This window comes from Stegodyphus dumicola, chromosome 2 (genome assembly GCF_044657685.1).
Source record: "Stegodyphus dumicola isolate Sdum_Otavi_A_Nest chromosome 2, ASM4465768v1".
Taxonomy (NCBI): domain Eukaryota; kingdom Metazoa; phylum Arthropoda; class Arachnida; order Araneae; family Eresidae; genus Stegodyphus; species Stegodyphus dumicola.
The window spans coordinates 74,006,848-74,078,936 of NC_140769.1; the positions used below are offsets into that span (position 1 = coordinate 74,006,848).

At 31.3% G+C, this 72,089-nt stretch overlaps 1 protein-coding gene across 1 annotated transcript; it reads right to left on the reverse strand.

Annotated features, from left to right (window-relative positions):
- Positions 1-16,617: 16,617 nt before the first annotated feature.
- On the reverse strand, positions 16,618-18,266 carry LOC118200136 (cyclin-dependent kinase 5 activator 1-like). The gene has a single exon (XM_035372065.2). The coding sequence runs from the start codon at positions 17,997-17,999 to the stop codon at positions 16,938-16,940; it is 1,062 nt and encodes a 353-aa protein (XP_035227956.1). The 5' UTR covers positions 18,000-18,266; the 3' UTR covers positions 16,618-16,937.
- Positions 18,267-72,089: the final 53,823 nt, after the last annotated feature.

Consider the following 72,089-nt stretch of genomic DNA (forward strand, 5'->3'; position numbering starts at 1 on the left):
TCGCAAATGTGAAAATTGGTACATGCATGAAAAATGCGAAATTTTAGAAAAATGCATAATTTATTAAATGTTCAAGTACACAAAGTATCTGCAGGAAATATCTGAAGCCTTTTAAAAACCTGAACACGTATTGGTACACGTATTGTACTTTGATAATTCCAAGTAAGGAAACATGTTCGAATCCCGAAGAAGGCATGGATGTAATTGCCTGTCCTTTCATAGGAGGCATGGATGTAATTGCCTGTCCTTTCATAGGAGGCAAAGGGGGCCAACCTATTAGGTGCCTCCATAATAAAGAGACCACCACATCTGGCCTTAGGAGTAGCCGATGCCGACATAGGCAAGTGCCCGCAATTGGACCAAAAAGTAAGATATTTTAAATACAAAGTTAGATAATGATCTGCTGATCCAGATAATTCAATTCTTACTTCAAGATCAAAACATTCGTTAAACATGCATAAATTAGCTATCATTATATCTTCGAACAATAGTTTATGAGATATCTATAAAGTAACTGAGATTGTGATTGTTGAAAACATCGAAAATTCACTACGGAGTGCTCTAGAATTCTGAAAAGGATAGGAGAAAAAAGAAAAGAAATGTATTTTCGAAAATAAATACTAGCTGTACAAACGATAATGTTCTGTATTTGCAATTTCTGTACATAAAAAGTTATTCGTACGGCTTCTTGTACGTTTTGTAGGAGATTTAGAGAAGAAAGAAGTATTGATCAAAAGAAAGGGGAAATTGGAAAGAACTATACTGATGCTTCATATTTGAGGCTTTATGAAAAAGAACATATTAAATATGAAAACAGTTTTATGACTGAATTTTGAATAGTTTCTTGAATTCTATTCTCTGCGAAGTAAATGTTAGTCACATAGTAGTTGTAGTCTTATTTGATACGAATGCCACAAATTTTATTTCAGGAAAACTTTCGAATTCTATAAATTACATTGAAGTATTAATAATAACAAATTTCGCTTTTCAAAATAGATGAAACGAAAATAGAGCGAAGTCTATTAGAATAATTTGTTAAGCACATATTAATAGAAAAAAGACTATCAAACTTTCTCTTTTTATTAAAAATGTAATTTTTGTCTCCTTTACAAGTAAAGTTTCTAAATTAATTTTCAATTCAGAAAATTTTAAATTATTTCAACCATTCAAGTATGTATGCTCTTTGTTGTAATTCTCAATTACAGGACAGTTGTTTGAACATCGAAACCAGGCTGAAGAAAATTATGATAAGTACTAATTCCCATGATAAAGTCTGAATGGTAATCAATAACAATTAAATGCTTTACTTGTCAAAAATATAATCTTAGCAATTCAAAAGTAAATCTGATTCCAAAGTAAGATACTTTAACCATACGCGTATGGATGCACGAATTATATAAATAACTAGAAAGAGTATTTCTTTGGCCATAAATCGGAAATTTCATTCTACCCATGTAATATGAAGTTATTCCAAATAACTATCGACTATAGCCCATTAAAATAGCTCTTGATGTTAAATACTCTGAAAGGAAAACTACGGTGCTGAGTATTTTAAATTTAAATCCGAGAGGATTAATGAAATCTCTTAATTACCTTCTTCTGTCAGAGCTCTCCATACATAACCTAAACATACACAGACATCTATAAGCAACTAGAGCTATTATTTGATGCAGAATTCCTCCTTCGCCTAATCCTCATGTTGCTTCCATCACCTCTGCATACAAATGAGACAAGAGATAGGAAACAAGGCTGTGTATTGATTACTAGAGACTAAAACTTCCCACTAAGAGGGATATTGTGTTTATACCTAGAACAGATGGCATTGAAGCTCATTTAGTAATTCAAAATCTGATATCAAAGTCAAATAGAGCCCTTTATTTGATTTCATATCGGATTATGGACATTTTAATATCTTGTTATTTAACAAATAACTATATATATTATTGAAGTGGCAACGCCATATTTGTATGATGTAACCGTTGCTCAGGAACGTAAGAAATTGTTTAAAATTAGAATTCTGAAGTTTTACCAGCTAGTAGTAGTCAGCTAGTATGAAAATTTTGCTACTAAAGAATTGTATTCAAATTATCTATCTCCGTAAACTAAAAATAAAATTTATGTTTTACTAAGAAGATTATCTGTTATTTTGTCAATTACTGCAAAATACATTACAACATATTTGAGCTATTGAAAAGGAGGTTTAGAAATTAGCATTATGTCTAATACTGATTTTTGAGAATGGCTAAGGCTCTCATTTATATTAAAAATTAGTTAATGCTTTACGAAGACGTATTTAAGTAGTCCTGATCAAACACACAGCTAATAATACTTTAAGGCCTTTTAAGAAATTATGTTTTCTAGTGTTATTTAGAGGAAATGGCTAGTTTGTTTGAAAATAATTGTGATTTTTTATCAATTTGTGGAAACGGAAGTATGGAGCTGAAGCTTTTAAAACGTGAGTTCGATAAAGCAAATTTTTCATTGAGCTATGAGATGAAAACATAGCAACTATTCTTACTATCTTAAAGTTGAAGTTATTGAAGTACTAATGCGAAATAACAAAATTACAGCATTTTCTCCATAGTATCAACTGTTATTATAAATTTGTAAAGAAATGTTTAAATTTTGCAATAATTAGTAAGCTACTTAAAATAGGTTAAATAGATTTAAGACGACAAACGTCAAACGTTTATAATCTTTTCCATAGCATACAAAATACGAATTACAGAGCTCAACTGGAAGTTTTGAAACTGATTCCCGTATTCAAAATCAGATGGAGGAAACTGCAGTTTTTTATTCAAATTTGAGTCCTTTAAGTATATTTTTCACAGTACTTTATAAATGATTAAAAAACATAAAATAGACTTTTTGTGATATCCTCATTAACACTGCTCATATTATAAGGTATTTCTCCCACTCCCCTAGCGTGCCTTCGTGGTGTAACGGTAGCACGCTGGGCCGGTATTCCAGAGGTCCGTGGTTCGATTCCCGGCGAAGGCGGTTGCATATTTTCATCTTTTCTGCTTCCAATTAACCTAATGACTCTACAAGTGGCGCCCGAACTAAAAGGGTTGTGGATGATGATTCTCCGCACCCAGGATTTGACGACTAGGTCCTCTAAATCCCTAATCGCCCTTTAAAAAGGGAAGTATATAAGGTATTTCTCCCATTTCCCTAGTGTGTCTTCGTGGTGTAACGGTAGCACGCTGGGCCGGTATTCCAGAGGTCCGTGGTTCGATTCCCGGCGAAGGCGGTTGCATATTTTTTATCTTTTCTGCTTCCAATTAACCTAATGACTCTACAATATCACGTTTTTCTATTTGTCTCATCTGAGGAGAAACGTTTTCCAACATAAATGCCTTATCAGAATTGAGGACGTCTAAAATCACTTGTCATGAAGTTTAGGTTACATGCAAGTATTCTAGCGTTAACAAATTGATTTTGAACAGCGTTACCAATACCAAAACAGCAACATATGGTCGGGAATAGGCAACTATATGTTGTGTTTCTTGAGACCATACGTGCTTTCCATTATTATGGCCTCCCACACGACTTTCAAGACATAGTCGTCACGTTTTAAGATGAATGTGAAATTCTGATATCTAACCACGGTGAATAATCTGCCAGGACATGCATTATAGATTATTCATCTGTTATCTCCTAGAAATGCCTCTCTTAACGAAATATTAAAACATGGCTAAATATTTCATCACCATATGCATTCTGTAATATTTCAAGTACTTCATTGGAGCTCTTCTCAAATGTAACATATTCTATCAGATCTCTATTACATAATCATAAAAAAGTCTCCCTCCTACGCCACTTCAAAATATATTAGTTATCCCCACTCAGATCAAATACCGAAGGCCTTTAATTTAAATTGAAAATTCAAAAGCGTCGACGTATAATCTTCCTAGTACAAGATTGCTAAGGCTAAAATCGGGAAAGATAAACAGGAAATTACAAATATTTTTACTCAGCCATTGTAAGTATAAGCTTTAAGTAACAAAAATTTTACATATATTTTTAAGCTTTCAGACTACTCTTTTATAAAGGCCTTGTTGTCTTGTTTGACTGAAATCTTTCTCATACTTTCTTTCACAATGAATCTGCATATTATGTAAAGTGATTGCATGCATGTAATGCCACTTATACAAGATCTAACTCATACAGAGAAAACTTGCGTGAATTTTAGTTAAAGCAGTATTTTTGACATATCAGTCAAAATCTAAAGGATTACTTTCGGTTTAAAATAATAGTAGTTTGTTCCAGAGAGAAAAGATAAGAATCCTGTAAAATATAAATACGTATAGCAAAGTAAATATAAGGTAAAGAAAATGAAAAATGAATTCAACTGCAGTTTATACAAATATCAAGTTTACATTTGAAATATCTTTAAATGTGTCATCTATGAAAAGATTTGTGTCATGTAATATTAGTTAATGCAATGTGGTACTTAAAAAATTCATGTGCTTTACGAAATTTAAAACTATTAAAATGAAGTATAGATTGAAAGTGGTTCTCATTATTGCTAAAAATAAAAGTGCAGTTTCTTTTTTGAAAATTGTACAACCATCTTTAATGAAAGAATGTAAATTGTGTGAACACTTTTAAATCTTGTCTTCCGGTTATCGCTGTGCTTCCCGATTTATGCGTTTCACTCCCACTAGAACGACGTCTGTGTTTAACAGAAGCAACCAATCGATATAATAGAGGTCAAATGCCACATTGATTATTTCTGAAGCAAGTTTAATGAAGGAAAATTTTTTTCCATTTGAGCTTCTACTACAGGAGAAGAAAATAAAAAAGGTGTTTAATGCCTTCTCTTCGAGTCTTCCCTTCTTTAAAAATCTGAAGTACTTCGCATTTTTATAAGGCTTGAAAATTTAAGCTATTTCTTTTGCATTGAAATGTAATTAATTTTTTATTTGCTTCAACATCATTTGCATAAATTTTGAATGCATCTGAACTCTAGTTGAATCATGGTTAATGCATAGTAAAATTAATTGTTTAAAAAAAAAGAAAACTGCGTCGCTTGCATGCTAATTATACCGTCACTCGCTGGACGATAAATGTGTATCCCACTTTTAACACAGTTGAGAATACCAAATATTTTTAGACTCGAAGCAGGTGCAGTTAATTTGAAAACAAATAAAAATAAATACTATTAATTGGCTGGGAAATATTTTTGCAATTCTCGGACAGTTCCATAAAAATGCACCAAATTCATATAAAATTAAATCCTTACTTATTCTAAAGTGAATTTTATGTTACAGGAACAAATCAAAAGATTTCAAAAGTTAAATTGTAAAGACCCAACCCTCACTTGGGCATGGGGTTCTCAAGCTTCTGATATGCAACAAATTAGTGACTTTTAACAGGTGTACCCTTAGGACTTGTAGGACTTTTAACATACTTAACCACGAGATTTGAGTAAATGTTTGACTAACTGATGAGTTCGATGAGTAGCGACACAAAATACTTTTAAAATTTTCATTTGAAACTTACTGAAATAAACGTACGAGGCACAGTAAAATACACTGTTTTGAGAAACCTTTTTTCCTTTCATTAGAGATGACTGATATACAAAATAAATGAATTCTATCTGTAGACTTTGCTCAAATGCCCGATTAAAAACTGTATGATTATCTTTGTAAGAACTTTAATTTATTATTTCATCTTTTTTAATAGTTTATAAATTTTCCTAATCAGTAGTTTTTATGCAGTCATAGTTTACTTAAAACATGTTCAAAATATATTTTAGAGCTTATGTCATTGTAAGAAAGTACGAGTTCACCTATTGCTTGAAAATATAAGTTATTGGTCTTATGAATTTTATCATATATATAATTAAAGACGTTTCGGGTTCTTTACATTGAGTTTTTGTAAACATACATCTGGAAAAACAGGAAGAACCTTCAAGAACGAACGTAATTTGAATTGCTAATTTCCTAGGGTAAATTTATGTTCGCTAGTTACCTACATAATATCAGTTATTAATGCTAATCATCATATTAATGCAATTCAGTAATAAATCTGTTTGTTTCCGCAATAAATTTGTCATTAAAAGGATTTTTTTCAGTTTGATCTGTATCATTAATAATAAAGTAACAGTCTTGCATCTCTAGTTGAAGGCTAAGTTAGGATTACTTGGAGCATTTGGCTATTAGATTTGCTCTTTAAACACTTAAGCTATCAAATAAATTGCAAAATGTTTACTGCAAGGTTTTTCTCTAAGACACAATGGGTATTATATACCCCGATAGTATTGAGAATATAATTAATACTATTATTAACTCTAAGTTAACTAACTGTACGCGGATTTCCAGCTTCAAATTATCTACAACATCCAAGATTCTGATACTTTATGTTATAATTATTACTTATCACGGTTCTATAAATACAACATACTATTGGAACATTTTAAAATCTTCACTTCAGTTATAAGAGCTAGTTATTGGATCATAACTTCCCTATTAGATCATTATGAGAGCAATGGTTACATATACAACACTCATTTAAAAAAATGAGAAATTAACAGTAAAAATTATTAATTTTATGAAAATGCACTGTTTTCGATAATTATCTTGATAAGACAGATTTTTTTATGTTAAAGACCAACAGAAGATTTAAAATATTCTACGTCAAACAGATAAAAAAACTGCTTTTGCGAAACTTTCTAGATTTATATTAGCAATCGTAAATTAACAAAACATCATTTTACATGGTGGAGTAATATTTTATGGAAGAAAATGTTTAATATTTCTGTTTAATCTATCACTTCATTGCAACAAGTGTTGAGGATCTACGTAATACCGTAAAAAAATTAAAAGAAAGAAATTTATTTGAGATGTAACTCAAACTTTTACCGCAAAATACTTAGTATTGTTGAACATCGAATTAAGTACACTAGTACTTCTGGAAAAATTATAATTTAATGTATTTCTTTCTGATGGATCTCGTATTCAATGCAGTTGAAAGTTTTAACTAAGAACAACATGTATTTTCAATAAAATAAGATTTTTGATGTTCAGTTGGAAATTCCATAAATGGAAATTTAAAGGAATTTAAGTCTAGTTTTACGTGCCATAGCTAGTTTTAAAAGTATCGAGCATTCATTATAGTATTTTGATTTTTACATTATTTTCTGGAGTCGTTGAGCAAAAAATATTCCATACTATATTTTTGGTAGGTTTGTTCCAGCGAATCTCACGGTAGTGCTTAATCACTATTAAAATATATACATTATGATAAAAGTTTTCTTTCTTCCCCTTTTTTAAACACGTATGCCATTATTTACCCACAACGGAAAGGGAAAATTAAAATAAAAAAAAAGACATAAAGACTAATTTTCAAAAAAAAAAAAAAAAAAAAAAAGAGAGAGAGAGAGAGAATTTGAACTGATAAAAAGGAAATCGAATGTTATAAATTAAAATAAAATCTTCACTTCAGTTATAAGAGCTAGTTATTGGATCATAACTTCCCTATTAGATCATTATGAGAGCAATGGTTACATATACAACACTCATTTAAAAAAATGAGAAATTAACAGTAAAAATTATTAATTTTATGAAAATGCACTGTTTTCGATAATTATCTTGATAAGACAGATTTTTTTATGTTAAAGACCAACAGAAGATTTAAAATATTCTACGTCAAACAGATAAAAAAACTGCTTTTGCGAAACTTTCTAGATTTATATTAGCAATCGTAAATTAACAAAACATCATTTTACATGGTGGAGTAATATTTTATGGAAGAAAATGTTTAATATTTCTGTTTAATCTATCACTTCATTGCAACAAGTGTTGAGGATCTACGTAATACCGTAAAAAAATTAAAAGAAAGAAATTTATTTGAGATGTAACTCAAACTTTTACCGCAAAATACTTAGTATTGTTGAACATCGAATTAAGTACACTAGTACTTCTGGAAAAATTATAATTTAATGTATTTCTTTCTGATGGATCTCGTATTCAATGCAGTTGAAAGTTTTAACTAAGAACAACATGTATTTTCAATAAAATAAGATTTTTGATGTTCAGTTGGAAATTCCATAAATGGAAATTTAAAGGAATTTAAGTCTAGTTTTACGTGCCATAGCTAGTTTTAAAAGTATCGAGCATTCATTATAGTATTTTGATTTTTACATTATTTTCTGGAGTCGTTGAGCAAAAAATATTCCATACTATATTTTTGGTAGGTTTGTTCCAGCGAATCTCACGGTAGTGCTTAATCACTATTAAAATATATACATTATGATAAAAGTTTTCTTTCTTCCCCTTTTTTAAACACGTATGCCATTATTTACCCACAACGGAAAGGGAAAATTAAAATAAAAAAAAAGACATAAAGACTAATTTTCAAAAAAAAAAAAAAAGAGAGAGAGAGAGAGAATTTGAACTGATAAAAAGGAAATCGAATGTTATAAATTAAAATAATGGATTATGTTCAAAAAAGATTGTTTATCTTGCTTACTTTTACTAAAATAAAAATGGTACTTATATTAAGAATTAAAAAGCTTATCAAGTGAATAGTTTTTAATTCCTAATAAAACTGAAAGCCATGTTATTCATTTTATCTTTTTATAAAGATATTCTTAGATATTTAAATTCTTAAAAAAATGGGAAAAATATCAAATTTCTATCACTCATGTGAAAAGTCTTGCAAATATATATATTCCAATTAAATTATTCTCAGTTCGTTCACTAAAACGCTAAAATTGATACAAAATCACATTCAAAAAGAGAGTTCAACACTAATAGCACCAAAAATACTGATACATACTTTGATGACTTTCTCTAAAAGTTTACAAACAAAGTTTACAAAAAAAACGAAGCATTTACTGTACATATTAAATAATTTGTACAACATTAAATACAGACCGTATGGTACAATTGTGCAAAACTCAATAAAATGAAATCATCATAGAATTATATATTAATAGCATTGATAAAAATTTCATTTTAAAGCTGAAACAAAACATGCAGTAAAACATATGTTTGGAATAAAGTAAAATATTAAAAAATATTAACGTCGGCAATTAAAATCGCTGAAATGCTAACATTTGTTGAAGTTCTGGAATTTTAACCGAGCGACTAATTTTAAACCACAGCCTGCGAATTAAAAAAATTAATTTATTTATAGTATGTACTGTCATTAAGGATTTAAGAATTTCATTAGTTTCAACAGTATTTAATAAATTAAATTAAATTTAGTTCACATAAATTTAAGTTATTTTTGTTATGAATATTATAAATTATAGTCAATGTTTACTTGCCATTAATTTATAACATCTTCAATTTCCAAACATTTCCAATTTTCTAAATTTACGAAGAATTAAGCATAAGATCTGCATTTTAATTTGATCTTCAAAGATTTATTAGTTTTAATGAAATTATATGATATATTATGATATACATTTTTAAGACAGTAAGAAAAACTGTATACAAAATAAGTAAGAAATTAAAGTAATCAGTATAGCAATTAAAAACATTTAATTAACAAATGAAAATGCTTCACAAAATCTCGTTTGTTTGTCAGTCTAGCTCTAAAACTAAAGCCATTTAATTGTGAAATATGCGGAAGAGAATTATAAAATAATTCATACAGTAAATTATGCATAATATAGTCGCACCTTTAAAATGCATAATTTATTCTAGTTAAGAGATTTCTATTTTTTTCTATCACCACCTTTTCTGATCCTTCTCCAAGCAACTTTCAAATTATTTAAAGATGCATAAACTGAGTACCAATTTTGTTTCCGGGAAACTGCAAAGTTCTTCATTAAAATCTCCGCACGAAAATTTCTTGGAACTATTTGTGAAAAGACTATAACGATGTTTTAATGTAAATTTATTTCATTAACGTAATCTAAATGTAAGAATAGTCAGTGCCACAGAAAATATAATCATAAACATTTAAAACATTTAATATAAATATGGAAATGCAAAGCATATCTTATTTTGCATGTTCCTAACTCTTGTGTACTGGAATGCTCTCAATTCTTGCAATATTTATGAGATTTGTAAATAGTGATGCTCTCTTCTCGCTTCGTTTTTAAAATATAAAAATAAAATAGGTTTAGAATTCTTCATGATAATCTCGTTTCAGATCCTGCAAATTTGGAAAAATTCCTAACGTTCGGCCTTGAATTGAACAGTCTTCCAGTTTACTTCTAAAATCTTATAAATATACGAAGCATACACAAGATTTTACCTTTGCTTAAATTATTTACACTCTTACTAAGTGCTAAATAACTCACTGCTAAAATAAGTATAATACTGCGAAGAATAATGCGGTAGAACTAGCTAAAAGGCGGTGGGCAATGTCCGTTGCGCATGATTAACTTCGCGGCAAGTTCACGCAGTACAATGTTCTTGCTACAGAATGTCTCACAGTACAATTTAGTATTCAGAAAGTACTTCATGCATAATTACACGTTACATGAAATCAATGTTACTAAAACTTACTTCGTAGCAAAGAAGTATAATAGGCAAATTTGTTGTAATTTGAATTAATGTTCCAAAACGTGCAATGAGCTACTCGCTTAAAATATATGCAGAGAGTCCAAGATAATTTTTAAAATATTACAGAAGATTTCCAACGATTTAACTCATATGTCATCTAAAATGCTACTAAACATAATTACTTAAAAAATTAATTTTCTGAAGATCGCAAAAATGCATTTATTAGTTTATGAAGATAAACAAAATTAAAACTCTGATTATTTAAAATAAACTTTACTTTAATTTTTAAATAGCTATGAAGCAAATTAAATAACTTATATCCTAAACTTAATCTACTCTCGACAAATATTTCACTGTCTTGGACTATTTTAATTCCTTACAACTCACTCATTGAAACCGAAATTCCAGGAAAAAGAGTCAAATATAACCAAAATTTATTCGTAATTTATAATAACAGTAAGGATAATAATATATGGAATACAAAGCTAGAAGCCCTTCCATACATTGTGGATTTCAGAGTTTTTCGTAATTTTTAGAATTACTAAAAATAACCAATAAGCAGGATGTTTTGTTTCGGTTCATTTGATTCTTGCAAAACTCACGAGGGTTATCTGCTTTCGGAACGGATGCCTTCTTGGAGGACTTTTTAAGGGAAACTGACCTGTATTTATGTTACATAAGTGAAAACCACAAAAGTTCCCAAGCAGCCAGCTCGCTCATTGGGATTTGAACACGAATCGAACTTCTAGCATTTAGCAGTCTTTCCGCTAAGTTGCTAGTGGGGCATTAAATCAGGAGAGAATTCTCACTGGTCTAACCAAATGTAGGGTAACTGAAAGTCACTCAGCAAATTTCCCTGATTGTTAGAATATTTAGGTAATTTCCCAGATCCTTAGATCAGGATCGATCTAAGTATAAATAACATCCGATAAATCTCTTATAGTTCAGATGCTAGTTACATTGAACGACCTAGGCAGAAATGGAAAGACGGAAAGACAGTATAACTAAAGTATTTACTCTTTGAAAAGTTCTGAATTAGGATTAAATTAAAAAACAACTGGTGTGAATCGAAAACTACTGAATTTTGTAGAGTAATGTTCCTATGCTAAACTCTTAATTTCTTAGACCGTCGCAAACTCTCATTAGATGGCGGTCTAAGAAGTTGTAAGATGCGGACCTGCAGTTTCGTATTACGTAGAAAAGAATTGCACAAGTTTCACTTTTAAAGCGAGCTAGCTATTTCATTTCCTTGCTCACATTTCCATAGGAGATTGGTATGTAGTTGCAAAATGGCATCTACATTAATCGTAGCGAATAAATTTATTGAATATTTAAATCCTCTTGCTGGAAAAACGCCCTTTACTATGCAACGATTACCAGTCAATATCCAATCGTTCAAAAACTCAGTTTCTTATTATGAGCACCTAGATATTAATATAATAATCTAACACAGCTCCTCACTCCTGGCTGTCAAAAACGGCTGTGAAACATAATACTAGCAAGAACAACATACCTTTCGGGAAGCTGCTAAAAGTTTTGAATACTGTCTAAAAGGCAAAATATTTTAACTTGAAAAATTCAGCTATTATAATACCCTAACAAACATTTCACTTTTACATTAATCTATCTAATATCCAGTATTTTTACGCTCAGAAAATTACCATTCGTTTCTCAACCAATAACTCATAGAAAAAATATCACTATTGACGCCATCACGCAGTGTTGCCAAAAATATACACAAATGGCTAATAAATTAAATAATTGTAATTTATATATGCTTTATTCTCCGATTTTTAAATTTGTTTCAAGAATTCCTTTATAATAAGAATAGTTTAGTACTTTGAAATCATTATCGAAGCTTGTAAAATGCATCTTAAAATTATTCTCGAAAATCTTCTGCAATAAATTTAAACCATGTTCTACAGAAAAATTTGAATAATTTTGTTATTTAACACATGTTATGTATTACTTAATTTAAATGCTACTTTTAATCTTACAGTAAGTTCGCGGTGTAAAAGTTAATTAAAAAGGTTTTCAAACTTAAATTTTGCAATAAACTGATATTTAATTTGATCTAAAATGTTTACTCAGGACTATTGATATTTATTATTATTCATTTAATATATACTTTTAAAATACTAGTTTGATACCATGAATAAAATATAAAAGTCGCGTATGATGGTTTAAACCTGTTTTTCTTACACAGTCTCAAAAATCAATTTGAATCTTCATATTATGTGATAAGAAACACATATTTAATTAAAAATTATCTTTCGATAACACAATTTTAACCTGCCTCCAATGAAAGCAATAACTAAGAAACTAGCTAATGGAAATTTATAATGTATATGCTGTTTAAAAATGAATGTAGATATCCAAAGGTTTTCGATATATGCTTACAGCAAATAAACGGTAATAAACGTGAGATTATCCTCAAGCTATCATAATAAGTAAAATAATTTAGATGATTTAGATATAATTTAAAAATAAAGAATAAAATATTTGAAGTACGGACATAAATTTCAAATTATGAACATAGAAAAATCAGACATAAATACAAATATTTAAATCAAGTGATTATATGAAAAACATAACATTTGGATTTTCTTTCCGTTAAATGTATTCACTCACGATTAAGTTTTGACAGCATTATTACAATGAAACATAAATAACAGGTGATTAGCCATAACTGTTTCTTAAAAATGTGTGAAGAGGCTACATGTTATCAAATTAAACACTTCAGTGGAAATACAAAGGTAATTTACTAAAAAGGTGCAATTTTAGTCAATAAAATACAATAGACTCCCGATTAACCGAGATAATACTGGGAACGGCGTCCACGGTTAACTTGAAATCACAGTTCATCCTACAGTTACAAAATGCATAAAAGCAATTCTTAAATACTATAATATCATATGCAGGCAATGTTGTTATTTCAATCCATTTTCTTCTTCTCTCTGCATTTCCATTAGGAATTTTGCTTTATTTTAACGGTTTATGATAGTTCCTTTTTTCATCGTTCCACACTTAACAAAATTAAGCTTTTTCTAGACAAAGCTCGGATAATTCGCAATCCGATTAATTCACCCACGGTTAATCGAGAGCTAACTGTAATTTTCTCCTGAGAGCTAGTACATGAATAGAAGATGGCAACACACGTGCAAAAATTCATATCTTAGTCAAGCAACTGGACTAAGCGTGAATGTCCAAATAAACGGACATCGCTAAATGATTATAAATAACTAGACATTCAGAAACAGATCTATAATAATAATAAACTATTATATTGAGCTTGTTTACAGTTATCACATACTCATGCACGCATTATCCTAATACTGTTTAGATAAAGCATCTGAAAAGTGCATTAGTTAGCGCACAGGATTTCATCTATAAAAATAACATTCTATAATGTTCAGACCATAGAATACAAAGTACTCTACTAAGTATTATAGACGATGAGCATTTATCTCTGAAAGTTTTCATTTGGCATTTGGATACATATTTGTTTCAAGTTTATGATGACTCACCTCCCTTAGAAAACAAGTGTCGTTTTTGCGTAATAACAATCATATCTTTGCAAAATAGTTGCACATTTCATTCTCAAAAAATGTTTCAAATCAGAATATACAATAATCCATTTCGTAGAAGTAAACATATATAATGCCCATATATATCACGTAAGTGATATCACAATGCTTTGCTCGTAAGTGGAACAAAGTTTTCATTTAAAAAGATTTACAATACCCATATACAAAATGCATGTGATATCACAAACAAATTACATCAGTGTCTGTTACATTTGTTGGGAATGATGGAAATATGAATGAGAGAAAGAGTGCTTAAGTGATGAAAACTTGTAACGTTAAGTAATAAATAATAAAACTTTCTCCATCTTCTTTCATCAAAATACTAACTATATAAGCTTTTTTAACCCTAATCATTGGCAAGAGTACTTTTGCTGGCTTTTATTATTACAATTTCAAATCTCAAGGACAAATTTTATATTTTCGTACTAATCACACTAGATTTCTTTCAAATCAAACAACCTTTCTCTTTTTCACTTATAGCGTAAGTGAATTAGGAATGTGCGCATTATTTACTGTGCGTGTTTATGTGTATGAATAATAATATGCATTATTCATAAAAAAGGAGGAAGGAAGGAATAAATCATCATTAATTATTCAAATATTTTCACAGATGTAGTTGTAAATAAATTTTGAAGTAACCTTTAATCAATGAATGGAATTGGAAAATGTTGATTATTCAGTTATCGATTTCTTTTATGTCGAGAAAAAGATTTGGAGCCCGAAATTTATTGAATTATTTTAAAAAACATATTTAAAACTGCTTTTAAAGAACAATAGAAATAATTTTATGAATATGTAAGTTTTTATTAGTAAATTTTGAAACATATGTATAACCAAACAAATTGCTAAAATTCGAGGCTCTCAATCTTTTAAAATTTTATAAAAATGCAAAACGTTAAAAGTAAAATTCAATATCCTATATGGGAAATGAAAAACTCAACTTATTTTGAAAACTATCAAAAATAATATGCATTGAAAATAAAATATGTAGCTTATTTATCAAAGGATCATGACATCGTAATATGAAAAAAGTACATTTCCTAAATTTTATTTTTGTAATTTAAAAATGGCGTATATGCTCAAATATCTTTAATATCTTATCGTTTAGTTTTATACTATTTAAACAGCTTCTCTCTCTGTGTGTGTGCTATAGAAAACCTGTTTTCAAGGAAGGATTTCATTCATTTCATTTCAGCATTGGTTTAAATCTTCTCTAAAATAGCATACCTTTCAAAAAGTGAATGTATTTATAGGATTTAATAGAATGAAACATTTTAAATTACGTTTCTGTAATACATACTTAAAATGAAAACAAATGTGTTTACTGTTTACTAACATTTTGATACTAAAAATAATAATGACAGTTAATTATGTTATTAAATTCTTAATTCAGTTTTTTAAATAATTAATTATAATGCGACAGTTCCAAAAACTACTAAATTTACATATAATTCGCGTTTATGCTTCATTATAAGTTTTATCAATCGCAATTCCATTCATAAGTCACTGAAATCTTTCATCTTCTTTCTCATAAATAAACTTTTGGGATCTTCTTAAAGAATTATATGAAGAAAATTTCTAATGCTTGTTTATATCTAACCATTTTTAGAAGTACTGCAGGCTTTTAACTAATCGAATTGTAACAAAAGAAATTTTAGGAATATCAAAGCCAACTAACAATATATTGCTGGAAAAAAAACTAAGCAGATAGTCTTTAAACACTTTGAAAATATTACCTCATCAATTCTAGTATGATAGGGCTCTTGCAATATGTTTTAATTCAATAAATAGTACGGGATTTGAATTAATTATGTATGTGTATTTTATCAAACGATTGGCTTTAAACACTTGAATCATTATAATTACAGGATTTAAATGAAATTTCCAAGTTAAAAGAAAGAAATTGTATTTATTCTTGCGTGTAAATTAAAAAAGCAGTTAAATTTATGTGGGTATATTAAAAATACACACCTATTTAAAAATAAAATAATTAAAATTCCTATATTAAACATTTCTAGTCCGTAATGATTTTATAATAAGTTTATTTTTTAATAGTTTGAAATTTAATATATGAGTTACGTACCGTTATGCATATTTTACATTACTTAATTATAGCTAAGATATACACGTTTCCACACTTCAAAGCTGTATTAATTTAACATATTAAATAGATAATTCATTATAAACACTGCTTAAAAGCTTGGAAAGGATATAGAAGTTTGATAATGTACTCTGCAACCTTGCTTATTAACATATCTTACTTTTGAAATAAAGTATGCATGTGTACCATGTATAACATGTATAACATTAGTCAAGTAAATTCTACTTATGCACAACGCTTATCCTATATTTTCATTTTAAATTCAGCAACATAAATATTAAAAACTTTATAAAACAAAAATATTCGAAAATAACACGTACACATTTTTAAAGTGTAAAATATAGTTAAAGAAAATAAAAGCTTGTAAAATATAATAAAACAATTTGTAATCTTCCTTAGGTTCTGGGATCATAATTAATCACTTTTGGGTATTTTTAAAATTTGAATTCATCTAATAAAATAATGTTTAAATAATAAGTTTTTAATATTTTAAGGTAATGTAACTTTTGATATACTGAGTATTAAGAACAAAGATTAATAAATGAGTATATATTGTATAATATATGGGCATTATAATATATTTAATTAATTAGAGCTCATTTTAAAAAGATCTTATCATTCCATGCAACAATTCCAACAACATAACAATGCTTATATCAAGTTTCAGTTTTAACCTAAATTCTAAATGCAAACTTACTTTTAAAATCTTGAAACCCTATCTAGAAACATAACCAGTACTCTTTCAATATTTAAAAATGTTTTTCTGCATTTCTGCACATTTCATGTGTTTGAAGCACAGCATCCTTTCAATTCGGTAAAAACTTCAGTGAAAAAACTTGGTTCACTGTTAATCCTCAACATCTTCCCACTGAGAAGGTTGATAATTAACAAGCACCTGTCCCAGAATTTTTCTTTGGAATCATCCACAAGGAATGGTTTCAAAGGATAAGAGATTTCATTCCCCATATAGGAATAACTGAGATATAAGCAGGTGAGAACAACAGACTGTAGTTCACGTTCAGAATCAATATCTTCGTTTACCAGTTCTCTGATTAAAAGATAAAGGAAAACGACATTGGCCGGGTTGATGAAAGCAATGTCCTGCCAACCTTGTAAGAGAAGACTACGATCCACTGATCTGAGCCAGAGAACTGCATCTGCTGGTTGTATTTCTCTGAGTTTCCAACACCTCTTGCAGAGAAACTCGCCTAGACATCGCAGCAGTTCTGAGGTCGAAGCCTGAATAACAGTCTTTCTGTGCTGCTGGCTCGGACTTATCACTGGATTGCTTTTGCCAGCAACGTTGAGAGAAGCACCATTGGGAAAATGGAGACCATGCTGATGCTGATGGTGAGAATTGTGGTTACCAGAAATGTGGTTCATTAGAGGTCTTACCAAATTGTGGGCTGCTAGCACCGAAGGTTTAGAGGGCGGTAAAGAAGGGGGCATCTTGTGTCGATCCCCCGCAGACGTATTCCTGACCACTACATCCAGAGATGTGACTGTGGAGGTTTTCAGATTATAACAGGATACCGACTTTTGAATGTTCTTCTTGTTGTCAACTACGTTGTTAAGGTTATCAAGTGGTTGTCGCGAAGTGTTTTTGTTTTTGTCAACCTTTCTTCTGCTGGACGTAGTGAACGTTTTCCAACTCAAGGCATTGATGAATAAAGAATGTTTTTTGAAGTTCGAATTATGGGTATGATTGAGATTCGCGACGACATTTCCGTTCTTCTCTTTATTTTTGGCATTACTAAGTTGCTCATAATTGAACCCATTGAGAGTGTACTCCCCATAGGCGGGTTTCCTATCCCGTGGGGATATGCTGAGCACAGTCCCCATCTTGAAAACTTTGTTCTTTTAAAGCAATCTACCAACAAATGAAGGAGAAGGAAATAATGATTCAGTCAACAGAAAACCGAAATCACTTACCATAAAAAGCCATTGACCTTCGAGGTCAAACTTTGGATTACAACAAACAAATATGTGCATCATCATTTTTGGTAATTTTTGCCAAAATTAGATTTCCTTTACATATATATATAAATATATGTGTAACCGCACATGGAAGAAACAACCTAAAAACCATTAAAGTAGCATCATCTGATTCTATCGGACCTCACACGAAACATGTCTGCTCGCTGCCTTTAGTCCAGCAGAGTCTGATCGAAGAAGATTTGCATGAGGCCGTTACCATGACAATTCTGGTGGTAGTGAATGGCAGCCGCAAGGGGGAGGAGCTATTGACGTCACGGTACCATCTGATTCGTTGAAGTTACCCGTACCTCAGGGCGAAAGCTGATGTTTAGAATCTCCGAACTTAAAAAAAGGGAAAAAAATTGTGAAACATGTTCCGGATTTTCCGGGAAAATTTATTCCTGTTTGCTCATTGTACTTTAGATTGTGCATGTAAACAATTTATAAATTAAAAAGAAGTAAACACTTCTGATAAAAATATTGATTATACTTTATCGGTCAGCACACATTTGAAAATAATTCACAATTATATTGGATTGTTGACCCTTTACTAAGTATAGAATCTAGAGTAATAAAACTAAACAGTGGTTTTAGTCGAATCGTTTTACACAGAATTTATTTCTGTTTACGTGCATAAGACTATTTGGATGCATCTTTGATTTAGATATACTTTATATAACATCATATTTTCGAAATTTGATCAGGTAGTATAAGTCACGAAAAGATAAAAAACATGAGAAATATTTGCATTTTTAAATCAGCAATTTTTAACTCATTATCAATTCGTTGTTGTTCTTTTATATTTTTTAAATATAAATTTCTCCTACATCTTTTAAATATAAAATAGCAATAAATGGTAATTCTTCTCCGTCTTATAAATTACACTCAGTAATTTCGGGAACACTGATTTTTTAAGAAAACGTTCGAGAGTAAAGCTTAGTCTAAATTTAACTATTTTTAATAATTAGCAAACTTATTCGTCAAACCATGGCCATAAGCCATTGCTTTCAAAGATATTATTAAAATGCATGAATTATAACCAAATAATGATGACTGGAAGATAAAATTTTGGTGCTTCAAACATCTAAAGAAATTTGTGAAATTAGTTGAAAATTCTTTTAGTTTTTGAATTCAATAATTAAAAATCGGCTTAAAATATCTGAAGAAAAATGCTATGATTACAATCATGATGATTACTTATGAATGCAAATTGTTTAGCACATTTTCTAACCCAGAAGAAGTATTTTGTTTTGTTATGACTTATCTCACTTATCTGACAGTTACATCAGAACAAAACCACGAAATTCATCGTCGCAAAGAGAGCAAGAGTGCACCTGTCGTTGGCTAGAGCTTTGAGCACCTTGCACAATGCGATTTCACTCATTCTGTCCCAAGTTTGATGGAAAGCACTCAGGGGAACTGGTCCAAGGATCTCCCACCCCTCTTTCCCTACCAAAAATTCTCTCCAGAGGACTTTCGGCTGGGCACGTATTTAGGGTACTCCCATGCCGCAAAGACACTACACATTTATAAACATCCATGCCTTCTCCGGAATTCGAACCCGGGCCTTTCTGTATCGCAATAGGCTCCCCTAACCACTATACCATCTCGGCGGCACATAGAAGTAGTTATTGCTCTGGGTTTCCTTCTTATAAATATAGTCTCTTATTTCATATGAATATTGCAAAAGTATTGGAAGATACTAATTCGAAAGCCAATTTAAGGCGCAGATAATAATTTAGTAATCTAAATCTTCATCTGCATCTGTCTATGAGCAGTTAATTGCAACAAAAAGAAAAATTTTAAATATCACCCTGTTTATAAAAGATGCTAAGAACTGATCTTTAAGTTACGGGTACAGCGTCAGATATTAAACAGAAGTTAAATAAAATTAATTAGATACGATTTTAAGGAAGAAAGATTGAAATTCAAATAATTAAAAAAAAAGTTCAAAAAGGAGGAACAGGAAATTTAATTATGTGGACTAATCAATTACCCTATGTCTAAATGACCAATTAAGTTGTCAAAGATGAGCAGTTTAAAATAGTATGATGAAAGAAAACTTCGCGTATATCTGGAAAGAAATTTGAAAAGATTTATTCTCAACGTATTTTAAAACAAATATAATCTCAAAATAAAAGAAAGAAAACCTTCCTTGGCTAATAATGGTTGTTCACCAAGAAAACACACTGTAGTCAAATTATTCAAAACTAAAATATGGTTTCTTCAGTATACGAGTAATCAGCAGAAAATTTAATCTTAATTAAATTAAAATGAGCTAAAAGTCACAAGATCTAGGAATAATCCTACTGCCTAAAAATTCATTTCGAGTCTTACAAATAAGAAATTACAAATCCAGTTTTAAGAAACTAATGTTTCAGATTAATTTTGATATTTAGAGGCGTGGTTTTTCATGGGAATTAGGGGATGAATTAAAACATTCTAAAAGAGATGATGATCCTTCTTGGGAAGCATACACACATCTTGATGAATACAAACAACGACTTATCGCCATGTCCAGTAAGAAGTTACAGAGACGTAAGAAAGGTGAAAAAGATCCTTTCATCAGAACTCCAATAATGTAACGGAAGACACTTCTTCAGCTTACACACAAGCCAGCGGTTATAACGTAACTTAAAAGTAATGAATTCAAATTAAAACTAATAAATTATATCTTAAGTTACCTAAAGGTTATACAGAAATTAATAACGGGAAAGTTGGCTCAAACTTATACCGGGGTGACAAGCACTATTGGCAAGAATGAAACAACGTAGCAGACAAACTACTATAGAAGAAATTCAGCTATCAATGTCAGCTACCAATGAGCAGGCAGAACACACTCTGATTAAAAAATTCTAAATTTCTTTTTAAATAATATCTGTTTCTACCACATTTGAGTACGCGTGAACTACAAATTAGTGTTTTGGCAGGAAAACGAAAAAAGGGAGAAAGACAGAAAAGCTAATTCGTTTGAGAGAGAGAGAGAGAGAGAGCTTCTGACAGCCTATGCTGACCGTTACTCTGTTATGCCTCTGTGCTGCTTCAACTGATTTATTAGGTTGATTATCTGCTTTAGTTTTGGTAGGCCACATTTGCTTCAAGAATACTTACAGACGAGCCAAAGCTTACTTAGGTGTGTGCCAATAGTATATACCATTTTAATTTCATTTGAATGTTTGTTTGACATTATTCGTAAGCTAAGTAGTTTAAAAGCGAATATTTAAACGTCCGCTAACACTACGGCTGTAGCCGGAATATCTTAGGCACAGGTAGCGACAGTATTTCTCTTGCAATGCAAAGCTACCAATAGTTTTAACCCTAAAACATTTAAATTCCCCGCTTAAGTACTCATCAAGTTATTTCCATTCAGGAGAGGAAATATAAAGAAGAAAGTAAAGGTTATAACTGGTTAATTAACACAAAACCTTACAAGGATAGAAGGAAATGAATTGAAACTACTAGCAGTGTCGTATTAAGCCTCTGTTGGGCTCCAGATAAAATTTAAATTGGAGCACCAATTATAAAAGTTGTTATTATCTCTTGCCATATATTTTTATTTATATGAACTTACTTGTGTTTCTAGTTGTATAATTAAATGTGAAAGTTTATGTGTTATAGAATTGCAAGCATGTATATTTAAATATTTATATATGATATAACTGTTTATGAAAAGCATTCTTTAAATTACTATATGTTAGAATTTACAATGGAGAAAGAATTTTTGCAAGAAACAATTAGTAAAATGCCGAATAATAATTGCCGTATTTTGCAGATTATGTAGGTATTATTTCCCCTTTTAAAAGTAAACACAGGAATACGTTTGTTAAAGATTTTTTGATAGGATATGAGAGATTGCTTCATATACTGTGTGGAATGATCAAAAGATTCTGTTTACAGCTAAAAAAAATATCAGGCCATGTGGCGAAATTTATTAAATTGCAATAACAGTTGAAAGATTTAAATCTTAAGGATTTCAGACAGATTTGACATTCCAACAACTGAAACGAATTTACTGCTTCAATTCACGACGGAAGTACCAAGATCAGCAGAATTTGCATGCTCCTTTTTACTAGATTACTAGGATTATTCACAAGTATTTCCCGATTGATAATAATACTCTAGAAAGACTTCCAAAACACCAGTGTTTGGCTGGACTACAGCCGGACATTATTCACTTCATAATGACGCTAAACCCAAACTTCCATTCAGAGCATATGGCAATTCAAGAGGAGCATTGCTCTGTACTAGAATAGTAATTAGCGCCATTTAATATAGCTGGAACTATATTGAGGCCAAATAATGAAATTACGACTGATTACTAGACCTTTTTGTCAAAAATATACTTATAGATGGCGATAAAAGATCTCGGAAATATCACGGGAATTTAAAGGACTGAATAATTTGATGATTTTACAAAAGCAGTATTCGTCAGCTCAATCATTAAATTCTAAGCATTTTCTCACTCAACCAAAGTCCTAGAAACAAAAATGTGTTCAACAGAATTCTCGGACTTCATGAAACATTTGCTACCTACCACGCAGGCTAGCCATATAAGTCAGAATTGCTGTTATAATAGCAAAGAGGATATCCTGCAATAGTCGAACAAATTCAATGTGCAAATATCATTTAAATTAAAGAATGGGCAGAAAATGTAGGACGCTCAACCATGTTTGAATTCCCCCTCTTCTACAGAACTACGTTCACATTGAATCCGTCTTTATCGGGAAATTTTAGGTTACCCATTGTAGTTATAGAAGTAGGCCATCTTTTTCTTATAACTCTACGTGATACTCATGCTTCTAAAAGCATCATTCAAAAGATAATGAGGTTGTAACATTAAAAGAGATGTCTACACATGAGTTAATAGGGAATACAAATAAAAGAATGTTAATAAATAAGAATAGTAATTTAACTGCGCAGTTTGGACAAAGGCATACTGATACTTGTGAGAAGTTATTTATTTATTTTGACTAATAGTTAATTTTTAGTTAAAGCAACTTTCCATTTCACTCTCCTTTTCACCCACGCTTTCTTGTCAGAATGTTAATAAGTTAGCGCCCGTTTTCTATACTGAGGGAGACAGAAAAGCTGCAGTGGATGGACAAAAATATGGAAACACCTTGTGAAATGCATGTTTGAAAAGAAAGATTGATTTTAATGAAATATGTAGGTGGCGCTAGCGTTTTTGACTACTGACGCCATCTATACAACTTCGTAAATGTGCTAAACAGTTCAGTTGTTGTCGGAGTACTGTTATGTGAGGTTGTCATTGCATTATGTCAGAGTTAACAGACTTCGAGCGTGGGCAAATTGTTGGAGCACGTATGGTAGGTGCTTCCGTAAGCAAGGTAGCCGAGGTGTTTAGTGTTTCAAGAGGTACTGTATCGAAGATTTATTCCGCATATTTGAAAAGCGGAAAAACATCATCTGCTAAATCACAGCGAGGACGAAAGTGTGTACTGAGTGATCGTGACAGACGATCATTAAGGGCAATTGTGACGAAAAATAAGAAGACCACAGCTGCAAAAGTTACTACTGAAATAAATGTTGTGTTACCGAATCCTGTGAGCACCAAAACAATTAGAAGGGAGCTTCATAAACAGGGAATTGCTGGCCGTACTGCAATTGAGAAGCCACTCATCAGTGATGCGAATGCCCGTAACAGGAAAAGGTGGTGTTTAAGTCATAAAGCCTGAACTATAGAGCAGTGGAAGCGAGTAATATGGTCTGACGAGTCTTCTTTCACATTGTTTTCCACTTCTGGCCGAGTTTACGTCTGGAGAACATCATCTCAAGCCTATAATACAGACTGCTTGTTGTCAAGAGTGAAACATGGTGGGGGTTCTGTTATGATTTCAGCAGCCATATCGTGGTTCTCTGCTAGCCCCATGATAACTGTGTCAGGGCACATGACTGCCAAGACTTGTGTGAACATTTTGGCCGATCAAGTTCATCCCATGGTACAAACTTTGTTCCCCGATGGTGATGGTGTCTTCTAAGACGACAAAGCCCTGTTCACGCAACTCACATTGTCCAGGACTGGTTTTCTGAGCACGAGGATGAGTTGTCCTATCTCCCCTGGCCGCCACAGTCACCAGACCTGAATATTATCGAACCTTTGTGGTCTACATTGGAACGGAAAGTGCGTTCTCGTTATCCACCGCCAAATCGTTATCTGAACTTGCCACCGTTTTGCAGGAAGAATGGTATAATAATCCCTTGACAAACATACAGGAACTGTATTTATTCATTCCGAGAAGACTGAAAGCTGTTTTGGATGCCAACGGGTTTCCTACACCATATTAAGCAAAGAAACATGTTTTTTTAAAGGTGTTTCCATATTTTTGTCCAACCCCTGTATTTAAGCGAGGGTTTCAGAAGCTGTTTTTAGACCGTGTTATGCCTGCTTGAAGGCCATGCTGTTACTTAATAAGGATTTGATTTTGTCGCGTTGAGCAATGCCACAGAATTGACGAGTTTCTACGAGTCAGAGCCAGCTTCTACGAGTCAGAGACTTCCTACGTGGTTCAATTATCCCGTGAGCCGTTAGGCTGGTTTAATTACATTATATCTTAAGTTCAATATTGTGTAAGCTAAACCAGAAGCGTTGGCTTAAGGAAGACCAAGTGGAGCCGTCTGAGTAATTCCTTTTGATTAAATAAAGAGTCATTTACACCCTTCTTCTGAATTTGTATCCTAAGACCTTAGGAAAATTCCTCTACAGTCTTTATAGAACTCGTCAGTTTATGTTGCCAAAGAAGATGAGACACTATACACTGATCTTTATATTCCCCAAAACAGTTATAAATCTAAATATAAATTAATTTTTAGAAGTGATTTTTTATTAAGAATGATATTTCTTTTGCCTATGAAATTAAATCTATTCAGAATGGAAGCGTTTTGTTTCCTTGGATAAACCATGCGGATCCTAAGCAAACTATTGATGCAACAGAGGTGATGTCTAACGAACAGATTATGTTTGTATAAGCAAGTAATTCCACCGAAATCAGAATTGCTTATTCCTGTTTATACTAGAGCTACTGTACTGTTTTCTACAATCCTTTTGCTACAAGCGTCTAATCACTCTTTAGCCAAGGCTTTAGTTATTGTCTAGTTCAATAAACATATTTAACACACACATATATATATATATATATTAAAGATAACCATTATTTTACAAAAGCTGCAAATTTTATTGAGAAATCTATCCGTATCAATAAAAGAATTAAATATGTAACCTTTGAAAACATAGATTATATATAACTTATATAACGTATAACTTATGAAAAGAAATCATTTGAGAATAATTACGAACTATTTGGCGGTAAATTTCATTTGGATAATCTAAATTCAACAAATAAAAACTGAAGTCCTTGAGTTATTAAATAAGCAAACTTATATTTTACTAACTTGGTTCAGATTTATCATGTCGTAATATTATTTCCCGAAGAATATTTTTAGAGGAGATACCCGTCAGTTCTAAGCCTTACAGAAACTCACATCCCTTGAGCGAAAAATTAAAAACACAAATAAGCCAACCTTTAAACGCGGGAATAATTTCAGTTAGCACCGCGACTGGACCGTAAAGCATATCAAGGAGAAAGATAATACATATAGGTAGTGTGGGATTATAGAAAACGTACTTAAAACCTCAGTCATTACTCTTCTTTTTACCTTCAGTTTCGAATATTTTAGACTCTTTAGAAAGTTCTTCGTTATTTCTGTCGCTCGATCTTTGTTGTGGATATTTGGAAGATAGGCATAGATCCTTGTGATACGTGCAGAACGGACGTTTTGCGCTGAATTGATTTTATTCTATTTGAGCGGGTTAAAAATGCTACTTTTTTCCTTCGAAGATTAGCTGAAGTCTTTTTAACTGGGCTAAAAGATTTAATACATATTTAAATGATTTGATAAATGCTTCAAAAATTTTTGATGAACATTTGTAATATAAACTGAACTTACGTTCTACACTACTGAGTAAATATAAAGATTAATCTCGCTAAATATCAATTAGAGAAAATTTTAAATTAATTACCTTGAATTTCTAGTGCTGAATGGCAAAACATTTTCAAATACAAGAAAGGACGAGTCTATTAAAATTTCTCTATTCTCAAAGCGAAGAAACATGCTTAGTCCTTTTTTAGATAATGTAATTTTTATAGAAAATTACAACTTATCAAAACATTTAGTAAAATTTGTTTGGGGTGAAGAGGCAAATTGTAATCTTAATTAATTAGAAACTGCCCTCGTATCTTACACATGTTTACATTTACGTAATGTCAAGAAAGCTGCTTTTGCATTACGCACGGATACTGTTTGAGCAGTACTTATAAAATATTTTCAAAAATATTTTTGTTGCTTAGTAAGTTACAGGTATATTTTTTAAATCTTGTATCTTATTTTTTTAAGTATAGATTTTAAATTTTCGTTTTTAATAAAATTTTTAAGTATGCATTTTTTACCTTCTTTCTTCTCATTATACTTTTAAAGAGATCTCGAGAGATTTGAGATTCGAAATATTCGAAAATTTCAAAAATATTTTAAGATATGGATTCCAGAAAATTTAGCATTTTTCTCACCTCTAACTGAGCTTGTCTCGCCGAAAATGATGAGTATCATTGCATTTACATATTTGGAAATAATATGTCCTGTACTTGTTAAAGAGTGGCCAAAGATGGACTTCTTGCTTAGAAGTCTGATATCATATTATATATATTCAGTATGAATAACACTTGATGCCGTTAAGCATCAGTTGGAAAAATTAATGTCCTTGTTTCATTTAACAATAAACATAAACTCGAGACATAAAAATTGATTTTTTTACTGTCCCTTTTTTATGTTTTGTCAAGTTAATATACAAATAGCGCAGAAGATTTTCTTCTAGTAATACATAATGATAATAAGGCAGCAGCATCTTAATGAGGAAACGTTTCGCGCTCCATCATGTGAAAATGGCTCTCTAGGTAATTATACGGAATGTTCACATTAGGCTTTGTTACATAAAACTGGAATCAAAAGATAAATATTCTACAGAGTCCAAGGTGCTTGATTCAATGTCTGGCACAGCGGTAAGATAGAAAGTCTATAAATATAAATGAGATCCGATGCAGTAGAGTCTGCTTTCGGGAAAATTAAACTGCCTGGGGTGCGAAGAAGTGTGTTGGAGGAAAGTGAACTATTTTGTTGATTTCTTTTGGGTAAGAAGAGAAAGAGAAATTATTAATGCTGGCAGCGGGAAAATGCGCTGTCAAATTTCATCAAGAAATCTCATTTCGGAGGAAAATTGAAAATGATGCTTTTGTTAAGCTGATGATAAGGATATGGAGTAGTTTTACAAAGATAAATGAATATGCATATAAAACAAGGGAGAAGCAAAAGGCTTAGTATATATTTATGTAACGGGTTAGACACAAAACTGAGATTCATAAAATTCACCCATGCCATTAGTTTATTCTGCTTATATGAAAATTAATTTCACCCAATCTAAGTGAAAGCCTAGTGAGTAAAGAAATATTTAATTGCATTAACTGCATTTGTTTATAGAGTTCATAATTTTTTAACTAAGTTTCATTTAATCTAAAACTTCATATAGAAAATACATATTTAAGAAAGTTTATATCAATATTTGCAAGTACACTGACACATTGGTCAGTTAAAGGCAAAATGAACAATTCCTCATTTATTCATTTTATCCAACATCGAAGGGGCATGTATCTTACTACATGTACTTTGCTTATGTATTTTATTGCATTATAAGGTATTTTAACTCTTTCACAGCGAAGTCGCTCTAAACGCCCAAACATTCAGACATCGGCTGGACGCCCGAATAATTTCCTACCCAGTGCTTTCCCCTATCACGTTACTGCATTACTCATTGCTTTCAGGTGTCGTTAAATCACATGTCAAACAATCTTTTGAAGCTACTAATAGTAGTTCCTTGTTTCCTTTGTTCCTTCCTTTCCTTTGTTTACTGTCAGTGTTTAGCTTTTGATGCCCGAAGTTGCAATCCCGTCCCAAGGGGGAACTTCACACAGTGTCAAAGCGTCGAAGAAAGAAGTTCTCGCTTTACTTAAGTAAGGCTATTGTTAGCTCTGTAGTATTCAACTCGTCATGGGGGAAGGTAAAACATTCCAAATTAGCAGACTGGCAAACTCAGCGAACTCAGCGAGAGAGTTAGAAGCCTAAACAAACTGATTTAGGAAACAGAACAGACTTTTTCTGTCTTTTTTTCTAATAAATTTTTTTTCAGTTTATGATCTCTCTCTCTTCCTCAATGCATTGAAAATCATGAATCGTGAGAATTTTTAAACATATTCAGATTGTTTCCAAAGAGCATTCCAAAGAGCAGACTGGCAAACCTCAAAAAAAACTTTTGAGAAATTCTTAGATACGGGCGTTTTCGATGTTTGGGGAATTGAGATTTTGCCTTCTCTCGATGCGAAAGAGTTAATTTCGGAATTCAATATATGTCTTCAATAAATTTTGAAATATACATAATATTTGCACACATGTTTAACTTTACTTTATTTACATGTAATAATGTAATATATTTTAATATATAAGATATTGTTTTTATACGTTTTGATCGTAATGTATTGGCTGGAGGATGGAACTACGTCTTTTTCCTTTCAAATACTTTTTTCTGGAGATCATATCTTCTTACACGGGCAAACTAACTATAAAAATATAGGCTGTGCCCTAAATTGGTTGCATTTTTAAATCACATAAAATCAATAAATCATTATCTTACAGTTTCACAGAGCGATGGTGTTGCACCGTAATATTAGAAAAATTTGAAAATTTCCTTGCGCTACTGGTGAATTTAAACACAGTAATGTAAAAATGCGATGGAGTTCCATTATCAATAACACTACAAATACTAATAAATAAAAGTCACATAATTTTTTTATTCTACTTTTTCAAAGTGTTCTATTTTTATTCTATTTTTATAGTGAGATTTTTATACCAATAATGAGTTTTCATAGTATTCTATTTTATGCCAATATTGCCATTTATACGTGAAAGTTAATACTTAAATTATTCTTCTACTGCAAAATCCGCCTTTCAAATCGAAAACGACTTTGAAAGTAAGGCGAACTAGAATATGTCTATTTCTTAAATATACTTACGTTTATATATACGTAACTACGTGTATTTATATATACTTTCTCTGAAGTAAGTTAAGACACTGGTGTACGACACCCCGTTAACAGTGCTCAGCAACTAGTTGTACGCATAGTGATAGCCGCTGGGGAAGTCCGGGACACGCATGGTATTTTCCAAATCAATCAGATCTTCCATTCGCAGGAGATGTGAGGCTTGCATCACGATCCGGGATCGTAATTTCGATGTCGTAAAATTTAATTCTTCCTTTGATGTTTGTTTTCATTTCTTAGTTTCGGCTACACTGGATGTTTGGATAATAAGGATGTTTTCTGAACCTGTTCGCTTCCATCCTTTTTTTTGTGTGTTTCGCGTCGTCAGTATCTCGCAAGGCAAGCGTTTCTGACCATAGATTGCTATGCGATTTTCCATAGTCCAGGTGAACTCTGTCTCCCCTGAATGTTTGTAACAGAATTGCTGAAACAATCTGAATATGTTTAAAAATTCTCACGATTCATGATTTTCAATGCATTGAGGAAGAGAGAGAGATCATAAACTGAAAAAAAATTTATTAGAAAAAAAGACAGAAAAAGTCTGTTCTGTTTCCTAAATCAGTTTGTTTAGGCTTCTAACTCTCTCGCTGAGTTCGCTGAGTTTGCCAGTCTGCTCTTTCACTCGCTCCTGCTAACGTTTTGTCTTTTTAGCTGATTATTAAGCATCGTTTTCTTCACACTTACGTTATATACGGTTCAATAACAAAATTACAAATTTTTTAAAGCACCCAAAGCAGCAAATAGCCCATAGCAGCATCCCATAGCAGTATTTCCATGTAGTGTTAAGTGTTATCGTGTATTTTTTATTTTTTCTCAGTTCATTATACTAATATTCAGTTTTCTTAGTAAAATGTATAATACATTTTTTTTTGTCTTTTTATCATTAACTATTTATGTGCTGAGTTTATTTTTTTTTTAAATTTTATGTTCTTCTCACTTTCGCCGTATAAAACTCAATTCAAGAGCAAAATCAAAAACTATTTAAAAACACCATATTATCAGAGTGTCCGACAGAGTGTTAGAGGTTGCCATACATACCCTGCTAAAAATGCCCCATAGAAACCAGTAAAACTTTTTATGGGTACCCATAAGATTTTATGGGTTTCTATTGACTTTTACTGGTTTCTGTTGGTCTCTGTGGGTTTTTCTTACTGGTTTCAAAATGACCCATACAAACCAGTAAAACTTTCTACTGGTACCTATAGAATTTTTGACGGTCTCTACTGACTTTTACTGGTTTCTATTGAACTCTGTGGGTTTTTCTTACTGGTATCAATTGACACCCATACAACCAACATCAATGGCAGAACTTTGTACTGGTTTGTATAGGTTTATATTGACTTTTACTGGTTTTCTTACTGGTATCAATATAATAATAAATCTTTTGTTGGTTTATATGGGTTTATGCTATTTTTTTATCTGACGTTAATAGACCTCTTGAAAAGAATAAAATTAACAGAATGAAAATATGATCTCTTTAAGACGATCAGAGTAACCTGGAAACGCAGGTGGTCGTTTTAGAGAGGGTTTTTACTAAATATGCTTATTTATTTGATTTAATTTTTTTGCGGAAACAATAACAGTAATCATATACACCACACACAACGAGGTCTCTCTAAGGCGACCAGCCGCAAATAAAAATTCATCGTTGCAAGTGGTCGCCTTAGAGAGGTGATTCTCAATACCAATATATACTCACGTTCTCAGAGATACGTTTATCTTTTAGAGGTGGTCGTCTTAGGGAGATTGCATCTACGGAATGAATCTCTCTAAGGCGACCAGACACACTTGCAGAATTTTCTTTGTGAATGGTCGCCTTACAGAGGGAATATTCAATACCAAAGTATACTTATGTTTTCAGAAATACTGGTTTCTTTCAGAGGCGGTCGTCTTAGGGAGGTGGTTTTTGCTACGAGTTGGTTCTCTGAATACACACACATAAGCACTTACATTTCTGCTATTACAAATAAACACCGGTATCAACCAACATCTCTTTAACGCGAACAAGTTCATTCACAATCGCAAAACTTTTGTCCCTGTTAATGCTGATGCGAGGAAAAAAATTCCCCTCCCTCCCCCACTCTCAGAAGTTTCCCAAACAAGCAATATGGCGCCGCGCTAGTTATTGTTGTGCGATGGTGGTGTTATTTTCTTCGTGGTTGTAGTAATGCAATATATTATTTACTAGGATTTACTATTTACAAATTTTACTATATTTTAATGTTTCGAAATTAGTAATTAAATAATAAAATACCAGCACTGACTATGAATATACATCTAAAGCCATGCACGTGTAATCGTGTCTAATGTTTGCGAGAACGTTGCTGATAACTGACTAGTTGTGAAATGGAGATTCTGTGCGTGAAATTGATTTTCCATCTTTACTTTTAACCTGAAAAACAATGTGCTTAAAGACTGAAAAGTGATAATTTCAGACTTGATAATTTGGTTCAGTGTGTAGATGCAGAAATACAGTTTTTGCATTCTACTGAAACTGTATTTTGGAAAATTTATTTTTTTGATTATAATTTAGAAATACTTTTTTAAAGCTTGTTCATTTAGATGCTTTATCATTTGAATATTATGTACTAATAAATTTGAGCATACCTTATTTAAAAATGATCTTGCATGATTCAATTTTTCAACTAATGTGCTGTGGCCGAGAAAAAAGAATGCTTTTTTATGTTTTAAAAAATGTACTAATTATATTTCGCGAGCAAAAAAGGTAAGTTTTATTAATGAAATAAACATTGAAATATTTAATGTGTTTATTACTTATTGAATGAGGTAAACAAGACATACAAGCTTAAAGAATCTTTTTTTTTTTCCACTACTAAAATTATGTGAAAATTTAGATGATCATAGTAGCTTACATTGTTTTTTCTTTTTGGTCTATTTTTCTTTACAAGTATGAGACTAGAACCACATTTTTACATTAAATATTTGGTGCCATTTTGTTAAAACATATATAATCATTTTTATGCATACTTTAATTTTCATTATTATTAGTTTGATGAAGAAAATTTCAAATGTGTTTTTCATAAATTGCTTTTGAAATAGAAATAGATTTGTGAATAAGATTTATGTAATATTAAATGTACTAGTCTTGGGAGTATAAAAATTGAATTATTTATTTGAAAAAAATTACATTAAGTTGAAACCTCATATAGTGGTTATTTTCTTAAATGACCACCTCTGATAATGGCACATTTTTCAGGACAATAATTAAATAACAGGACTTAAAAAATCATTCATAGTTTTGTCAGGCTACAGGAAACTGGCATTATCTCGAATTGTGGAGTTGATTATTTTAGGAACGTTTTGCTGTATAATGCTACTTCGGTGTAGTAATTTTTACGTGGGTATGAATTTTGCAGAAGTAATTGAAAGTTTTTACGAGACAATTAAAACCAAAGCTTTTCGGATCATGAGTCTTATAAGGGCACTGTTATAGTATTGCTTTCAAATATAGTTAGAGTAATATTTAAACATTATTTTCGAAAGCACTTCTACAGAGAATCCGGTTGTTCTCTGCGGATGAAAACACATATAAATAAATCTTCTGTGCAGCCTTATACAAATGCAGTTAAAATTACTGTCATTACAATTAAGCGAATATAGCTACATTTGTTTGCAAAAAGTTATTATTGCTAAATACTGCACTATATAAATTTCATTTGGCATTGTAATTTCAGAAAATGCTCAGTATGAGGTATTTTTATATTATATAATCTACTGTCAAAAACAATAGCTACTTTTTCAGTACTTTAAATTTTACTATTTAGAATTTTTATTGTTCAAAATTATATTTCTATACATTTTCTAAAGTATTCTTTCTACAATAGAAATCTAAATAACTTACACCTAAAACACTGGCTCAAATTTATTCCAATAATGCATTGCTTTAATTAAATTTATGTTCCTTTGAGATGATATATGAAAAACCTTGTGTAATAATAAATTATTAATATATATAGGTAAATGGTATTTTTATATATTTTTTCGGGTAAAGTGCAGAATCGCGCACTTATTTATTTGGCACTTTTTACAAAAGTAAAAGGAATTGGATTTTTGTCAATTTTCTTTTGACTTTGTAAGTGAAAATAGGTCGATGTCTACATGAATAAAGTCAAAGGAGTGCACGATGGCATTTTTGTGCAATTCTGGGATGTTTTTTTAAGTGAAAATAGGTCGATGTGTAAGTGGATACCGAGTATGTGCAATTCTTAAAAACACGCCAAGCAGTGGGCTTTTACAACATCAAATTATGTAAGAGTCATGTGACATGAATTAATCTCGAAATGATGCAGTGCAGAAAGATTACTGTTTTTAGAATAGAGAAGGAAAATTAATTTTACGCTGCTAATTTAATCTTTTGCATATTCCTTATTTTTCTTACATATATATATGTACATATATCATTCGATGGTTGTGAATCATGACTTTGGTTATTATCTTTCTATTCATTTTATTTTCAGAATTATATAAAGGTAGTTTAAAATTTTGTAAAGAGAATTTATACAAATATTTTGTAATATGTTTATAGATATTGACGTGCATTAAAAAGGACAGGGACTCGTACGCTTCTAGATATTTAACAATTTTTATTTATTCGCATTGAGTTTTATTTAAAATTACTTTACATGCTTTCTCCGCCATTTAGTTCTGTGCATTTCATCAATGCTAATTATGTACTTCTGCTGGTTTATGTTTTTATGGAATTTTTATTTACAGTTCTATTTTTGTGTATTGTTTTTTATAGGGATTCTGTATATGGATACCCATTTCTATGTACGATTCTATGTATGGATACACCACTATGGTATAATGCTATTGGTTCTGTTTATGGGTTTTTGTTTACTGTTTTGTGCAGCGATTTTTCCAAGAGGTACCTTTATTGGTCTGTGGATTTTTGTGTAGTGGTTTTTACAGGATTTGGCGTATGGGTGCCTGTATAGGTGTACATGCTTTTGTTTACTGGTTTTTACAAGGCATAGACTTACGGAATATCCATTTTTTAATGGAAATTTGGCCAATGGATATGCATATAAAGTTCTGATTTTTGGCTATGGCTTTTACTGGGATTTTGTTTATAGTGCCTAGTCCTACAGGTTTCTACAGAGATTTGGCGTACTCGTATCCTTACAGTCGTACGGGTATCTGTTTACAGGTTTTTTATGGGTATTTGGCCTACAGGTACCCGTACAGCTGTGCAGGTTTCTTTTTATGGGTTTTTACGGGTATTTGGCCTACGGGTACCCGTACAAACGTACGGGTTTCTTTTTATGGGTTTTTACGGGTATTTGGCCTACGGGTACCCGTACAACCGTACGGGTTTCTTTCTATGGGTTTTTACGGGGATTTGGCCTACAGGTACCCGTACAGTTGTACGGGTTTATGTCTGTGGGTTTTTACGGGGATTTGGCCTACGGGTACCCGCAGAGCTGTACGGGTACCCGTAGGCCAATTCCCCGTAAAAAACTTTTATGGGTTTCTACGGGGCATTTTTAGCAGGGTAGTTTTATATTCATTACATTATTTCTTAAAAAACTAGCCTAAAATAGTTATCATAAAAAAGAAGATGTATATAATGTTTTTAATAAGCAACGCTAGTGTAATTAAAAAAATTATTGAATAATTATAATTAGACATCTTCTGATTTTAATAAATATTTATTTAAATTAATCACATTAAAAATAAAAATTATTCTTAAAAACTGTGTTTATTGCTTTTAAATCTCTTAGTTTATTACTCACTAACATTCCAGATTAAATTTAAAAGTCTTTTAAAATTACTGAATGATAACACGCTGACGATATGATATGACATATTTCAGCTTGTTGATTGTAACAGCGATGCACATTTTCGTGCGAGGAAATCTGCCTGTTAATTTCGAAAGATGCTGCTGTGACCTGGGATCCACTGCATTGTAATTTTCTTATTTTTCTGCAGGAGGCTTCGGATTAATTCTCAGCAGTAAAGAAGTTCTGTTGATATTGGGGTTCCTAAGGAGTCAATCGCTTGAATTGCTGTTCTTGAATCTGATAGCAGGACAGCATTCTCGATAATTTATAATGAAATATCAATAATTGTTTCAGGATAATTCTAAGAGCAATCACGTCATTATCAAATACATTCCGTTTTTTTCCAGCAGAGACACAAAAGGAAAATGTGCTGGAATAAACCTACGAACCTGCAAGCATTAGATTCTCACTATATGACCCGTCTGCATACAGATGTCAGCCATTTATGATAAGGATATTTAATACTAATGATTCCCAGGGCAAGGTATATTTAAAGACCTCTTTAAATGTTTTCGTTCTTGGTGACTGAATTAATCAAAGTGTCTCGAATTGTAACATAGAAAGGATGTTTACTGGAGCCGTCTCTTTAATATTAGTTTTAATGGGCCTGTAAGAATCTTTTAAATTTTTGGTCCGTAAGAATATCTTCTTTTCAAATTAGTTGATTACGGTTTTGGAAATTACTTTTTAAAGATAATGGAATTTCAATTTATTAGCTTATTTGTATTAAAGTTCAAGAGCCTTCTCTTGATAAAAACTATAATTTCTGACATTTGAAAATTAAATAATTAACATTGTCGCTATTGATAATAAGTTGGCTGAGATTTAATTGTTTGGATAAATAATGGTGTTTTTATTAAACCAACATTATTGAATGTAATTCATAACATTAAAATACACTACCCGACATTGAAAATGTAACGCCAAGAAGGAGAGGCTCGAAAATTATGCAAATTTCAGGGTAGACGCACGTCACCGAGTTATGCGAATGATGTGAAATCCACAGCTCTCCAACGAACGTTGAAGAAGATATAAGGCAAGGAACCTGCAGAATGTTAAATTTTTCTACCGCTAACTTCCGCTAGGGAATTTATTCCTGTTTTTTATAGGGATTCTGTATATGGATACCCATTTCTATGTACGATTCTATGTATGGATACACCACTATGGTATAATGCTATTGGTTCTGTTTATGGGTTTTTGTTTACTGTTTTGTGCAGCGATTTTTCCAAGAGGTACCTTTATTGGTCTGTGGATTTTTGTGTAGTGGTTTTTACAGGATTTGGCGTATGGGTGCCTGTATAGGTGTACATGCTTTTGTTTACTGGTTTTTACAAGGCATAGACTTACGGAATATCCATTTTTTTAATGGAAATTTGGCCAATGGATATGCATATAAAGTTCAGAGGACGCATGTAATAGCAGAGAATGCCAGGCCGTCGTCAACTGAGGCAGTTCCAGCAGACAGACGATTTGACGAAGGGCATGGTGATAGGACGGAAAAGGGCAGGTTCATCCACACGACAAATCTCAGCTGACACACGTCTGAAAGCGTCCACAGTGCACCGGCTGTGGTGACGATAGTTGGAACAAAAAGATGTGGCAAGTTCGAGGGGTGGGGTGCTGATGCAGCCAGAGTGACGTCAGCACGCGTGGATCGACACATCCGCCGACGAGCGGTGGGTACCCGCAAGCCACTTCTACCTCCATTCTGCAGCTTGTTCAAGACACATTGAATGTTCCCATATCGAATAGAACCATTTGCCGTTTATTGGTGTATAGTAGCCTGCACTCGTGGGGGTCCGTTAAGAAGACTGCCATTGACCCCACATTATAAACGCCAACGTCTGCAATGGTGCCGGGATCGAGCGATGTGGACGACGCAGTGGCACAAGGTCGTCTTCTCAGATGAGTCACGCTTCTGTTTCTCCAATGATAGTCGCCCCGTACGAGTGTGACGTCGATGTGGAGACAGGTCCAATCCGGCAGCAATTGTGAAACGTTCCACCACGCGATAACACGACATCATGGTTTTGGGCGCAATTGCATACGATTCCAGGTCACGTCTAGTTCGTATTCAAGACACTATGACTACCCAGCGATACGCGGATGATGTTCTGCGGTCAGTGACACTCCCGTACCTTCAGAGAGTGCCCAGTGTTTTTTGTCAGCAGGACAACGCCAGACCATACATTACTCGCATCAGCCAACGTACTCTGCAAGATATACAGATGCTTCCCTCGCCACCGTTCTCTCCTGAACTTTAACCACATTTGGGATGTTATTGGACGCCATTTGCAGGCCCTGCCTTGCTGCCTTCATAAGACGAACTGTGGTAAATGGTTAACAGGGAATGGAGAGCCATTCCTCAGGACACCATCATCCTTAGTTTTATTAACTTTGTACGTAGACGTGTTGCTTCGTGTATCGCCGTTCAAATTGGTCCTACAACCTACTGAGCCGACGCTGTTCTCGCTCTGCATTATGCATATCATTTCGAAATAAAATGCACTTATTGTTCGTTGCTGAGCTTCATCACTTTCTGGCCACTCCTACTTAGTGTTGCATTTTCAATGTCGGGTAGTGTATCTAAATGTGAAATTAAATTAATTTTCCAGGTTATTCACAGTTTTGCTCGAAACCAAATTCTTGTACAAAAAGAAGAGATTACTGCGTATTGCTGTGAAAAATTCGTTTAGTTTGTAATCATGGATTATTATATTATCCATACTGTTGTAAAATACATATATAATACAATGGAATGTTATCCATAATTCGTTTATTTTAGTTTTAGAATGTCAAGACAATTCTAATTTTAATTACACTGTCCAAGATTTCAGTACCGTCTAATTTCATATTGTTCAATATTGACAGTATTCAATGTTACAAAAAATGTGGTTTTTAAAATGTTCAAGTTCTGTTGTGCAATATGTTTTGTGATTTTTGAGTTGCAATTTTTGCATTTTAAAATTTATGCTCCATGATTAGCTCTAAAGTTAAGGCAGTTTCGTTCTTCCAATACAGCTAAAAGTGCATATTCTGCATGTAATACGGTACCTGCAGTTAAATGGTTTTCGAAGCCTTTGTATAGTCCTTAGCTTTTTATAGAGCAGGTGACATGGAGATGTGAAAAATGTGCAATGCTGTTACCAGGATTCGAACCCTGGACCTCTCCAATACACATCGAGCACCAAAAAGGTATGCGAAAAGGAGAGGAAAAATATTTTATATATTTCCCTTTTTAAAGGGCGATTAGGGATTAGGCGGTCCCAATCGCGAAATCTTGGTGATGACGAATCATAGTTTACCACCTTTTATTCGAGCGTCACTTGTAGAGTCACTAGATTTCTTTGAAGCAGGAGACGTGAAAAAATGCAGGACTCGAACGCTGTTCTTCTCCATACGTTTCGAGTGTGCTACTGTTACACCAATAAGGTATACTGGAAGGAGGGAGAAAATACCTTATGAATTTAATACTTGATGGCATTACTGTTAGAAAGGGTATTATTTCTAACAAAATTTCAAACAATTGGAATTGTGATATTGTATAATAATAATTTTCTTTAACTGTGCAAAATGACAAAACAGTTTTCGCATAACTTATTATCTACTTTTTCTTGACTTTCCTCCTACATTTCTTACCAATTAGTTTTACATATTCTTAATAAAATAAAAAAAATGCAGTTCTTCCTTTAGTAGGTCCCAGTTTACTATTAAGAATTAAAAACTTTTCATTACTAAATTTTAAAATTAATATTTCAATTATTTTAACTAAACCAGCACGCCCACTGCTTAGCTTGTGACTTTCTACTAATAAGAGCGCTTAACTTCTGTCACATTATTTATTATTTTTTGCACACTTATAATTGTTGAATATAGGTTCTTGTTTTATTTGGAAGTTTGGGTGGCAATTTTTTCCATCATTTCACTCTATCTTACTGTCTTTTTTACATTATGATTTCCTGTTTAATTTTTACATGTTTTTTTAAAAACGGCAATTTTATTTTCCCTTTTTTAAAATTATATGACATAGAATTGCAACAATTTCTTTTTTCGATTTTTAGATACTTCTGCTTATTTGTAAATTCTAATTAAAAAATTAAATTTTGTTGATTGCATTTTAATTTTCATCGTGATTTTCAACAACGTTATTTTTGCTGTTGTTGGTGACATTTGGTGTTATACTTTGTGCCCCTCTTTAGGTTTTGCTTATTTGCTTATTGTTTCTTAAATCTAAATTGAAATTTGATCTTTGAAAATTCAATTTGCAATTTACATTTCACTTTTAAATACTTTTCAGCTTCTACATGTATAAAATATAGATATTTTGCCTTTTATATAGTTTTGGTTTTCTCCAACTGTCTTTATTCGTAGAAAATTTTTATATATTTAATACATTCTATCATTTTAGTACTCCATGTCTAATTTTTAAAATATTTTAAATTAAAAGAATTCTCTTGTTTTTAGTCCAAAGGGGCTTTGCCCATAAAGGACTATTGTTTTCGTTTTGCGAGTTTGCGTTGGTTCCCTATAAATGTCCGTTTCACTTTTCAAACTGTTGCCACCAAATGTTAGAGTTCTGCATTATGTTTGAAGACATTAAATAATGAAAAATCTTGCATACATGTATGCATATTTCTTGCATTGTGATAAAACAACGGTACATAGAGCCATCAAATTTTGAATCACGTAATCCTCCTACAAATATGGGCATGTGAATGACCAAATTTAAAATTTGGAATTTGTTTTGTCACCGATTTCATATTTTGTGAAAACTTTAACGAACTTTTGATTAACAAACACAGGAATTTCAAAGCGAGCAATGGCAACGTTGTAGAAAAAAACATTTTTATCTCCAGTGCCCGAGTCTCTGTATCGGAAATTCTAAAAATATGCTCATTTTAAAACTATTTTGCGATATTGCTGTTGAATAGAATTTTATGGTTTAAATGCAAAGAACGTGGTATTTAATAAATAAATGTAACATACAAAATGTTTAAAAAACACCCCTTTGGACGTAATTTAAAATCTACTACCTTTCAGTTTTTTTTTAAATTTGAATTCCTCTTCCTTTTTTACATATTATGTACATATTTTCATTTGAGTCACATAGGAGCAGGCTGTATTTCGATGTCTGGCTTTTAAAATTTCATTAAAAATTATTAAATATTTTAAATTTTATATTATTATCTTGTCATGTAATTATACTGAATAAAAATAAATGAATTAAAATTAAATTTTTTAAATAATTATTTTTTTAAGAATTTCATATACAATTTTATCCAATGTAATTTATCCAGATATAATTTAGAAACGTGGCTCTAATGATAATTCTTTCACCTGCTGTTTGACAAATATCAAGGAATCAACTATTATTTAATCTTAATTTTTACTCATTATTTAATATTTAATGATTATTGCTTTGTTTCAGTAATATATAGCCCGAAAGGGCTGTTAGTTTCGAAAATCGATTTTCGGTAAGCTAAAATATTTAACTGCGATAGGTGCAGTTCTTAAGAATACTTTTTTAACTTCTAATTACATTAAATATTTGTACGGACAGATTTTTCACTTTTTAAACATACGAAAAATACATAATGTTCTTATGTTAGTCTAAAAGATATTAGATATATATATATATGCCGCTATTCTACCAGGGCCGTCTCTGTCGATGATCTCTATTGATAAACTATAATAAACTTAAAAAAAGCCCTTCCCGGAGATTAATAAAATCTGAATCCTTCCATATATTTTTCTTACTTTTATTTCTGTCCTTTTCTCTAGCTTTTGCTTCAGTTGTTTCCTAATTTTGACTTTCTGTTGGATATTTTACGACTATTTGTTAATATTAATTCTATATACTTTGTTTCTTTCTCATATACATCAATCTTATATCAAAGTATGATATTTAAACCACTAAATTCAATCTTTTTTTAAACAAATTTACATATTAAACTCTTATATATGTTGTTATCTTATATTGAATATGATTTTGTTCTCCTTTTGAAACACTTCAAATATACAGGCTTGCCTTATATACGACGTCTCATGCGTTCGAGGAACTATAGCATATTGCAGTTATTTTTTAATATTTATAATATTTATGTGCGATTTAAAAAATTATCTGATACAAATTTCTCTTTGAAATCAAAACAATATTTTATTATATGCAGTTCGTATATAGATAAATGTTTGCGCGGTTTATGCTTTTTTATAAATACGCGATTCTCAGAAACCGACCACTTACATTTGATTTAGACGTAAGTAAATATTATTGTTTTTGGTTGCGTTGTGTCTTTTTTAGTTTGGAAGTTTGGAATATCTATTTTCAGGAATTAACATTAGACGAGGTTATCAAGGATATTGGAGGTTTTCAGATAAATGGTCAGTTTACTATTGAAGATTGAAATCTCATTTGTGTGAAAGTCTGTCGTTGGAGTTTTATGCATTGAATTCTAACATGTAAGACATATTACACTTATTCACGCAATAAAATGGCATATATTGATAGTGCTTGCAATACAAAGAAGTTCAACAAAATTAGAATATTACAATAAAAATTAGACAAAATTTAAAAAATAAATACAACAATCGATTCGTAGCATGAAACAAAAACTTTATCCAAACACATATCTGTCCGTTTAACATTTCTGATGCTGCTTGTTTTATTTTAGTCATATTCTGTATATTTCTTTTCCTTTTTTAATGTATGTCTTATTGACAAGATGAATATTCATTCTTCTTCCGTTTTACTTCATTGGGCTAATTTTGCCCACTATGTCAGCATTGACATACAGAATATCGTCTCGAACTACATGCAGAAAAGCTAGTTACCCCACAGTATTGTCATTATATCAATATTTTATCAGCAACAGTTTAATTTATTGAATTACATTATGTTCTCTTATCTTATTACATAAACTATTCAAACTTCTTTCATTAACTTCTGGAAATAAAGCACGCGATCAGAAACTTAAGCCGCTACAACATTGATTTTCTTTTGACTCAGTCAAATATTGCATCACTGGATTTCATGAAATACCATCCATTATTCTTACGAAAGCTTTTGTAAATATTACAGCATAAATTGCGACAGTGAAAGGAAACTCATTATGTCATATCTACATTAACTATAAGAACTGCTAATTTATTTTGTTTAGTTAAGAACACTACATACGGAATGTCTATCTAAATTACTTCCTTTGTAAATAACTTCGTTCAAAAATTTTAACTCCATCAATCCTAATAATACAAGTTTCTCTGTTTCAGACTGTATAGTAGTTAGAAGAAATTAACTGATACTCACGCCATTAAGTAAAGTTACGAAATAAGCATGGACGTTTGTGAATGTAATAATTTTTTCCGGAATTAGAGCATTTAAAAATCTACCGATCCGAAATGCCTCTTGAATAGTTCACTAGTAAATGAGAGAAAGGATACATCTGGATTAAATTTACGCAGTGCTGTCTGTCGGAAGTAGGATTTAGCTGCCGAATGCATACCATTACCTATTTAGATAGGTTCATTTATACTGTATATATAATCTCTAATCTAGGTATACTTAAAAAATCTATTCAGACATTTTGCTATGCGTGTTTGGAAAGCTTCTTATCATTTCGAGAATTCTTTTAACAAGCTGCGCCAATTTTTCTCTTCAATAATGAATGTTTAAATGGATATGACTAAGTTTCGAAGGCAGATTTTCAAAATATGAACTTTATAATTTTGAATACAACTCCATTTTTATAACATATGTCAAACTACTAACGGATAAAATTTATTTGTGTTATTACTTGCACTCATTTGATCTTTTAGTTTTAATTTTATTTTACATTAACAAAAGCTAAAAATATTCCTAAAAGTTAAGAATGTGTTATGTCGAAACGCAGTATCTCGATAGCATAAATACACGGGATTAAACTTAGATTCCGCAGCCCTTATCTGCATACGGGTAGCGTTGCTGAGTGTCGCATGGTTGGACATCATCATCTTGAACCAGGTTGCAAGTGTCCAGCCATTTGAAGCAATAAATTTAGTCTTAAATTTATATGAACATAGTATTTTAAATTTATTTATCAATAATTTTCGATTTGTGAAATTTATTATACAAAACTGAATTCCTTAAAGGAGGCCTTTTGCGACATTTCATTTATTGTAAAACTTTGTCTAATTATAGTTATTCCGAATTGATGCTGTAAACCTTGATCACGGCCATGCCAGATTTGTTTGTGATTTTATAGAGACAATAGGTATTTTTTTGGAAGCAGGAGAGATGACAAATGAGCAACGCCTTCACCGGGAATCGAACCACGCAACTTTGGAATACACGCCCAGCGTGCAGACCACCACATCATGAAGGCATGCTAAGGCGGCGGAAGAAATACCTTATATACTCCTCCTTTTAAAGGGCGACTGGAGCTTTAAAGGACCCAATCGCCAAATACTGGGTGTGGAGAATCATCATCCAACACCCTTTTAGTTCGGGCGCCACTGTAAAGACATTAGGTTATTTGGAAGCAGGAAAGATGAAAAATATACAACGCCTCTTTACATAAGTGTTTTTAATTTGTTAACGAAGCAGCTGACTAAGCTTTTCTTATCTTCATTTCAGTCTTGCGAGCTGGGTGTCCTAACAAGATTACTCATGTACGAAATAATCTTATAACTTATATCATTTGATTATGCTTTTTCCTACAAAATTTTATCTGCTTCACCCACATAAATAGTTGCAGGTAAATATGATTAGATTATGGAGTTAAATCACTTGTATTAAGACGTCAAGATTCTGTTTTGAAGCTCATCTTTAATTTGAAGATATTCGACATGGTCACTAGCTTCGAATGGCTCCTTTGAAAAGACTGAAAAGAATTAGGCATTTTTACTATAATTTCTTGTGTATAGTAGAAAGTATATCCAATCAATATTTTGAAATTCTCGAGTTTGATGCCCAGTGGGAGTTCAAATGAGTTTTTTTCGATTCTAGCACATGCAAAAATATAATAACTATAAATTGGTACCCATACTAAAATGAAATGAACAATAATTCAAGATCTCCTTTATTTATCTAAATCTGGCTTTCTTTTCTTACTCACCTTTAGGAGTTGGTGGTAGGAGAATAGAAATAATTAAAAGCATTTTTGTGTTGTAATGAATAGAAAATACTACGAGCATTTCACAGATTTCGTTTCGGCATTTCACAGATTTCGTTTCGGAATCTCAGCGAGTTATATGCATGTTTCTTTAGAATTCCTACTCGCAGAAAGGGATTTGCAAGAGCTGTTTTTTTCCAAGAAAGAGAATCTGTGTTAAAATCTTGATAGGCTTAAAACAGATACATAATACTACATTACAGCAGGCCACTAAGTTAAATCTGGCATAAGAAAGCCAATGCATCTTTGGCAGTCACACAAGATTAAGCTACATTAGAAATCCTCATTAGAAAAACATTAGAAAATATTAGAAAAAGTATAATTTGAGAACTTTCAAAAATAGTTCTAACACGGTTGTGATTAGTTTCGATAGTAATATAAGTCCCATATAATCTTGAATGCTCTAAGATTATTCTCTCGATCAATTTCCTTTATTTAGAAAAAAATAACATCATTTAAATCGCTTTTACGTAAAACAATTTTATTGATATCTCATTGTCAAATATACGCTCCATTTTATTCATCATTTTTTTCAGTTTTATGTTTTTGGAAGAGACAAAACTATTCCGAAAACTAGGAAAACGCTCTCGTAGTGACAGAATGAATAACATCGTAATTTTACGGCACCGTAAATCAGGTATCACACATTAATCTTTGGCACACTAGTCTAAAACCGAATTTATATTTCATATCAGCTTCAGTAACTCTTTTCTAACTATGAGCTATGTTACCCCAATTTAAGGTGAGTTTTCACATAAAACAAAACCAAACTCCTTTTAAACGTAGTTTTCCAAGAAATGAACAAAAATGGAGAATATAATTAAATCGTTGCTGACGAAACCTATCATTATAGAAGTCAAGTGAAATTAACCCAAAAGCTTTATGGTAACCTGCAAACTTATAAACCCACAACGACTACTTGCAATTACGATAATAACTATCAATTATTCATAAATTCATCAAGGCTGTAATAGGTATGAGATGTTTCTAATTAAGCTCCAGTTCTCACCTTTCTTTAATCAGTGTTAAACAGAATTCATTTACTGGTAAACAGACAGTTTTCAATTATATTAGATCTCTCGCTATATTTGGCGAAGACAGATATAACCAGTCAATTCTTGAAATATCTATCCCTTTTTCCGTACGTTTACAGAGCGTAAAATGCATTATTGGAACAAAATATGTCTATCTTGTAGAATTGAGAGTAGAAAGAATAGTTAAATTGTTATTTTAAAGCATTAGCCAAAATCATAATAAAATACTATATATTTGCCTTATAAATAAATGCTGTTGAACAGTTTTATCTGGGACAGATTTCTTTCATCTTTTGATAGCTTACATATCTGCATTTAATAGTTAATTTAGCTTTTAAGATAAAAAAAAAGAGTTTCCCATGAACAACATAATTTTCTTTGAAGAACAAATGAGAAATCTAAGAAACCCAGCACTGATGACATGAGTTATTCTCCTAATCTATCTTACAATTGCTAATGTTAGACCTCATTACTAAAACAAAACATCTTAAGCTAAATAAAATAAATAATACAGATTTCAACTTTTATGAATTTGGATGTGTTTTAAAAGATGTAGTTTAGATTTAAAAGAAATTAACACAGCAGTAAATGATAATTCTAGTGGTTTAATTTTCTTAGCGAAATCCTTGGCCGCTCAGGGAGTTAAGAATTCTCACTGCAGATCTTAACGCAGCTGTCGCAAATGCGTTATGAATGAAAGAATTTAAAGTAATGTCTCATCAACGCGCGCAGGTAGTCTAATAATTTAAATACCATTTATTAACATAAGCGTTTGTTTAACAGAATGTGGATATTTCGGCTGTAAGTTATTAATGCTTTATATTATGCGAAACGGCATTAAAACAAATAAATAAAATATGAATATATATGTAAGGAACTTAACATCTCGTAGAGTGGTAAATAATATTTTCTTATTCGCAGTACGGTGCTTGGAATCAAGGATGAAATCGATAACGTTGAGATGTGATAATTAAATAGACGTGAGTAAAGCCTATACTCAGATGGATGTTCATGAAATTATAATTTCGCGTCTTTAGACTTCTGCGTGTACGCATTATGCGATAGACCAAGCCAGATTCATCAAAAGAGAGGGAGAGTGAAGGGGTTAACTCATTAGGAAGGTTGTTCATGTAATACTTGTCAGCAACGTATAGAGGGGTTTCCTTGGATACATCCTTAAATAACCACGCATCTTGAACAAACTCCTGTTTGTAGGTGAGATTCGTTTCATGACATTTTCCTCACACAGAGATCCTTACATCTTCCAGAAACAATTGGTAACGTGACTTGCCAGACGAGGTTACTTATGTTCATACATCAAGTTGTGGTGTTCCTCCCTAAAATCTAATGACTAGGCGTGGAGGAAGCTAGGGAACAGCTAAGCGAATAATCACTTAAGTTCAGGAACAGAAACGTAAAACTCACGAAAGGCTAATTACCCTTATTGCTCTAAATAAGAATTAACAGATGGTCCCTTTCTCACGACGTATACAAAACATCCGCTTGGGCTTAAAATGATAAGAAATAAGAACTTAATTAATGACTAACTAAAATTCTAACACAGTTTTAAGTAGTTGGCCCCCAAATACCGAATTAGTTAGCAAAGTATACGGCAGAGCGTAGTAACAGTTTACAGAAATGTGGCCAAAATGTAAACACGCGTTAGTCAGAAACTCTGCTTCTCTCTTCCGAAGTTAGCGAAACTTTGACTTAAATACTACTCAATCTTATTCGCATTAAACGCGATTCTAAAAGAACATTCTAGTAAGGAAATTGTAAGCTCAATTTAGGAGAGAGAAGAAAGGAGATTTAACTTAAAAATAACTTTTATAAACTTAGGGCCCGTAATACGGCATAAACCTTGCATCGTGTCCAATAACCAGCTGTCAAACCAAGGATTGCTGCGAGTCATTTTGTATCTCATTCCTCAGGGTACTTAGGCTGGATGTAAGTTCCTAGAGCTTGTAAAAGGTGTTTCAGCAATTCTATTACAAACTTTCGGGAAAAATAGAGTGAACCTGGACGATGGAAAATCACACAGCAATGCACGGTCTGAAACATTTTCTTAGCATTAACGGAGCATTTTAGTAACTCTTAAAACTTACAAACTTAAAAAAATATATTGGCAAAATAACGGGTTCCTTAATTTTCTCCAGTTCTGATAAGGAAGATTGTTAAATGGAAAAATCATCATTCTGAACTATGAAAAATAGTTTAGCTTTTTAAATCTCACCAGTAGCAGAAGCGTTATATTTTATAGTAACGACTTCCAGCAAACAGTGAAAATGTCAATCGCATACCAAAGGATAATTAAACGGAATCTTTTTCTATAGTAGTCTCTATCTAGTGACAGACAGCATGGAGGTTTTTCGTGGTTTTTCCCGTATGTAATATTAGTGTAGGCCAGGCTTCCTTACAAAGTCCTTAGGTGTCTCCTCTTAGGTAGATAACCCTAGTGTACTTTGTCATATTTAAATTACTTGATTGTCCGATGATGACATTCTTCCGCCTGTTTATGGGGAAATGAAAGTGAAAAATGTCCAGTATTATTGTTGTGTGTTGTACAGGTGTCTGTTATACATGTGACAGTACGACTTCGCTTAGTTCCGCCCCAATTTTGATGGAGAGCATTGGTAGGGGTTTGAGGGTCTTCCAACCCTCTTCCCCTACCTCTTGAGAGGACTTTCGGATAACCATCAACCTCTTGAGATGACTTTCGGATAGCCATATATTTAGTGTTCTCAGCCGCAAAGATACTATACATTCACAAACACACATGTCTTCTCCGGAATTCGAAACCGGGGCCCATCGCTACTGAAGTAGGATTCCCTAACCACTACACGTCTGGACGGTTTCAAATGGTTAATACTAATAGTTATAAAATCACAATTTTAAGTCGGGTATATATGCCGGCAAATTCATTTTTCATGTCTGCTATTTCAAAATAACCTAATGTCTCAACAGTGGAGCCCGAATTAAAGAACGGTGGTGGATGATGATTCTCCACCACCAGGATTTGGTGATTGTGTTCCCTGTGTTACCAGTTGCAGAATCTTAATAACGCAATGGTAGAGAAAGTTAGTACATTTAAAAACTAAATTCCATATATATACACACAGACATAGGTACATTTATAAAACTTTCAGACAAAACTAAAATTGATCTACTAGATTTCTTGAAAATAACACAAAAAGTTTTACTAGTGCATTACTCATAATTCGTGTTTTTTTCCCGGACTTCTGAGCGATATTCTAATATAAATTTTCGTATTACTTCCAAGAAATGATTAATAATCAACCCATTATTTCTTGATAATATTTAAGACAATTCATATAATTAATAATATTAAGAGAATAAATAATCAGTGAATACCTAAATTTTTTTGAATTTTCAAATTTGTTTTCTGTTTATCACGTCACTGTGTATTTTTCCAGAATCTTCTACCATTAATTATCATCCATACAGATATTTCTTAGTTTAATCTTTTCCATCCAAATACAGTTTCAGTTTAAATATTCCCAATATCTGATATTTTCTATTCCGTTACTATCTAATTTTATGAAAAATAAAGAAAACGTTTCCAAAAATTAAAACTCTTTCAAGAAAATAAAATTTTATATAAATTTGGGGTATTTTCTCTTTCAAAATATTCTCCTCTAGGTACATACGAACTTACCTTCATGACTCCATTCGTGATATTTTAAATTTAATCTACGTTTTCGAATAACCTTACAGAATTAAACTTTCTTACGTAAAGAAACTACTAGTATATTGTATATGAAGGTGAGTCTTCAGTTATTTAATTATTCAACTTAGCTACGAACTTTCAAGCAAAAGATTTCTAAGAAGAAGACAAAAAATTTACGTTTAAGCACTGCCATCGGGGTGGTTCTCAAAATAAAAAAATCTAGCTTTTGATATGGTCTTCACAAAGCAAACGACTAATTAGTTTTATGCTTTAAAAACTAAAATAGGACGGTTTCTTATTTTTGTTAACAACTATCTATGCATTAATATTATATATGCATTAATGCGACTAATTTTCAAATTTAAAAACAACTATTTTTACTATCAAAACGAAAAGTTATTTTTTATTTTTTAGTTTCTCCCAAACTTCATCAAAAAAATTTTAATTGATCTCTCTAATAAGCATTTTGAGAATGATTTAAGTCTACAAATTCGTTAATGCTTACCTCGAAGAATTGCACAGATTAAAGTCTGGGATATTTGCGTTTGAGTTAATGGAATAAAATAAAACCTTTACGAGCTCACAGTCATGTTTAGAACAATTAATATAAACTGGAATAAATTATTTGGTAAAGACAACGCACAGAAGAAGGAATATCTTATTAAATTTCTAAACGACATTGTAGTGTTTTCCATTCAAATAACCAATTATTCAAATTTTTGTTATCTTTCCTGAACTCCTCAACTTTCCCTCGCATTTATTTGCCAGGATGCTAATTTAAAGTTAAGTGAAGTGAGTATTTTCACGGGTGAATCTCGGACTTTATTCAGAGTGTGTTTTCGCTAGCCAACGCCCGCTTCGTTTCTGACCTTGCTGTTAGGCGGAATTGCTCATACACCTTATGGCCATTTGAATAATTATCATGTCTGGTAGGTTGTCGAGTCAACCTAGTTAGCCGTAGTCAGAGCTACTCTTTTTAGACTTAAATTAGTTTATGTACCAACGCTTAAGATCCACCGCATGTTGTGGATATTATTGTAAACCCCGAAGTACGCGCCTTTCTGTTCATAGTTGAAAATAATAAAGAGTTATTTTTCACCCTTCTTCTGTGCTGGTATTTTTTCACGTCTGTGCGAGAAGTAGCCAGGTTCATTATAGGATCTAGCAGAGTTTATGTGGCGAAAGAGAATTAGATCCTATAACATTGCCTATAGTTTATGCCACTGATTAGGAAAGCCATTAAAATCTCATACCATCAACCCATTCCACACCCAAACAAGGACCTTAGGCAAACCGCCAGTATTTCATGATATAGTTGTTCAGACAATAATAGACCTTATTGGATGGAGACCATATTATATGTCAGAAATTTAAGCTTTTAGCATCCTTCAACTGTGCTGAAACTATTTCTTCAGATATCTTGTTATCTTAACGATTGTGATTTAAAAAAAATTGTCTACGTTTTAATGAAACAAAACCTATAAAAAACGTTTTCCAATATACATATAATTAAAATGTAGGCAAATGGATAAAAATTATTAAATTTAGTTTTACTTTATAGATGCGTTGGTATTACGTTAAAATTTCGTAAGATTATTACTATCCAAGACATAAACTAGAAAATCACATTTGAAAGAAAATTATATTTTCTGATCCCTCTTCGAATACATTCTGTAAAATATTCTAAAGTAAACAATATAAATATCTCAGATAAGAAACTATATCCACGCTCGGAAATGGAGAATAAAATATTCATTATAGTAATTTGTGTTTTTCTGCATTTCTTAAAAACTGCTAAACAATATAAATATCTCAGATAAGAAACTATATCCACGCTCGGAAATGGAGAATAAAATATTCATTATAGTAATTTGTGTTTTTCTGCATTTCTTAAAAACTGCTGCCACTTTCTTTACTTCTTTCAGTATATAAGTACCATTTACCTTTTTTACTATCGTACACGATCTCCTACATACGTAATTATGTAAGTCATGTTTTGACAAAACGGGTAATAAATATTTATATTTTTTCTTAGATGCATTTTAATGGACATTATTTCAATTTTAAATTGTGTTTCAAAATATATTTTGAATATGAACTAAAATGTGACAAGAAACTACAATTTGATATCCGAAAGCCTTGATAATTTCGAGAAGAAATCTTATTTTTTATTTTTAAAATGCAAATCAAGTCACTTTCTTTAAAACATGGAGAAAATATGAATGTAATTCTTACTAAAAAATTCAGTATAAAGAATATAGTGACAAGAAAATATATCTGGAAAGATATACGGGGAAATGGTGTTATTCATCTTTCTTGACACGCTTAAAACAGTCAATCTTGATGAAAACATCTCAAGGGACGAAATGTGAAATGATAGTATAAAAACACAGATTTATGCCTTCTGATTCTTTGTATTCTTGAAACATACGAGAAACATTATCTACAGAACGCGAAATCAAGCGATTGTAACGAGCTGAATTGAAAAACTTTCGACTGGAAAGTATGGTTGTCTGAAAGCATAATAAATAATGTTGGTTAGTTATGTTTCATGTCACTCTTCCTGTGCAGTTATAGTATTTGATATTCAATGGACAGAAAAATGAAAATGCTCAAGCTTTATAATCTCACACATCTCATTCAGCGTCTCTTCAATGTATCGACCTTTTCTTATGCTTCCTGCAGTGTGAAACTTTACCTGATGTCGGATTTAAGCCTATAAAAATGCAGGGGTCATTTGTTTCATAATCTATTCTGCCAGTTTCGTAGGACTCAAGATTTAAGAATGTAAGTAATTGCAAATTTTAGCTCAGGATTAAACATATAAGTGCATAAAATAAGACACGCTTTTATATCGCATGTTTCATTAAAGACTTCCTAAACAGTTATTTTTTATATTTTGCATAACCTGGTCTACTACTTTTTGTATATACCTGACTTAATATTATTCCAGATAAAACGATAAATAAGTTGACGTAAAAAAGTTAAAATGAATATAAACTCATATATGTACGAGTGTAACCGTAACTTATGTCGATAATTGACAGAATCGCTGAATTGCCCTTGTTAAAACTAAACTCGCAGTTTCATCGTCATTTCCTCTGCCAATTTCAACCTGATCAATTTAAGGGGAAATTTGATATTATTATGGCTATTGATATTATTAGTCAGACATTGATATATTTCCAGCATTTTCTTATCGTACGATTGTTTTTAATGCGTCAGCCATATTACATTCAGGTATTTTTAACATGGCATACACAGCTTTTTTAATTCTATGATTGTATTTTATATTACATTTGGAAATCCATTCTGTAAATTAGTTTCAGCTAATTGATATTCAGTAGCATTATCAGTAATTGTTTCATCTGTAAGGCATTTACTCTTCAGTAAGATATAGCAAACAGAAAAAAGACGTTTCGGCTAATCACAGCCATATGTTTGAAGCACGAGACACAAACATAAAATTGTACCGATGCAACGGTCTCTTTTAAAGCTAACGTAGTAGCTTATAATTTGATTTTGCATTCCGTTTTATCATTTAGAAGGTATTTATTTGCTATAACTATTACTCTCTGGCTCGAACAGAGGACTAGTTTTCAGCCTAATGAAGTCATCAGCGTTCTCTATTAGTCTAGAATGGGTCTGGAATAAAGATTAATTAAGAACTCAAATCGTCATCAGAACTAATCTAAGTAACTTTCAGAGGAACCTAATCTAAGTGCCAGTACATATTGAATATATTAGACTTAATTCAATTCTATTTCATTCACTTTAACAGGAATTAGTAAATCTTAATATTTTATTAGTTATTGTATTGCAGATAGAGGTTATCTTGAAATAAAAAACAAACGTAATTAGTTAAAAGACTGCCATAAATATTTTTCAAAATAAGTTATGAAATTGGTTAAGGAAATGCCTATAGAAAATACATTCATTTACAAAACTCAAGTATTTCGTAAATATGATAGCAACAACATTAAACAGTTCTTAGAATGAAATTTGAAAAAGAAGTTCGTAAGATAGCAGAAGGGTCTTCATTAACACTATCTGAAATGTATTCTCAACAGACATTTTATACTAAAATTCGAAATTCTTCTGAATGGAGGCAGAATAAAAAAGGATATACCTATTAGTTAAAACAAAATCTCATGTGGATACATACGGCCTCCTTGTACGGCATATTAAATAATATGTATTTTTGCTGAACTTTATTTAAAGTTATTTCATCGAATTTCATTATATATATTTCTCATTCAATTATTTTAAAACTACCTTCAAAATACATAAATAAGCAAAATTGCATAAAAACTCAGAACATCTTCATTACAAATTGTAAAATACAAAAAATCTAAAACACCAGAAACAGTTTAAAAAAAAGACAATTTTTACAATTTACAGTAGAACCTCTGCGATTGTTCCGCTAAGAGTTATGGCGGCCGGGTTAAGCCTAGAGCTCCTAAAATATTGATAAATCTGCAATTCAATAATCCTACTATTGCATGTAGATTAAGACATAAAAACCTTAACCGGAACATAAGAACAAGATAATTCAATAACTTTTAAAACAAAAAAGGGATAAATTACCAATATATTAGAATAAAAATTTTGAGCTCAACAACCAGATAAGAGGGTGAGTATATATATATATATATATATATTTGCGTGTGTATACACTGGTCTTCAAAATTAAAGGATAATGAGACAAAATATACTCACTAAGTTAATTTTTCAACCAGTGCCCAATGCTACAATTATTTATGTTGATTATATGCAACTGAACACACGTTAGCTCCATAAGTATGAAAATTAGGTGATATCTTAAGTATCAGTTTGAGTTATTGGAGATAACTGCATACATACGTACAGACGTCACGAAAACATCCCTTCTGAATCCATTTATATTCATTTTACAATCCATAAAGAAACAGATTACATACAGATGTAAAAGAATAGTTCAAATAATTCCTAAGCGATCAAAATGGGTATTTTCATTGACGTACGATACCTGAAAATTTTTGCTATTACAATAAATACTTTACTTCGTACAAGGAAGTAAAATGTAGACCGTTAGGAGACAACTGAAATTAATAGCAATGTTTATCTCGCATCTTTTTTTTTTTTTTTTTTTTTTTTTTCCATTTTTAAGGTAATTAAATTTTTTTCTTTGGTGATGCGTATAAAAGTAAATCATTGGTTACGAATCATAATTTCATTTTTTCAAAAAAATAAATAAAGAAAAGAAAAGAAGAAGAAGAAAAAAAACCTCGTGTATATTTTTAAAAGTTGCAGTTGCTTTTAATTGCAGTTTGCTAATATTTTTTGTCTAAATTTAGTGTTGCGAGTTTATTTTTTTAATAATATAAAAATTCATTTGGTTAAACATAAAGAATATATGATACTCTTCCTGTTATCATTATTCTTAATTTTAATTTTTATAATAAATTTTTAAAATGTTTAGTATGGTTCGAAATGAATTTTCATTGCGCCTTTAAATTGTGTTTCACTGCATATATACATATAATGCAAGGAAGGAAACTTGTAACTGTTGTAAGAACGCGGGAAGGATATGGAGGTAGAAACGTAAAGGGCGAAAATCTTGCCCGAAAACGGCCAGAAACGAGTCATCTACATCCCACTCTCTTCTTGCCAGCCGGTACCTTTTTACAGTGGGATGGCATGCGTGTCGATGATACTTTCGACAATACTTCTACTTTTTTTTTTTTTTTTTTTTTTTTTTTTTTTAAATCTTAAAGCGATAAAATGGTTTTGTTGCTCTGCAGAGTGTTCAGAAAGAACTGATCCACAAAAAAATAACGGTTTAAGGTTTCACAGGTACGTCCGTTTTACACATAGTTATTTTTTCCTTTCCATTGCTTCTGCTTCATTTCATGTTAGAATTCTCTAAACGTGGTGGCATTTGTTCTGAAAATACTGTTTACAGTTTTCGTTCGAAGGTAATGCTGAATATGACGAATTTGATGTTATTTAAATGTTGTTTATCAAATTCTTAATAGATTCCATACGTAAAATACTATCTTATAGAATATGCGAATTATGATTATTCATCATGATTATTTGAAGAATTTTTCTGAAAATGAAAATTTGACTGATTTTTAGTTATGTAATTTCAAATTACTTAAAATTAATATTTTTGTAGGCGATTAAAGTCAAATAATGTTTATGTTAATCACTAGTTGATGATCATTATAAAATATTCATGAAATATATTTTGCGGCTGATAAATTAATCGCTTTTCATAATTTTGTTTATTGTTTCTTAAGCCAGAATGAATTTTGAAAATTTTATTTTTTAATAATTTATTTAATTTTTAGAATTATATATAAAAGCTTTTTTAAATTTTCCTTTTTCCTTTTCTCTCTAAGGAAGCTGCTATATATTTCTGTGTATATCACATATATCACAAAAACGATAATGAAGGAATATATTTGCATTATATGACCTCTAATGGATTTCTCCTTAAAATTCTAGGCTATAACATGAAGAATTCTGATTATTAATATAAAAAAACTGTTTTGTATTTTTTGTTTAATATATTTCGTAAATCGTTTCAAATTTTTGTTAAAATGAATAAAACATTATGAGATACGTATTTAAATATAAAAAGGGGATAAGAAATTGTTTACCTTGAATTGTTCTCATGGAATATAATTCTTAAATTTCTTGCGGAATTCGTGTTTCCGATATAAATCAGTACTTTTCATTCTATTTCCTGAAATAATTTATTGCGTTTGTGTGATTAAGTACATAAAGTAATTTTAAAAGTTTTGTTATTTTATCCAGAAATCAATCTTTAATTTTCTTCATTTTTTGTGGTTATTTACTAGTAGGATGACTCACGAAAAAATTATATTACGTTTACTTCAATATTTTACGGTTAAAATATTAGTTATTAATGTTATTTATGCATAAGTTTCCGATTTGACGCCTATCACTTAAACTCTTCATCCGTATGTAAGCAGCATAGAAAAACTAATTGCTTTAAAATTCCATTTCCATGCCTGTCATTGCTATTTAAAGTTTTTTATTAATATATCATTTAAAGTTATTATACCGCTAATTTTTCTAAAATTTAACTATGATACATTTAAAAGCATCTTAACTATGTGAAAAAACATTTTTGTTTAATAAAAAAACGGTATTTTTATTGAAACATATTTAAAACATTGAATAATACATACAGTTAACAGTCTGACGGGGCTGATAAACAATGGGGAGAAAAGCTTGATAATGGGTAATAGCTGCTTAGTTACTTCTATATCTGTGGAAGTAAGTAGTTATTCATTCTGCTTTACAAGAATTTCCTGAAATACTCTTGAATAAAACTGCTTAATCTTTTTTCACAATGACATATATATACTGATATAACTTCCTTAATTTTATATTATTTAAAACTTTAATAACGGCAGCACTTGCATTCGACTAAACAGTATACGTTTTAAGGTATTTTCTTCCCCTTCCAGCACGCATTCGTTTCGTAAAACACAGTCGGCGTGCCTTTGTTGCGTACAAAACACTCTGCACACTTATTCGAAAGGTACAAGTTCGAGTCTCTGTGAGGTCATTGCTCTTTTTTCGTGTGTCCAGGATCAAAAATCCTAATGACTCTACAGTGGTACCCGAACTAAAAAGGTGGTGGACGACAATTCGTCACCACAGTGATTTGGCGATTATGTCCCCTAATCCACAGTCGCCCTTTAAATTTGAAATATATAAGTATTTCCTCCCTCCTTCCAGCATGTCTCCGTGGACTAACGGTAGCACACTATGCGTGTATTCGAGAGGTCCAGGTTCGAGTCCCGGCGAGGGATTGCACATTTTTCACTTCAAACTATGTCTACAACTTTAGACGACATTTGCAGAGTAACTATTCATAAGATTGTATTACAATCATATTTGATTGATGAAAGGTTAACAGATTCATAATGGACAAATTATTACATTTCTTAGAAATATTATTCTGCAAATTATGTATGTTAGTTTTGATACAAGATTATGAGAAGGATACGATAGTAATGCTGTGTTATAGAAATTTTATGAGAAATAGTTAAACGAAGTGAAAACAATTTCAAAATAATATTTATTGTATTGCACAAATGTCGTAAATTTAAGGAAAATTAAATTTAGTCCAAGAATAAAAATGAAAAAACATTCTGCTTCATTTTTTTTAATTTATTACTTTTCTGTTAGCATAAATTCAAAATTATCTGTTTTACAAATTTCAATTATTCTATTCTAATCTTTAATACTTCTTCCCATTTATAAATCATGAACAGCACATTATTCTACTTAAATGTATTTATTAAGCATTTTCGAAATTTCCTCCACAAATTGTGTCTTTTCTAATTGTTTTAATAAATAATTTCTGTAAATGGACAAATATTGCAATGCGTTATGATGTGCCCTGTTGCATGGAAAAAAGTCTGCAAAAAAATATTTCCAAAATGCTTAAAAAAGTAACGTAAACAAATGCGTTACAATTGAGAATACCCAAAATATTGACAGATCTGTTTGAAGGTCGTGGCAGTCTACCAAAAATAGGTGGCCGAACTCTTATTTAATTGCACAGCGTGTAACAGTAAGAATGGGTTTGTAAGAGTTACCTCTTGAATTATGATTTATAAAACTTATCCTAAGAAAGGAACGAAAACCGAAGAGTAGGTGTAAGACTCTGAGCTTTCTTTTCAGAATCTTATTAATAAATACAAGTTCGAGTTTCTTCTAACGAAAAGAACTAAATGTATTTTTAGAATGGTTTGGTGAGCAATAAAAAACCCAAAAATAGGAAGCTCAGCACTGGCTGCTTGCCAAAAGTGTCTGGTATCATGGAAATTAAATGTTTAAAGGTTATGGTTGAAATGATACTATGTTCAAAATGCTCTAAAGATATCAAACGTCAAAGCTGTCCTTCAATATTTTTTCTGAAGGATGAAAATAAATTCAGGCAAAAGGAAAGCTTTTATATTCTAAAGATTTATAAGTTTCTTGTAAATATTCATCTATTGTGTTTGTTTTTTTGGTAAGAGATACATATTTCTATAGCCATAATTTAGCAACTCATTTTTTCACTTAAACTAGAAAAAATTACACCTATTCAATTGCAATCTTCACAATATGGCATGCTAAGTACAGCTATACTTCGTAAAAGCTCTGGTTGTTATGTATTTTGTGGCTTTAAAAACTTTATTATTTACGAAGGACTTCAGATATCTGGATTATTATTTATTTTGGGTGTTATACATATACATACCGAAATACAAAAAAGAATAAGAATTTTTATTTTTAGTAATTTGCTTAGACGAAAATGTATCTTTAAACCTAAAGGATTTTTACGTCCTGTAAATGAGGCACATTTTACTAGAATAATGCTTAACAATGAAATAATAGTTTATTTTCTTGAGTATATTACGCATTTCTTTTCTAACTAACAAAGAAAAATTAAAGTTTAACTTTATATATAATTTATGTTTAGTGTTTAACTTATAACATACATTATATATAAAGTTAAAAGTTTTGTTTATATATATTTAATTTTATATTTTGGTAAATTTTTTATTTGCCTAAGTATAAAATTAAATATATATAAAGTTAAACAAGATAATAATTTGTATTTGTGCAAAATAAAACATGTTAAATATTTTTATGCAACCAAAATTAAAGGCACTACCTTTTACTAACGTTATATATAAAGTTAAAAGTTTTGTTTATATATATTTAATTTTATATTTTGGTAAATTTTTTATTTGCCGAAGTCTAAAATTAAATATATATAAAGTTAAACAAGATAATAATTTGTATTTGTGCAAAATAAAACATGTTAAATATTTTTATGCAACCAAAATTAAAGGCACTACCTTTTACTGACGTAAAATAACAAAAGCAGTAACATTACCAATCAACCAAAAGCTTCAGTAATCGCATGGTATGCTATATACAGCTTTTAGTTAGTTAGTTCTTAGACAGAGCCAGTAAAACGCTATTTTTAAACTCGAAAGTGGGAAAAGGAATTTAATGAAATGACAATCAATTTCATCTAAAAAATGAACATCTAACCAAAAGCGGTAGATTGCGTACTACATGAGTACGAAAGATTATTTCGTGTACTGAGCGATGAAATGGACTGTCTCCTTCAGTCTCCTTCAGACTATGGGAAAATCCAAGGCATGCTCTAACTCATAAATGTTTCCACAACAATAATTCGTTATCACCCGTTACACTACTTTTGATGTGTGTTCCCAAGGTGTGGTGAATCCTGATTCGAGCACCTACTTTTGTTTCTTAATGATTAGTTTATTCCCCGTTTTGTAAGCGAGATTAGGTAAAAATTTTGTACATTTTCGGGGCGAATCGTTTATATGTTAAAGTGGGCTTTTAATCATAATTTTGTAGGTTTGAAACATAGTGAGAATATTGTGGGATCTCAAACGACGCAAAACATTTATTGCAGTCTATTTTGAACTATATGCTATCGTAAATTTCTACATATTTTGTCAGAAAATGGCATACACGATATCTTATCAGACAGCGCATGAAAATTTATACGCACCAAAAAATTTGGCTAATAGTGACAGTAATATACGTTTTCACTTTGTCATGAGCCGAAGGAAATTGCCTTAAAAAAGCTTATATTTAAGAAAGAAGGCGATATTTTATCTTTCAGAATAAATAGCATAAAAGAAACGCGTTGATGTACATAGAACGGCTAATATAAAGTAAGATTTGAGTTGTTCTGCATATGTATGCAAGCAAGACAAATATTCCTTGCTTGCATAGGAAACTATCATAATGTTATTAAGTTTCATTCGTCCATTTTTGGAAAAATGGGACTTATTATGCCTCAGTAATAATTCATGTACAAAGAACAATTGATTTAAATCCTAACTGTTAAAACTTAAGCAAAACGAATTGCTTAAACGTATGTATAACATATAGTATCAAAGTGCCGAAAGTGAAATGGGAGTTATTATACTACACGTTTTACTCAAGTACACGTCAAATACTAGAATTATTGTTAATTATTATTTGCATTAATTTCATTTGACGTATGTATTTGTAGCAATTGTATGTTTACATTCAGAATGCAATTACTTTTTAACAACATATTCGCTACGCATTATACGCCAGTATTAAACCTGCCAATGTAAGCCAATCTGCATGTCTTATACTTTGAAATACTGTGCAAATATAATGAAAAAATCTGAAAGCTTTCAGATTTTACATTACACCCAAAGGGTTGTTTTTTAACATTTTGTGTGCTTTTATTTATTAAATATCATGTTCTTCGCACTTAACCATAACATTCCATTCAACAGCTATATCACAAAATATTTAAAAGAGCATATCTTTAGAATTTCCGATACGCAGTTTCGCGCGCTGGAGAAAAATGTTTTATGCACAGTGTTGCCGTTTCTCGCTATTCTGGAGTCTAAATTTGGGCTACCAGATGCCCATATTCGGGTGGAGACGTACGTTATTCAAAATTTAATGGTTCTAGGTACCGTTGTTTTAGCACAATGAGAGAAACACACATACATGTATGCAGATTCTTCATAAATTAATTTCTTTGAATGTAATACAGGACTCTAATATTCGGTATTCGCCGTTTATAGTGAATAACCGTAAAATGCCAAAACGAAATTAATAGTCCTTCTGGAAAAATCGCCTCTTTGGGCTAATAAATAATACATAGACCTATTTTCTTAAGCCACATCCAAAAGCACAAAATAATCTAGTTATTGAAACTCTATACGCTATAAGAAAACTTTATATGCTATATTATAACTTTACATTCTGTAACATTTATGTTAAAACTCTATATGCTATAAAAAAACTTTACGGGCCTTTTTAACGTAAAAAGGTAATATGTAAGCCTATATGCTTAAGAAAACTTTATATGCTATATTATAACATTATACGCCGTATTACAGAGGCTGTTCGCACATTTTTTAGACTATTTTGGTAAGCGGTAATAAAATATCGTTTGCTGCAAAAGAAGTAATTGCAATTTTACGATGTTTTTAAAAGTCAAAATTATCGTCTGTGGCTTAAAAGTTTTGTTTTTATTCAAAATGGCGAATTTAACAAAGCAATGGTTCGAAGGCTACATTTACGCTCTTTCCGAAGAGAAATATGCATACTCTGTTATCCAAAAACAATGTGAGAGTCATGGTTTTGTGATATCTAAAGCGTCGATAGGTAATATCATCAACAAGAAAGGAAAACAACGTCAAATTGTACCCTCAATTGGGACAAAAATTCCAAACAAGTATCCAAGTAAAAAACGGACATCTTCGACTATTGCAAAGGTACACTGCTCAAAAAAAAAAAAAAAAAAATGGGACAGTCCTATATCTCCCGATCTACTGGGCCGATTGACAAAATTCAAATTGCGTTCTTCATGTCTCGAAAGCGCGACTTAGGATATATATTAGATTTATATATAGCACTATTCTAACATAGGTATTTTGACACAAAATTGGACTTTTTCTGTAATATACCAATTTTTTTACATATTTCGATTCTACGACTCAAATTACGCCTAAATATGAAATTTTGTAAAATTTGGAGCGAAATTTACGGAGAAATTCACAAATTTATGTTGGCACTTTTTTGTCAGTTTGCGCCAAGAATACTTCACTTGGCGAACTTCTTAATATATGGCAACCTAGTTTCCTTAGGGAAAAAAGTCACCATCGTTCCTTTTTTCCAAATAATATTCTTTATATTATATTTTTAATTATAACTTTTATTTGTAATTTTTTCTTTTCGAATTTCATTTTAATTGTTTAAGTTGCACTTTTTTTTTTTTTTTTTTCGAATAACTGTTTTAAAAATTTCTATTTACCTATTCGAACTGCGTAAATAAAGGTGCAGCGTTTATTTATTTATTTTTTTTTTCAAATAGTTTTCTATATATATACTTTCGTCATAGCTATTATTTTAGGTCATTTTTAAATTTTTATACTTTTATTTTAATTGTTTGTGTTGCATTGTCTCTTCAGATAATTGTTTTAAAATTTTCTATTTATTCCTTCGAACTGAGCATTTTAAATATATTTATTAATATCAATTTTCCAGAATTTGATTTTATTTATTTGAACTACGTTTTTTTCGGAAGAATACTTTGTAACCCAGACTACGAAGCGTTTGAAAACTGCATACTATATTAAAAGAGAAAATGCAGTAAAGCACAGTTTTACACGCCTTTCAATGTTCCGTTCAGAAAAAATATATATAAATAAGAGAGATGTATAACCGATATTTTAACTTAGGATGACTCGCATACACTGCTTTAAACAGTTTTATCATTGTGCCCATTGCTTTACACAATTTTATCCTACATTTGGTTTCTTAAAATGTTATTCATATTTTAGTCAAATATTTTATTTTTGAAATCGCAAGAATCAAATATCATAAAATTGAAAAGTTTTAAATTTAAAAAAATACGAATACTAAATTTTACGAAAAAATTTATTTTTCTTCTCTGTTCCTTTACGCATTCTGAAAGTATATGGAAAAGTATCCAACTTTTCGAAACATTTTGGTATTTCTGACAATCATTTTAAATAAAGTTATCGCTTTCCATTTCATAAAGGCCCACAAACGTTCGAGCGGTAAAGTTGCTGAACACTGGTAGTTCACTCCGGGGTTCGAACCCCGGTAAACGGGCTGGTTGCATGGGCGTTTTCGTGGATTTTCTCATGTGTACCGCGTATGACAGCTGGTTTTCCTTAGAAAGTTCTTCAAGAAGTATTTCGTCAGAGCCATTATCAGTCTTTAGAGGCTAAACATTTTGAAGCTATGAGATGAAAGGAAAGACTGGTTTCATCAAAAGGTTTTGGTTTATTTTATTATGACAAAGCACACTACAGCTATCTGCCTAAGGAGAGGGATGCCTTCCTGGAGGACTTTCTAAGGGAAACTGGCTCGCATACACGTTACACATGGGGAAAACCCCGAAAATGCCCATGCAGCCAGCCCGTTCGCGGGATTCGAACCTCGGACCGAACTACCAGTGTTCAGCGACTTCAGTGTATGACATTTTTCATTTCTGCCAAATTGTTTAGATTATCACCATAAACAGTGCTTTTGAGATAACCTCATAGACAAAAGTCACAGAGGTTGAGGTCTGGTGGGAAGAGGGGAAGTGTTGGCCTATAAGACGTTCATTCGTGAAATGTTGCCTAAGTAACTATGCGACACTCTTGAGGTGGTGCCCAGCCCTGCATAAAAATCGTAGTATCTAAAATGCCACGTTACTGCAGTTCATGTATCACGAAACATTTTAATATTGGCTCTAAGTGAGCTGCAATCGCAGTGGTCCAGCTGTCGATTGCTCTTCAGAAAAAAATGGTTCAGTTATAAAACTAGCTGTCATTCAACAGTAAACGGTGTGAAATGACTGTTATGCAATCGAATGCAGTAGGAGAATGCAATGGAACTAGATAGATAACATGAGAGATTTCTTTGGCCCAAATCGATTAAAAGCGTTTTGAATCAGTATCTTCATGTTTTAGTGCCGAATTCAGGCTTAAAAAATTACAAATTAGCGATCTGTAAGAAAACGATTTCCAGATTGTACGCACTTGTGAGAGTGATTTGCGATCTCACATTTTCTAATCGCTAATTCGTGGTTTTCACGGACGAAATTCTCACTTACAGGGATGGCGCACTCGACATTTATCGAATTTAACTTCTTTAAATAATAATTTGCCTACTTCAAAGTTTCTTAAGGGTATACAACATATTAAACCCGTTTAACAAAAGGTTAAGTTAGATTCCGACCCATATTTCGTTTAACAATATTTCATACAGCGCCATTTCCCCCCTGGTGGTGAGGTTTCGAACTTCCTTTTCTTCGCGGAAAATAAATTCCCATGACCTCCTTTACACGATTTCCAAGTTTGATAACATTTGATCCAGTAGTTTTCCTTTTATGACCGTTTCAATGTGGAACTTTAATTATAACCACTCTGTATATTATTAAATTTTAATTTGAAGCTATGCGTTATATGTATACCATGCGTAAAATTTTCGCTTTTATGGAAAAATAAAAAATCGAAGCAAATATACTTAGTATAATGGACCAAAACTGAAAACATTTCCCCTGCCTCCGAAAATAAAATATTGAAATTTCGAACTTGAATTTACTGGGTTATCGAAATATTTAATTTGACTTATCTTCTAAGTCCTAGTTCCGACAACAATTCCGTCAAAAATTCCGAATTACTTAAGCTAAAGTTAAAGATTTAGTATACTCGTATATTCACTGTATGTTAATAAAGTAATCAGAGTGTAATAAAAATAGATTATAGAATTGACGCTGATGTAACTTTTTGTCTGACTGCACAACATGTAATGGAAGAGAAGGTTTGTAGAGATCTGTTTTTCACATGCCTCTAAAAGTAGATTTCATATTAATTTTGTCTCTTCAATGTCAAAAAACTTTCCTTTGAGAGGCAACTTTAGTTTTTGAGAAAGAAAAAAAAATCACAAGAAGACAAATTTGAAGAACATGCAGGACGATTGAATATACATACTTATTTTCGGAACACAAGCGGTTCTCCGACTGGTTATTGAATAATGAAAAGATGCATTGTCATGCAATACAAAACATTTGGAATACGTTTTCTGGCTGAATAACGTAAGATTAAAAGTCATCTGCTTAATTCACATCCATTTACAAGTCAATTACTCGGGCAATTGCAGAATCGTTTTGATCCTGAGCTTGTAAGACAAACCTAATATCACTGGATTTAAACACTTCTTTAATCTTCCGAGAACGTTCCTTCTTTAGCTCATATTCCAAGAATATTAAGTGAATACAATCATTTCCAAAGAAATTGAATATTCATTTGCACTACGGCTTGGTAGTTTACTAACGAGTTAACAAAACTTAAATTCTGCTTTTTGTGTCAAAGAATACAACAATATTTTAAATATTTACAAATAAAATATTAAATTGGAGATTTAATTGGAGCCTCATCAGTTGCCTAGCATTTGAAAAAGAAAAGATTGTTAAATACTAATTGTTTGCTGCTCAGTCTAACCCAGGCTGCATGGTTGGTTTTCGTAGTTTTTTAGGTTCTCTTTACAAAGATTCTCTATGAAAGCATCTTAATCAAATAGCTCCCATGTTCTTTCTATGTTCAAATAACCAACTAGCCTAGTTTAAGCGCGATTTCCAAGTGAAGTTACTAGTAAAATCCGAATACTCATTAAAAATCATGTAGCTAGCCAATCGGGAGTAACATGAAAGATATTGAACCAATAATTGAAATGTTGTTACGGTACGCTGTTCCTTAACTTAGATGGTCATAAAGACGCTGAACACTGGTAGTTCGGTTCGAGTTTCGAATCCCGCGAACGGGCTGGCCGCATGGGCGGTTTCGTGGTTTTCCCCATGTGTAACGTGTATACGAGCCAGATTCCCTTAGAAAGTCCTCCACGAAGGCATCCCTCCCTTTAGGCAGATAGCCCTCGTGTGCTTTGCCATAATTAAATAATCCAATTCAATCCTTAATTAAATATAATTGATTTGTAAATTCTACTAGAACTGACGGTAAGAATTGAAGTGGAAATAAGTAATATGGTGTGCAATCTTGATTAATATAAAATTAAATATATTTGCATAGAAAATTGTTTGCATTCAGACAGAAAGTTTTTTGAAACATTTGCAATTACTTTATAAGAAGGATTTATTAATAACAGTAATAATTACTTATTATATTACTGATGATTAGGATTCAGTTCTTGACAATTACATTCTAAATTAGAATTTTAAGGATATAATGAAAATACGCTACGCACAAAAATACATTTTAGGAAAAAAATGAGTTGATTTTTTATGTTTTAAAACTTCTTAAATTCATTTAGTAAACATCGTATCCTCGTTGTTTATTGAATCCAGAATGTTGGTGTCGTTTATATAATTATTCTTACTTGTCCACAGAATCTGCTGACTTATCCAGCCATTAAGTAGCTGCAGATCATTTCTACATAACCACTGAACTTCCATTAATTCAGTCTCTAGAGGGTTGTATGTTTATATCATAATTTGACTTTTATAAAAAATGATATTCTAAATATTCTGTTTCTATAAAAATATATTGTGCTTTAAAAATATGGATAATAGCATCAGCCGCCCTTTCAGCCACTTCAAAAGCAATAGTTTGTTTAGAAATAAATTATGCAGTTAATGTCATAAAATTCAAATAAATATCAAACGAAAATTCTCAGTTTTAGACAATTCGATTTAAACGAAGTAAAGTAGCAGACGATAAAACGCCGAAGGTAAAAATTTACTCTTACTAAAACTTACTCTTAAATTTTTTAAAAAAAGAAAAGATATGAGAGAAATTTAAAAAATAAATAGTTAAAAATTTGAATAATATCATCTATAATTTAAAAAAATAGCCTTTCATATAGTATTAATAAATATTTATTACGCATCATTGAGGGAAAAAATGTCATATAATTAATTCTCCGTAAAATTTTACTTGAAGTTTAAGGTTAAAAATAGCTGTGGCAATTCAGTGTAACAAAAATCCATAGACCACATTTGGCGTTATTATCGCTCAAAAAAAAGGTGCCAAATTTCAAAACGCGAAATTATGTAAATTCGTGTATATCTTAGAAAATTTTCAGTAAAAAAGTCTAATTTTTTGCAGATATGCTTAAAAATACACCTACTTTAAGATGATGATAAAAATTTTATAGGTTATAATTAAAAATATTTTTCGAAAAATCTATAGAAATTATTTAAAAATAAAAATTTAAAAAATAAAACGCAAAAAATGGGTAAATTTTATTTGGAATGAACCAAAATTTCGAAATGTGAGAGAAAAAATCAAAAAAGTTTAATAAAAAAAGAGATATTAATAAATATTTGCCAAATTCAATTAACATTGAGGAGCTAAAATTTTGAGAGGTAATATTTTAAAAACTATTCGTACGATTTTTACAAAACTTGGTATTCTGGCATAATTTGAGTCGTAGAATCGAAATATGTAAAAAAATTGGTATGTTATTTCAGAAAAAGTCCGATTTTGTGTCAAAATACCTATGTTAGAATAGTACTATATATAAATCTAATATATATCCTAAGTCGCGCTTTCGAGACATGAAAAACGTAGTTTGAATTTTGTCAATCGCCCCAGTAGAACGGGAGATATAGCACTGTCCCATTTTTTTTTTTTTTTGAGCAGTGTTCGTTGTTTAATGTTAAAAGAAAATCCCCCTAGTCAAAGGACAGTTGCAAAATCGTTAAAATGATAGGGGTCCACTGTAAAAAAATGATAAATGTTGATTTAAATCTTAAGAAAGCGAAAAAACGCACTGTGCATCGTCTTCTTCCAAAGCATATCGCTCAACGCTGGACACGCTGCAGAATTCTATATGAGAAACACTTATCCAAAGAAAATGGAAAACAATTGTCACAATAAATGAAGCATGGGTGTATTTAAGTAATTGCAACAAAAAAGAGCCATTTATTATATTAAAAGGGGAGAAAAAATTTAAGTACATGGTTCAAAGAATCGAAAGAAAGTGTTTTACGAAGGGATTCATGATTGTTGCTGGTTTTTCTTATAATGGCAAGTTAAAAATAAAGAGAGTGCAAACAAATGTCAAGATTAACTCAAAATACTATCAAGAACATATTTTATTGCCAATTTTTCTGAATGAAATACCATCGCTTTACCCACAGTGCCATCAATCTGTGAGACTCCCTCAGGACAAAGCTAGCAGTCACACATCAAAATCCACTGTAAATTTCCTAAAAGAAATGGACCAAAAAACTGGTATCAAGGCCATACCCTTCACTGATACCCCTACTAAATCTCCCAATGTTTCACCTATGGAATTTTGTGCTTTCGGACTTTTAAAAACTGCATTATTCAAACTTTGTCCCAAAACCCTAACAGGACTCTGGAAAGCTGTTCGGAAGGAATGGGATAGAATATCTCTTCTGCCACTTCAAAATGCATTATTATCCTGGAAATTGCGGTTTCGAAAGATAGTTCAGAATAAGGGATGTCAAATAGAACATTTAAAACTCAAGAATTTTATGTAATTTAGTTTTGTGAATACAATATACATCATCTAAAAAATGTGTGAACAGCCTCTGTATATGTTATAACGTTATATTGAAACTCTATATGCTAAAAGAAAATTTTATGAGCCGTTTTAAGGTAAAAGATAATATGTAAGCGAATTCATTGCTGTAATTTAAAAATAAAAACTGCATGTAATAAACATGTATGGATTACATTTCTGAATCTCGAACAAAATGGACCTTCAGAGCACGACTTTTAAGTACAAAACATCTGTATATTACATTCAGAAAATATGAGAAAATTAAATATTTAAAGATTTTAATTATATCACGTTAGCAGATTTTTAATTTCGAATTATTATTCATTCTACATATGAAATCTTTTGTTCTTTTGTTTTCAAGATTCCTCCAAGCTCCAATATTTTTCTTCTACCCAATTTCTTGATGCTACAACAGCTGTTAGTTTTCGTTATCTTTTGCAAATACAATGGAGACTAGACTTTTCTGACAAACCATTCTATTTGGATCGTGTTAGCGATGACATCTCTGAAAGCTTTCAAAGCATTTTCTTTGTTAGAATTTAACATATGTGTATACTTATTTTTCAGACTTGCAATCTAAGGAACAATGTAGACAGGGATTTTAAAAGACATGGGGGAAGGAAAGATATTACAAGTGCAGTAAATAATCAGCTTTTAAATCTTTGATAAGTTATCTTACAGTCGTCGAAAACGTTACCACAGGAGAAGGACAAAACAAGGAGCTGCTTAAAGTGAAAGTACTTGCTTCGAATATGCAGACAAAAAATGCAAAAAATAGAAAAGAAATTCTTTATATATATAGGGTTTCAGTAAGAGAAACATATGAAAATAATAACTAGTTTTTTTTATTTCCAGACAATATAAATGTACTAGATTATGAAATTTCCCTTTTTGCTATTGACTGAAACGAAGCTATTTTAAAAGAAAACGTTTTTCTATTTGATTCTTGCTACTAAAAATGCTTTGGAATAATATTAGATTTTCCAGTATTAGTACTACATTTAATTTTAAATATGTGTCTTAGCATTTTCTTTTAAAAAGTCTAATATTGGCATCAGTTTTAACAATGAGTTTTTTACTTACTTGTACTAGATAAAGTGTAGAAATATTTACAATAATAAATAATCTAACAGCTTTACTCCTTTAAACCACATCCTTTTCTTTAGAAATGTAATTTTATTGCTAAAGGCAAATACCAAATTTGAGGAGAAAATAGCAGTATTTTGCAGTGTCGAATTTAACTAATGATTTTACAAAATTTCATGACCTAACTGCACTAACAACTTCACGAAAATTTTAAACCCAAGAATTTACGTTAACGCTTTCAGAGAATTATTCAAATAAGTACAAAGCAGAAATATAAATGATTAGCACATAAATAAATAATCATTGTAGTTTATACGTTTTAAAATAAACGTTACATCACAAGCCAGTCAAATTTTTGCAGTAGCTGTAGATTCTTATTGTCTCGGATTCGACCCTCGGTAAATAAAAGGGTTAAATACTAAAAATTTGGTTATCCTTATATATTAAGTAGCGTAAATATTATCATCATACAGTAAATAATGTCACTTTGTCTCAATTCGTAACTCTAAAATATTTTTAGAACATTCGAACTTCCAGACAGCATTCCGTTTCCACGAAGTATAAGCGAATATCTTAAAGGTTTCTGCCATAATTAAATACATTAATTAGTTAAATACAGTAATTTTGTAGGGTTCACCTATGTCTAGAAGATTATCTAAATATCCTACAGACTTTTCTAGGCTGGGAAGCTAATGATCCTGTGATGCGAATGATACTGTCACCTATGCATGATTTAGTCCGAAGCAAATGACCAAGTCGTAAGATGGTTAAAAGAATGTTTTTATTTAAGTTTTGAAATGAACAGAAGGCAATACATCTGGAACAGACGAGCCTCCGCTACGTTTGGCTATTAAGACTAAATAAGATGATTAAGGCTATAAAGACTAACATAAGATGAATTTAAATTCAAATATAGGTAATATAGTCTGAGACTACACACACAATAGAGTACTTAAACTGCCTCAAGATAATTAACAGCTGCGTATTTTAAACGTCGGCTAGCAACCGGAATAATTTTAGCACATCTTGTGATTGTAAATTGCTGCATGGTGAATCTGACGGAAGCTCTGAATCTAATACATTCAAACCCTTGGTTTAAATACAATAATTAGCATTCTGATGAAGACTATAGGAAAAAGAAGTCCAAAGCATAATTTTACAATCACGGAAGCCAACTTTTCTCATATAATTGTTCGTTTTTGAGACATGAAGATGCTCAATATCATATTTTATCTTTCCAATATTTGGAGAAAACATATCATCATTTGCAGTTGTTTTTCTTTGTGTTAGATGCGCAACAACTTATCATTTAATGTATACTTAAAAAAGGAAGCATTTCAGATAAAACAGCTATTCTTCTTAAAAAATAAAAATCTCTGCTCTCCTTGTAAGGTACCTTCTCCCTCCTTTCTGTATACCTTGTGCTGTACGGTAGCACACCCGGCACGTAATCGGGAGGTCCAGGTTCGAGGCCGGGCGAGGGCTTTGCTCATTTTTTACGTCTCTCGCACCAAAATAATCTAATGATGCACATCCTAAATGATCTAGAAACCGTATAAGCAAGAAGCAGCAGTAGGAGAATGATGCAAATGTATGACTTTTTGAGTTGATAACAGTTACAATAACTTTCATTTGACTGCGAGTACAAATAGCAAAACCGGAAGACACAAAAGTACCACGTAAAATAAATAGAATTTCCTTTCCCGTAATTAATCGTTTAACCAACCTACTGTCCCTTCATATATTATTAGTGTTCCAACGCTGTAATTCGTTTTATTCAAGGATTTTACATTGAGTTAAAATTCTTTCAAAGAACAATACCTTTCTTTCGTATATATTTTAAGGTTTTCTTATATATCTCAACATAAAGGCGTAAATTTATTGCACATTTCCTAAACTTTCTGAGAGATTTTCCTCTTTCATACAAATACACCCTTAATTCTAATTCAGTGTTGATAATTTACGAAATTTTTTTGGCGACAGTGTCATTCAACAAAGCAATTTTTAGAATTTCACAGCTATACTTACGTTTGAGAAGTATTTCTACCATTTTAATAGCAGCAGGTAATACAAGAGCTTCTCCAGGTGTGTATGACTTTTTGTATTTAGTAAACTGATACTGATTCATCAATAGCTAAATTATTTAAAAGCAATTAGATGTTGACAGGGGCTTTTCCCCCAACATTATTAATCAAGCAGTTAAAAAATTCTCATTTCGACACACTAAAAGGCACACTCTTCTTTTAGGAGATTATAAAAATTCTGTTGTTATTCCCTTCTTTCCATCAATTACCTATTTACATCACATATTTTGCAGAAATTTAATTTTCGGGTCCTTTATTCTCCCATCAATAAAATTCAGAGTTCCATACTCAAGGACCCCATTCCGGATATGATTTCCTGTGGTATTTATAGGATTCCTTGCCAGTGAGGTTTAATTTACATTGGCCAAACTAAGAGAGCCTTAAAATTTCGCGTCAAGGAACATGAGGCATATGTTAGAAAAACGAAAACACAGAAGTTTTCTGTTGCCCGACATTGTTGGTCCGAAAATCACACTTTCAATTTTTTTGCTGCCAAAATTATTCAAAAAACATCTTCCGTTGGTGAACTGGATTTTCGAGAGGCATTTCACATTAAAAAATCTTTCTGTTCTAGTTAATGATCCTAATTCCAATCCATCTTTGCCTTCGGCCTTTAAAGAAATTATGTTTTAGTTCTGGTTTCATCAACAGATGGCGTCAGTAGCTTATCTCCTGTCCAGGCTTTCTTATGTTATCTAATCATTATATCTTATCTCGTTCATTTGCGCTTTTGCAGCTGACGATGGTGGTTCGGTAAAACAGTCGAAACTAGTCCTGTTAAAATTTGAAAATATAACGCTGATTTTTGTTGTTTGACTTCTGAAATAGTATTTGT

Bases quoted from the DNA above. Each gene is read 5' to 3' on its own strand.
- LOC118200136 (XM_035372065.2), bottom strand. From the start codon at position 17,999: ATGGGGACTGTGCTCAGCATATCCCCACGGGATAGGAAACCCGCCTAT.